The 52,498-nt window shown below is 36.0% G+C and overlaps 1 protein-coding gene across 3 annotated transcripts; it reads right to left on the reverse strand.

The window, feature by feature from the left end:
* Nucleotides 1–21,808: 21,808 nt before the first annotated feature.
* On the reverse strand, nt 21,809–51,391 carry LOC126828186 (plexin-B1). Of its 3 annotated transcripts, none has more exons than XM_050557797.2 (36): nt 51,238–51,391; nt 49,192–50,114; nt 48,740–48,898; nt 48,291–48,410; nt 47,312–47,415; nt 46,578–46,689; nt 45,939–46,092; nt 45,571–45,673; nt 43,894–44,011; nt 43,322–43,441; nt 43,068–43,157; nt 42,378–42,447; nt 41,651–41,811; nt 40,693–40,838; nt 40,406–40,511; nt 39,319–39,467; nt 38,488–38,652; nt 37,781–37,868; nt 36,967–37,200; nt 34,717–34,881; nt 33,786–34,017; nt 33,040–33,197; nt 32,244–32,374; nt 31,583–31,642; nt 31,115–31,189; nt 30,723–30,789; nt 30,113–30,259; nt 28,693–28,846; nt 28,331–28,501; nt 27,743–27,834; nt 27,457–27,531; nt 27,078–27,232; nt 25,182–25,332; nt 24,155–24,298; nt 22,969–23,043; nt 21,809–22,122 (listed from the first exon to the last, which is right to left on the reverse strand). In XM_050557797.2, the coding sequence occupies exons 2-36, from the start codon at nt 50,086–50,088 to the stop codon at nt 22,030–22,032; spliced, it is 5,241 nt and encodes a 1,746-aa protein (XP_050413754.1). In that variant the 5' UTR covers nt 50,089–50,114; nt 51,238–51,391; the 3' UTR covers nt 21,809–22,029. The 3 variants fall into 3 exon arrangements, with proteins under 3 accessions (XP_050413754.1, XP_050413753.1, XP_055958337.1); XM_050557796.2 differs by having other exon boundaries at nt 27,725–27,834; XM_056102362.1 differs by lacking the exon at nt 43,322–43,441 and having other exon boundaries at nt 27,725–27,834.
* Nucleotides 51,392–52,498: the final 1,107 nt, after the last annotated feature.

Genomic DNA, 52,498 nt, shown 5'->3' on the forward strand with positions numbered 1-52,498 from the left:
CTTATTTCTGAAGTAAGTATTATTATGTATTGATAAAATCAAATTATGTCTAAATATTTTCAAATATTTTCATTTTGAGCAGTTATAGAGTTTATCTCCGCAAATTCCGATTGTTTGTCATTTTTATTTTCCATATTTTTTTTTATTTAACTTCGAGAATGAGATATTTGATTGAAATTTGATAAACTACTGTATATAGCAGAGTTACATAACAAGCTTGTGTTCCGTGGGATTCCGGGAATTTAGTGAATTATGTCCATTTGTTGACTCATCATCAATGACAATTTTATCTTCCGGAATTATTTTAGTTTGGGTTTCGAGGTATTTGACTGAAGATCGACGCACTGCTTTTTATCCCATAAGGCGCCAGTTCGCGTTTCGCGGAATTCCGTAAATTTATGTTATCCGAATTTGTTTGGTTTAAACTTTGAGATATTTGATTAAAATTTAGCACACATAGTAGAGTTATATATTCACAAAAATGTATTTGTAATATCACCTTTTTTAAAAGATGCATGCATTGTAAACAAATAAAAAAAATCGATGTTTGATGAGTCTCAAGCCGATTGAGCTTTTTCATTTAGCATAATATATTTAAAACATTCTCAGCCGAATGAGCTCTGTCATTAATCATTACGTTCTTTTAAAGCGATATACAGAATGTCTTTTATCATCAAATTGGTTCAGCTTATCTTCACCTTCGTATTAATAAGAGGATCTCACGCAGACCAAAGGGATTCTTTATGGAGAAAAACAGGAATAACCGACGTACTGCTATCATTGTCTTCGACTAATGTCACTACAACGAGTGCATCCCGATGTGCAGCTGCATGCCTGTCTTCTCTCGATATGTGCCTGTCCTTTGCTTTTCATAAAGCCGACAAACAATGCTTTTCCTATAGCATTAGACCATATTCTACTGACATATCTGATGGAACGACGTACACTGGTATTATATATTACTGGACATATGTTGGTAAGTTCTATAGTGCATTGTATGTGATATATAAACCAGCCGTTGCCATGCAAGATACGCCCACATTTTGCAAGCGATGGACAGAGAACAATTGGAAGCCATAATCCAGGAAGTTATGGTCCGATACATGCCAATATTGAAAGAAACCGAGATCTTTGGGATTTAAACCTATATTTTAAGTTTCATAAAAATCGGACGAAAATTGTGACCTCTATTACACTATTTGCGTACGAGGAGCGAACACTTAGTCGAGCAGTTTCGGTCTGACTTTCACGAAATTCGAACTCAACGGCCCTTAAGGTGTAGCGGTGATATATTCGAACGTTTTTTTTTAAATCGGATAGAAATAGTGACATCTAGCGACTCCACAATATAAACTCTCAATTTTTTGTACAATTAGGGACCATAATCCAGCAAGTTACATTTGCGCTTTTTGCATACGAGTGGCGGCCATTTTGTCGAGCAGTTTCGGTCCGATTTTCACGAAATTTGAACTCAATCGTCATTAAGATGTGGCGGTAATATATTTGAACGATTTTTGAAATCGGATAGAAATTGTGATCTCTAGCTAATCCAAGAAGTTATGGGCGATATGCGCGAATATCGAAAGGAGCCTGATCTTTCGTAAAATCAAGGGACTCCATGACGTTACGGTCCGATACATGCCACTATACATGGGATATAAACCTATATTTCAAATTTCGTGAAAATCGAATAAAAATTGTGGACGGGTGGACAGGGGTGACGACAATATACGTCCACATGAAAATGTGGGCGCATAAAACAGGTTCTGTAATAGTGCTTGTCTGGGACACAGGTTTGCTACAGTCTATAGATTATACCTATACTGTCTTCGTGTTTACGGGTGGTTTATCAAATAAAATTAGTAGCTTAAAGAGATCTCTTTGAAATGAAATGGGGTTTCACGCCATGTTTTATGCCCCTCTTTCACGTGGGCTACAAATGTCACGAATCCCCCCGAATCTAAACCTTTTCCGATTCGTATATAACTCATAGACGGTTCTTGAGGTTCGTAAGTGGTTTTTGACCCAAAACCTTTCGTGGGCTACGAATGTCACGAATCGGCCCGAATCCAAATATTTTCCGATTCGTAGATAAATCGTAGACGATTCTTGAAGTTCGTAAGTGATTCGTAATTGGTTCTTACACACTCATATTGTTCGTGGCAGTTCATAGATTGGCCATGAAAGTTTTTGGTAGATGTAGCGTAAACCCGTCGTCTACTCGTAACTGACTCGGCATATTTGTAAGCAATTCGGCATATCTGTAACTCATTCGTAACCGCATCGCTTCAATCCGTATAGACGATTCTTTCATTTCGTAAAACTGTACCTTGACATCTGGCTTATATTTACCCGATTACCCCCGAATTACCATAACACTTTCGTAAACTATTCGCAACTGCTTACTAGCTACTTCAGATTCTCTACGATATTTTCGAATTTTTTTTGCCGAATCGCCACGAATTTCGATTAATTTCAATTCGCCACTATTCGGGGCGATTCGCAGTATTCGTATGCATGGGGCTAAGGAAGAGGGATATACGCAACACGTTTCCTCTTATTCTTTTCCGTCAAATTGTTACTGCTAAGGATTCTTTTACTTACCGCATATTTTTATGTTGCACTAGGCTTTCCCTTCTGCACCGTTGACACCAGAAAACCACGTCGAAAACTCTGGCACCCACTGAACCCCTTTGGTCCTTGCCTTAGAAATGTTTCATCAACAAAACGAATTGTTCACTCACAGATCCCAAGATCACAATATTTAGCATAAAGCTACTTCTTAAAAAATCAACTGATTTGTTAATATCTCTGGGTTAGCCATATCCCAAATCAAGTATCTGACTAAAACAATTCTCTGGGGTGTATCTTGCTTTAAATTCAAGAGCATGTTATAATTCAGTCACTTTAAAGAATATCAGGCACCAAATCCTATCTTACTCATAAGGTAGAACTTCCAACGTACAGGGTTTTTAGGTGTGGTTAATGTTCATATACAGTTATCTTTTGACTGTAAGACACCACGAGGCCCGCATAGGTAGTCATTTACTCTTATGTTTTGTGCACCCAGTAATGTTAATATTATGCAAGATATTTAACATCATGCAAGTTCGTGCACAAGGCTGGATTAGCCATTAAAAAAAATAATGGGGACACCACATAATGTCTGCTTTGTTTGATGCTTAATTTAAATTATTCAATTTATAAATTAATTAAGAACTTTCAATTAGTTTTTCATTGTTTTTGTCTTTTCATACGGTTACCTGTTGTAGCAAATATAATCTCTGTGACCATATTATATCTTTAGCTGATTATTGGTTCCACATTTTGTAGAGAAGTCATTGAATGAGTGATTGATTTATATATAAAAACAGCTTAAATTTGATAATGATTTAATTCTGGGTTAATAACAAAATAACAAGCCAGACACTCCTGGTGGAAAGTTTTCACTGTTTATATAAGGGTGGTTCACCGCATCATTTGGCTTAGTCACCAATCATCATAATTAATTACGTAATATTTGTCCAATTAAAAATAATTGACAGAGCTGTCTCAAGGACACTGTCTGTGTTATAAGACTGATTTAGATCATATAGAGGGGGGTTGGGATGGCCTAGTGGTCTAGAGTGTCACGCTTCGACCTCTAGTTGGCCGGTCACCTCTGGCTTGCGGCTGTGGTTTCGATCCCAGGTGTGAGCGTATGTGGCTTGGAGATAGGGGCGCCTTCTCAACCTCGTGGGTTTACTCCGGGTACTCCGGTTTCCTCCCACAGCAAAGACCCCTGCGCGTGCGCTAAGATCATTAAAATGAACTTGTCTGCGATATCACCTTCGGTGGAAGCGGACGTTAAACGCTAAGAACAACAACATATAGAGTTTAGACACGCGTTGGTTTTTGAGGGACGAATATCATTGTAGTTTCGTTGGTGGGATATACCGTTGAGGTTGAAGAGACATCATTTGGATTCAGACTGTCCGACGGGATTCCGTCAGTAAACGCATTCTGCAAACTGGTGGGGTTGTTGGAGTAGATAATGATGTTATTGTAATCAATGCTTTTAACCTATGTATCCAAAGGTGAAAAGGTAGGATTACTGATGCCAAATGTTAAAATAACAATGTAAATGTTTGGGCGGAATTATAAAAAAGAAGAAATTATAAAATTGTAGATTGCCGAGTTAAGGTCAAAAGGTCAAAATTAGTTTGTATGTTTAAAATTTTAAAGAGATACTGTTTTAGAATTCTGATTATTAAAAAGATACACATCATGGTTTATCAATAATTAAACGAAGGTTTAATTTTTGTTAACAGTGAGAGTTAGTAATAGGTTTAAGATATAATAATGTCAGATTAATTTTAAAATATAGTTCTTGAGAAAGGGATATCATGTAGATTCGTGGGAGATACCGTTGAGGTTGAAGATACATTATCTGGATTCAGACTGCCCGACGGGATTTCGTCAGTAAACGCCTTCTGCGAACTGGTGGGGCTGAGAAAGTAGAGAAAGATTTTATTGTAATCTATGCTTTTAACCTATGTATCCAGTGATTTTATATATAAAATGTTAAAACGAACTGCTGCATTGTTGTTCCTGGTAGAGAAACATCTTAACTACTAAAATAGTAAGCTGTAAATTCACAACGTAAAAGAAGTCCTAATAAGAGAGAATTGAAAATGTGCATGGCCAGAGACAAATCTAGACGATCATCAAGGCTAATAAAATCTATAGCATCGTCTGTGGGGAATTTTTGGAGTTGTGCTTACCACATCTAACCAGCGACGCAGATCGCTACACTGTTTTGTCGCGATTAATATTGACGTATATAAAATCTCAGAAAAACTCTAGCGGTTGTTTGTGGTTTATTATTGTTAATATTTTTAATTGCATACCTATACGGGGGTACCAAAATCTTTTAAGTGTTTTGTGTCTTGTTCCGACCCTGTACAGCTCTGTTCTCTTCTGAACACTTGTTATGGTTATTTTTTTTATTAGTAAATAGTCGTGAATATTGACTATGTATTGCATATCTTACATAGTTCATGGTTATGTTATGGAATCAATATAAACATATTTTAGAATTCTTTTTGGAAGAAACACTACATTCAACCACATGTAATATAGTACAAATCAATTTGTAAATAATCAAATCAATTTCAGATTGTTTAAATGGATATACGTACATTCAGGATCTCCGTATATGTGTACGAATATATACTAGTATAGCGGCCATTCACAACCAGAAAAAAGCACAGCTGACATGTTCTGGAGATGGTGCTTATTTATTATTAATGGATTCATCTCAGAAGGCAATGATAATGCATGATTTCGTTAAGGCTGCAGGTAAGAAACAGGGTTTCCAGAGAGGCATTCTAACTAATTTTCCAAAGTGAATATTTGTCCTTTGCATACCCCATCACTGATATAGTATTATATTACACAAAGTTCGTGCCCGTGTTTTTTATTTTCCCTCGTCTTTCGAAGAAAGCAGGGGAGTATTAAATTGGGCCTGATTGTTCGAGACATTGGAATCCAATAACTCTCCTTCTAATTGAGGTAAAATGCTCAATCTTAGTGCAGGTGTTTATTAGGTGAATGCCTTGACAGTGTTGGATTATTAGCATTTTCCTCTAAGGCTAAGCAGCGATAAGCAATTTTATTGGTTGGGACTTTGGAACACGATAACTTTTGCTTAGGATAAGTAATTTCATTGACTGAGTTCAATGATTAAAATGTTTCGGTACAGTCAAGCAGAGGTAAGCAATTTCACTGGCCAATGATATGGGACAAGGTAACTTTGATTCCAACTGATGGAGTGTGATGAACTTAGTGTACAATAGTTTCACTACCAGGTACTTCAAAACATTTTCTGCTTAGGCTAAGTATATATAATCAGTTTTATTGGTCGACACTTTTCAAAAGATGAATATGCAATTAATTAAAGGGCCATTATGGGAGATTAGAAAAAGAGTTGAAAGTTCTCGCTAAAACAGTTAAAATATAGATAACGTAAATAGAATATGCTGAGAATTAAAGTCAAATTGCTCCAATCTGAACCGAAATATTAGCTTTTGAATTTTAGGATGACCTCGATAATCATTTATAAAGTCGGTACGATCACACAAGTCTCGATTATTTATTTTTACGTTTAATTATCCTTCACAAAATGTATTCCAATCCTCTAAACATCGCAGGCTAGCGCTGGCATCGAGAGTTGATTATGGTCTGGATGAGTTAATTAATGTCTAATTAATAATTTAGATAACATTTCAGGCCTAAAGATTTAGCTCTTGCATAATGTATGTTTAATATGTGCCATCTATTTATTTGGGATTTCGCCAGGGGACATCAGCCTCACTGTTGGCTTATTATTAGGGTGCCCCATGTAGCCAAAATTTTCCCTTCAGTGGCTTGTCTCGAAGTGATTTTTGGCTATAGTCACGCGGTGCGGTAACACTCAGCACAAGAGTCTATAAGTCTATAAATAGCCATTGCACGTGAATATTTAGCTTTTGTTTATTACAGCAGCTTTAGAAATTACGTTCGTTTTATTTTTTAAATTGCTTTATCATTAACTATACCGTTAGGAGCGACATCTTTTGGTTTAACACAAATAATATCTCTGGTAAGCTTTTCGTCGTTTACTCGCGTCACTCGAGTCGACTCCATTGCCGAGTTTACCCGGGTGAAACATCCCGAACGGTCCAAGTAGTCACATGACATCAAAACAGTTACGACGTCGGTATGTGATCGAGAAACAGGCTTTTTTGCGTATAGGACGCCATTTTGTCACGTGACAAACCCTTTTACTCTCCGCTCAACGGGGAGTAAAAGGGTTAGTCACGTGATGCGACTCGAGTCAGTCATGTGACCAACTCGATTCAAAACGCGAACGGTCTGGTGTCGACTCGAGTGACTCGGGTGAACAACGAAAACCTTACCTCTGAAATGCTCGGGTTAGGTAAGAACATGATACTAGCAAAAGGTTTATTTTACTTTTACAAGGTTCTTTAAACAATTGTTGAGTTGCCTAAAGCGCGCGTTTCTAAATTCAATTTATTGTTCCAGCTTTCTGTTATGTTTCGTAAAAAATATACTTGATTATCCCGGCCTGTCAATCAGACGGAGAATGGTCGGCAGACGGGTTAGGCTAGACTAGTTTCAAAACAAGGGCACGTAACCTATTTATGGCCCACACTCGTAACCATTTTTCAGTCTATTATTTATTGATGGTTAAATGGTCATAGCTTATTAAGTACAACATGGCCGTTTATTTAGTGACTATAAATGTGCGAAACAGATATAAATATTGTAGTGTAATTGTCGAGATATTTGGAGATATTTATTTATAGTAGGGCACCCTTTTATTATCATAACCAAATTATAGGCGTATGCAGTTCACGGGATGACCTGTGGGAAATGCTATCTCAATCTACCAGTGGAAATATATTCTGCATATTTCAAATCTGATATCCATTTTACTTCCATACGACAGTCGCTGTATGACCTTTGACACCGTTCACAAATTTAGCATTATTTTGTCGACAATAGATGCATACTCCTTATAATGAAGATATCTAAGATCGTAATATGATTCTTCGGTTTTTTTTCTTACATATTTGTTATTCATTAATTATAGGAGAAGGAGGACATAATTATTACGTTGGTGGTGATGATAATACAGTACCAGGGAAATATACATGGTTTGACGGACGATCTGTAAATAGTTCTTTGTGGGATGGTTCAGAACCTGACACATCCAAGCATTGCATAGTTGCCGTGTCATCTTCCAAATATACACTGATGACTGTGAGTTGTAGTAGTACATGGCATTATCTGTGTGAGATGCCAGTCTTTTAAACCACCACTCCATACATCTATCAGTTCAATAAGTGTTAATAACAGACCATTTAAACCCGATGTGAAAAAATTATGAGCGCTGTTACTGTGCAAGTATAAAGTTTGGTAGTTTGAAAAGGCGGGGTTAATCTATACTTTATATATCATATTTAACAGGTTGTTTTGAGCAGGAATGGGGCTTTCTACAAAGCTTTTCTAACATTAGATACTAGAAAAATGACTCGCGATGTTCATTGAACACACACAGGGTGTTTCGAGCATGGTCTGTTTTGTAATTGTATTATAGTTTACAGTTTCCTGTCTTTTGTCTTTTATTGTTTATTAATAAATGCAGTGAATGAATATTTTATGAGCCCCTACCCATTTACTAATGATTGGAGTACCACAACATAATGTAAGAACCTTACGTCTATTGATCGCAACACTCTATTCATTTGAAATATATAATCAATTTAGAATCAATTTAAATCAAATTAATATACATATTTAAAGAACATTTCGATGTTTTTGTACTGGTATATTACTTTACATGTAAGTATACATCCATTGTGTACATTTAATCCATAATTTTTACAATTATTTTATCAGACAATAAATGTATTAAATATAATATCAATGAAATGAATTACAAACATTGTTTTTGTTTTTTTAAAAAACATTGAAAATTTCTTAACATTTAATCTCTAAAGAGGAAATGATATAGATCGATGTATAGTTGAACTACAGGATATATGATTGTGTTATTATTCTTATAGATGGTTGAGTACATACTTATTATAGATAACCATATCGGTTATCATATAACGAAACGCATCCACACCATCGATCGTTTCATTAAGGTTGTTTTGAAAAAAATGATATCCAGGATCCTTGCAAATTCTGAAGAAAAAACCCCCCAAAAAACCACCTTTGACTTCGCTGACAAATTTTAATTTCGATAGGGTTCATATCATTATTGCAAATAAGACATTCCCAGCAAGTTTTGAATTAGAACCTCTAGCATGTTATCTATACAGTCATGGCTTCGATCACTGGCATGTAGTAATATTATAAGGTGTAGGATCGCCTGCTTAACCTATAGGGGTTTCTCCGGTTTCCTCCCGAAAAAATATTTAGTTTGTATTTAGTAGACGTTAAAATATAGGATCCCAATAGACACAATCAACATTACGGTTCTATAATGAACCTAGAAAAAAATATTCTACAAGACAATGCAGAAGTAATTAGTAATGGCTGATTCACAAACGACAAAATAATAATAACAAAGACGTGTAGAAACAGCGTAAACGACACCCGTTCAATTTGGAGTGTTCGCGCATTGCACCGAACATGATATATTAGAAATTAAAATAATAATATTCAAAACTGAATATACAGGAACATTCCGGAAGTACTTGTGGAGAGAAAAGTGGACATGCGCCATATTACATTATACCGACGTATATCAACTCCCACGGTTTTTCCACCAATCATGATATGTCAGTTTGTGCTTGAAAACGCTAAAAGTACGTTTGTAGAAACTTCATGGAAAACGTGTATAAACCAATGTTTATTTTCAAAACAAATTGTGTTGTGTCATTTTTTGGAATCAGCGAAATTTGCGCCAAAACTACAACATGATAAGAAGTCCTTTAAAAGTATATCGCTCTGACGTTCGCGGTCTAAAATATTCATACACATCCACCCCCCCCCCCACACACACACACACAAATCGCATTACCCCTATTTGAATATAGAGCTAGTGTTTGATCAGATATAGAAATTATTAAATCTTCCTAAAATGCCCCGCGGAAACATTGAGCTCGGAAAGAAAAAAAAGTATTGCAGTTTGATAACTAATATTGGTCAATTTCAATCAATATTCGTGTTATCTTACCTTAAATATAAGGGATGCTAATATCAAATATTTAATACGTAGACAACCCGTGTGTTCATGGTTTCGAGTGCCATTTGTAATGAACAAAGAAATACAATAGGGGCGGAAAAATCCTACTGTTCGGTCCATTCCTTTTCATGTTCAAGCCCACAAAACAGCAAAAACGTGTAAATATCTGGCGTAGCCTCGACCAGCTTAGATCACTTGTTGAACCTTCACCCTAACTGACTCAATGAGACGTTGGATCTGAGTCTGTGTAAGCAAGTTCCATTCCTTGTGTAGTGTCTGATCCAAATCGTCAAGATTCTGCACCGTTGGATCACTCCGGCGGAATAGTATTCAGGTCAGGGTTTTTGGCTATGACAATATAGATTGGCCTTTTGACAAAAGGATGATTATTAACGTGGGGAACTACAATGAAATAAAATGAAATGGGGTTAAACGTCCTACTGTTCTGCTCCTATACTGGGCTAATGAAGACGGGCATACGCCATACAGTGTGTTATGAGGGAAATTTTGCCCGGGCAGCGGCGATCTTTTACGTGCATTCCAGTATATACACGGGACCTCGGTTTTCCGTCTCATCCTAAGGACTAGACAGCTGTCCTTGTCTGACAAGGCGGAACCACGCTGGAAAATCACCATGAACTTTCTCGGTTAACACAGGGATGGAACACGAAACCTTTAAGTTAGCGAGTCAACGTCTTACTCACTGAGCCACCGTGACTCCAAATTGGTTTTATAACTGGATTTTTCTGGTGATTACAAATATATTTTTCGATAAAAGAAGTTTGGCGGGTCCAAACAGATTGTCCAATAATATTATCTTTAAGATCGTTCAGAAATCGTACAATAAAGATTTCAATTCTATTTAAACTTTTTAAAAGACATACATCTGATTTATATTTATTTTGTAACATTTTCTGATTTCCAATTCGAATTAAACTTTTTTAAAAAAAACCCCCATAAGTCTGATTTATCTTTATTTTCTAAAATTTGAAAGGATATAAATGCGCCTTTTCTTTACTTATTTTGTAATATTTCCCGGTTAATGTCTATTTTACTGGTAACATTACTTTTTACTTTATATAATAAATGACGCTTCGTCTACGATTCTCTTGCTAAAGCTTATGTGAAAAGTCGACAATAGTTGTTAATTTATTGTCGTTTACACCTTACTTAGTCTTTGGATTCATGGAAGTTTTGTTGCAACTAAAAGTGCTAAGATAACAAGTTCTCACCATACTGCGAAACGACGCGCGATCTCATCTTCCGTGTTATAAGAAATATATCGATATTTCTACTTAATTAGATACTATATAAGAATGCTAGTGAAAGACCCGTGGTCGTATTTTCGTGCTTTTAATTATCATAGTTTATTATATCTATATGGCACGAAATAAAACATTGTTTTACCATTTGTGAACCAACTGCCTCCAGAAACAAAACAGGATCAAATATGTATCGTATATCTAAAATCGACGACTGATTGGTTAAGTTGTTAATATAAAATTGATCCATGACAGATATTTAGATACAGCGGCTTGATAGACTTGGTTGGTTTCTGCGTGACTAATATATAAAAGAAATGGTCAGTGATCAAACTAAAAAAAGTTAATGATCCAAAGACGGTCACTTAAACTTAAAATTCGCGAAGATTAACACGTTCCTGGATAACTGTGATAATCAAATCAATTTTTTATGCTATATGGATTAGCGAATCATATAATATTGTAAATATTAGAACTTCTAGTTTCTTTGCAGAGTATTTTATTTTGTAACTTGTCAAATCAAAATGAGATTTGCTTGTTCTCCTGTAGTGATATGTTTTGTATTTTATTGCGGCTGCATCCTCCAAAGTGTTTTGGCTGATTATGGTAGCAAACGATGGAAAAAGATACCGCTTTCCGACGTTGTGTTGGTCGTCCCAACAGTTAGTACATTCATGCGATCTGTATCTCACTGTGCTGCAACGTGCTTTAGATCGACACCAATTTGTGAAACATTTGCCTTCAATAAATTTACCAAGGGATGTTTGCTATTTACTAAACGGGTATTTGCAATGGGAACAATACTATCAAGTGATACAGGCCTGCAATATTATTGGACTTATGAAGGTAGGTTGCCAGATATCCCGGAAATAAAAATCAGAATTGTTCGTTTAACAGGTTCATTAAAAATTATATTATGTCCATGAAGTTTATAAATGTATAATTGAACTGGGTCAGTGGTTCATTCACGCGACGGAAGGGCCACCATTTGGAGTAGTGTTTTAATAGGCGGGAAGGAAACATAAACAAATGAATATTTTTTATAACTTTTACATCCGGTAGAAATACAACATTGTTATGTATTTGTCCAGATATTCATATTCATATTGAGAGATCTTGAAGTATTGATGGCTACACTTTAAACATAGATTTTTCAAGAACTCAATCTGCCTATTGCAGGTCTTTCCCTGTTATTATAAACTATTAATTTGACATTTATTACCATGAAAAGTAGCATAATCAACTCTCGATGTCATCTGTGTCCGATTTTCATTGGATTTCAGTCCGATCTACTGTTCAACGCTCATTGATGATTAGACACAAAAATGGATAATCGAAACTTCATTTTTATCGTACCGACTTCAGTAATGATGACCGAGGCTAATATCTCGGTTCAGGGTGTAGTAATTTGAATGAAATTTTCAGCAAATTCGCCCCTTAAGAACTTGCTGTGGGGTATGTTGTATTCGGGACATTTAGTCTTATAAATTAATATAATATTATCAGGAACCTGCTGTGAAGTACACACATTTTGTAGCGTGAAATTGCTACTAAAAAGTGATAACAAATTAAATCTATAACTCGACCATTACAGTACTGGTATTGGAATTGAATTCGGTATGATGTTTTAACATCATTAAAATGTACTCAAATATTATTAGCCTTGTTAGCATGCAAAAGACCTGTCGCAATTTCGAGCAATTTTATATGGACATGGCATTGATAATCTTATCGGCACATCTTGCACTTCTTATAACATATGCCGACTCCTTCAGACGTTAAAAACAGAATCATAAGGCTAGAATTTAAGTTGTTTTAATTTTTTGTAGATAATTGTCCACCCGGTTTTAACTACGATGTTGTAGCACGAACATGCATCAAGGTTAAAGATAGCTTTCTACCTACAACGTCATGGACATCCAATCAAGTTATATGTGAACAAGATGGTGGCTATCTGTATATTATGGATACCGTTCTAAAACAAAGTTACATAAAAACTGTAATTCAAGCTCAAGGTGAGTGCAGTCTTTTTAAATTCAAAACGGTGTTAAAATCATAGGTCGCCAATTATTTCTGCTTATCTTCAAGCGTGCGTTAAATATATGTACACGCACGTTATTGTGGAACGGACCGTCACTGCCGATAGGGTGTCCCATTGTAGTAGAAATGGATTCTAATAAACGAAGATTTTACTTCCGGAAGTGTTCAACCTCAATTGAGAAATTTTAACAGTTCCGGTGCGAACGGCTCGGTATTTTAATTTGAAACTTTCAGACAAGGTAGATGGTCTATTTTTTCACATTTTGCCATTTATTCAAATTAAAAGTACTGTAAAGTAAAAAGGCCGATAATTTATGTTCACCCACAACAAAATGGCGACGGGCTTATAATTCAACATACCTTTGTAAATACTGAATGGAACTAAAACCTTTTTAAATTAAATTATTAACTGACATTCGTGTTAAATCCGTTGAAAATCAAAACCACCCGATGATCTAGAGAGTTGATTATAGGCTTACCATGTGAATAGATGTTTTAATTAATGATTTATATAACAACGAAAGATCTACATAAGGCAGATTTAGCTCTTACATAATGTAGTTTTAATTAAATGTTAAATAATCAACCTGGGTATATATTAGCGTGGATTAAGCCGTGAGAAATTTTATATTTTAGGAAAAATGCAAATGCCGCATTGCTACTTTAAGGTCTTCCGTAGCTTTCTCCGCAGGCATCAATGTGTGAACAACGGCAAGTCAGCTTATAATGAAATAATGCTGTACTTACGCCCAAAATAAACTGTACCAAGACAAAGCTATACTACGATAGTTTTGCAGACTAATATGTATCCGTCTTGGTATGGTTTCTGATGGGAGAAAATATGGGTTGAAAGAGACAACAGTCACAAAGAACGCAGGGAAATGATATTAAAGGGCTTAGTTACTTTACATGTGATACTGTTTGGTCTGATATGTGTGCATCTATAATAATTTATCTTATCTAGTTTTTAACTATTATAGTGTGAACTGCCAGTTCTTTACCTAACCTTCCATAATGCCCCTTTAAGAGACGAACATTGTCAAGATAGGTCGCATTATTTCTGTTACGTCTATTTTGTAAATATTTTTTCTTTGTCTTTTTGAGTTAAGCCTGTAAGTGGACTACTTATTCTGAAACTACTTAACTAACATAATATTAAAGTGCTTAGTTAAATTATATGTGGTGCTGCTTAGTCTGACAAGTGTGTAATTTATTGTATTTGCCTTAAAGAATTTCTACTTTTAGTCCCCCAGTTTTGTCGTATTCACTGAATTTCGAGTATTATTATAGAAATAGAATATTCTGAAACCAGTCACGATTATTTGTATGTATTGTTAAACCCGGAGTCAATAGTTTAATGTTTTAAGATATTCTAATGTGCCATTGCAACTCGTTATAATTAGATGCTCTGGACGTTAGTTGTTACAAATTAAATTTTTCTATGATGGTATAATCTGGTCTCTCATCTGTAATGTCTAGCTTCTGGCAGTCTCCACCCTGGCGATATTGTGGAAATTTGAGATTCATATCCGTATTTTTTTTTTAGCAGAATAAACAATCATTAAACTTGCTTTGTGTTAGAACAAATTCCTAACAGTAGATTGATGTTATTTTCAAAAGAAGTGTCTTGTGTCATTCCTAGCAATCTAAATCAAAATTCCCTACAAACACATGTCTATATTGAAACTTCTGTCCAAGTTCTTTGATAATGTGATGAAGTTTAAAAATCTCAATGTTCTCTTGGTAAAATAAAAGTCCAAAACGTCAGGCCATACGTTAGGTCATTGAAGCCCCTGTCAAAGTTTCATAAATTTCCCCTACGTGCAAGCAAATTATTGAAATAAAAAATGAACCATATGTTAGTCCCGAAATGACCTAGTTTGTGTTGAGTGGACGTTACCCCCCTCTCTCTCTCTCTCTCTCTCTCTCTCTCTCTCTTTCATAAAGTTCTATGAAAATGTGATGAAGTTGTTGCGGGTAACCGCAAGCGAATTATTGAAATAAAATCAAAACCATGTGTTAGTCCCGAAATGACCTGGTTTGTGTCGAGTGGACGTTAAACCCCATCTCCCTCTCTCTCTCTCTCTCTTTCTCTCTCTCTCTCTCTCTCTTTCTCTCTCTATATTGCAGGTACTTCATAAAAGTTTAAATTTTAATTTTCCCCAAAACATTGGATTTGAAAGAACATCGATGACTGTAATTTGTGTATAATCATGCATGCTATATTGAAGCCCCTGTCCAATTTTCATAAAGTTCAATAGACATTTGATGAAGGGCTAACCTAAGGATTGTTCAACGATGTCGGTGGATAGACTGACTGCTATATCCCGCGTTCAAAGAAATAAATCCATCAGATCGAAATATTCCTGAAACAACAACTTCAATCGAAACATTTGCACCAATAATCAGAGAAACATTTTTTATCGAAATAACAGTGTGTCTTTCTTTTGTTTATCGTTTTTATTTGCAAATAGCGTGAAAGTGAGATATTTTCCCCGGGAGTACAAAAGAAACGTTTGTATCGAATATGATAATTGATTGTTTGGGATTTGAAAATGAGTATATAAATATTATTTTGCGAGGAAACTCATTATCGCTCTTTAGCACTTAACACAAAGTTTAATGGTGATATATTTTAGCATTAATGTATTTTTTTACTTTTTTAATGTTCTAATCCTCCCTAATTGATATTGTTTAATACGCCTCACAATGTATTCCATTATGATTTATAGTTTCCTTTACCGGATGTTTGTCAGCACCCACTATATTATATACACATCATTGAGCCAGATGAATATTTTTTCCAATTGATTGAGCACTATTTGATTCAAGTTGTGCGCACTGTATCTCGTTGCAAAAAACCGTAAAAATGAATTACGGTGTGAATTCTTTGATTTTGTTGGGAGATTATATAAATATTTTTGTTTCGGTTGTGTTACGGCTACAGGGCTCTCGTCAACGTGGCACACTATTTCGTAACTTGTAGGGGTGTTACAGTGTACAACATAATAACCGTTCATATCCATCTTTATTCAGTGCTACAATCACGTGCAACAAAACAAGAGACTTGGCAATCTTGACTAACAAGGGAGTTCACTACAATAATAGTCTAAGGTTACCAGACCAATCAATATTCACACCGCGCTAGTATTTAAAAGGAGAGCACACCATTACAATAAATACCTTACTGTCTGTTCCAGGTGATACCCAATCTGTTTCACAGAGATTTTTTAATATCTCTGTTACAGATGAGTGTTTCGACACGTGACGTCACATCACGCGGCGTCCATCATTGGCTCAATAGCGCGTGCATTGTTTTGATAAGACGTCACGGATTCGGGCTAAATGGTGAATTTTACTTATTTTAATACCCATTTACACTAAATAGGAAATGATTTTTACCTACAAACAATTCAAACGACTTTATTTATTTTTCTAATAAATGAAAAAAATGTTTCAGAATTTAATTTGTCGAAAGAAAAAAGTTAATATTTTGTAGTCATTAAGTCGCATCGATGTCATCCTTATCAGTGATTGTAGCGGCCAAGCGAATATTCACTGCGGATCAGTGTGGGTGATACCATGACTCGAAAAAATTGCTTGCCATTTCTTCAATTGTTATGTAAAATAGCTAAAACATTGTGAAATAACTGGAATGAATGGTCATCCCATTGCTTTCTGTCTTGTGAGAATTAAATTCAGATCAAGCTATATAACTTTTCTCCCTTGAAAAATGGTGGTTTGTTGACATCTTGATACTGAAAACAGCCATGTTTGGCCTAGTTATCTGGAAGAGCCTAAGCGAATAAGGGGTGCTGGGTTAGCTTTAAGTCGTTTCGCCCTACTTGGATGTGTAGGTGGTTGTTTCGGCCCAGTAGGATATAACTCGTTTGAAAGCTAGAGAGAAAAACGTGTTTTAACGTCCACGCGAAACACACTAGGTCATTTCGGGACGAACACATGGTTCAATTTTAATTCAACAATTCGCTTGCAAGTAGGGTCTGTAGCAGTGGGAGGAAACCGGAGGACCCCGCGAAAACCCACAAGGATGGACAGGCGACCCAACTCCTTGTCACGTACAGCCGGGGAATCGAAACCATGCCAGATGACCCAATGACAGACCTTATGATACAGTGCGCACGTGCTAACCATTCGACCATCCAACCCGCCAGACCACGGCTGTTTCTCCCACTGACTAGAATATTTAATTTACCTCCGTCCGAGAGTTGGAACTTTTTGATATCCATAGAAGCTACATTCAAATTTTAACCTGCTATTTTGCAGACACGTGATGAAATTTTGCAAGGAGGCTGCAGGACACACTCAAAAATAACTCCGGTTTGCATAGTTATTCAGTGGCTTAAAATTTGCCTGAGAATCATTGGAAATTTTAAACTTGAGCTAAGATTGGCATGGTGATCAACTAATTTTCTATGTAGCGTAATTCCCAATGAAATCCTCAACAAAAATAAAACTACTATTATAAAATATTATTTAGAAAGTTATTAAATCAATAACACGGCATATGTGTCTGCTATCGAATTAAAATGCATTATGTAAGATTTAGATAAGTAGCTGACAGTTTAAATATAATAGTTTAAAAATAGATAACGATAATAAAAGAATATGTCAAATGTCGGAAATGTCAAAAAATTAAAATGAATTATGGATTTTCGTTTGCTCTTATATATGACTAATATGCCTTTAAAATTACTTATGTTTCAGCCTTATGATCCAAATTATAGGAAAACGAAAATCGAAAATTGACTTCCGTATTGCTCTGCTCATTTACAAGGACAGCTAAATTTAAACCCGCAAAAGTGTTCCGAAAATGTTTTCTAAGAATACCGTAATTCTGAGTCTCTCGGATAATTATTACCCAGTTTATACGCTAAAAGCTCGATCTAGAACGGAAGATAATTTAAGTAAATTTGTGTTTGCAGGGGCGGATCCAGGAATTTTTGCAGGAGGGGGTTTGCCAGGTTCCTCAGACAATGTACCCCCCCTCCCGCATGGTCTCTATCGTCATTTTGGCGTATATACATACACATTGAGCTTTTTAAACAGAGAAATTCAAAACCTCGTTTGACGTCAATTTTTATTATAAATTAATACAATGACATTGTGATTCAATTTCATGCATGCAAAGCATTAATTGTGATATTACATAATGTCTATATCATTATCACGTGCTTTGAGTGCCCATCCTGTCCCACATCTGACGATAAAGCCGACAAACTTTTCTCATAAAAATTGTTGAATTACAAAAAAAAAAAAAAATGTAGCTGAGCGGGGGAGGGGGGGGGCGACCTCCCCCCCCCCTCCTCTGGATCCGCCCCTGGTTTTATATGTATTGCGGCTGATCAGTACATATATGTTATCACGAAGTTCCAAGCAAAAATTTTGAAAACTAAAACATTTCCTAAAAATGCCACATTCCCAGACTTTGCTCTCAAATACAGCTATAAAGTCTCAAAAACAAAATTCTGAATCATTTTAGCCGATACATTTATTCAAATTTAAATAAGATCTAACCTTTTACACCAAATTACGTATTTCGGAGAGTTCGCATGGTTCTGACATGTGCCGACGTTTCAAAATACTTTAATCTTTAAGTCACTCCATGTGATGCAATAAGCATTTTTCTCCGAAATGAGAAAGGTAGAAACAGAAAAAAAAACATATTAACCCAAACAAAAACAACATTGTTTCACACAAGCTGCACAGTGTGAAAGACTTAATAAGTATTGTCGTGAAACAAACGGACGAATTCTCCTTCGCTAGACATTTCTAACCGAATGCACCCAATTTGTAAAGTACCTGTATACCCTAATGCGATATGCAAGCGTTCCATTTAACGCATGCGTAGTCATAATGTTTATGTTCTGAGAAAGTGACAATGTCGAAATATATGAAATTTACAAGAGAATACTGGATTTTATCGGACCTTTTAGTCATTTAGGCTAAGGGAAGAAATCAAAGGGGTGAAAATTCCAGGTATGCCACAGAGTTTTAGCCAATTTAATTAATAAATGAAAAAAATGGCAAGCACTTTTCGAGTCGGAGTATCAGCTGGAACAGACAGTATTTTTTATTATTAAAGATCTATTATGGACGATTAGATAAATGAAATGGAGTTTAACGTCCTACTGTTCTGCTCCTAACCTGGGCTAATGAAGACGGGCATACGCCATACAGTGTGCTATGAGGGAAATTTTGCCCGGACAGCGTACAGCAGATCGATTCAAATCCAATGAAAATCGGGCACATGGTCTTTTTCTGAAATAGTTTAATACTGCGTCGCATTTTTGTAGTCATGTCAACAAAACCGTAGCAGACGGGCAAGTAGACATCTGTTCATAAACAAAGTTGATATTGGAGAAAAATAAACAAAAACTAGTAGATGGTATTGAATGTTTTGCTTCTAGATTTTACCATTTGAGTACATTTGGGCATCTTATAGTTTTATGGTTACGAAGGAGAAACTTCACTTGACAAACACTCGAGGCTAAGATTAGATCGCACCTTGTATTTGGGGTCGTGTGTGGTCTAGTGTCTGTCATTCAAATCCCCGTTTGAACATGACAAGGGGTAGGATCGTCTGTCCAACCTCGTGGGTTTACTCCAGGTCCTCCGGTTTCCTCCCACTGCTAAAGACCCCTATACGCAAACGGATTATTGAAATTAAATTGAACCATATGTTAGTTCCAAAATCTCTCTCTCTCTCTCTCTCTCTCTCTCTCTCTCTCTCTCTCTCATCTTGTATTTGTTATGTATATTTATGATTGATATTTTAGGTGGAAATGTAAATAGGAAATATGGTGCTGGTGGCGGCGATAGTTTGGTAGAAGGACAACATTTTTGGTTACATGGAGGCCCTGTAGATGGTTCGATGTGGGAACCACCAGAACCAGACGATTTTGGAGGCGAAGATTGTTTACGCATTACGCACAATACAGATATTTACAAAACAAGTGATATTAATTGTAATAACTGGATAAGATATATATGTGAGGTTCTGGTCCTGTAAAAATACGGAATATCAAAATTCATAAGATTGCATACATTGGATACACCGTTTTGTCACCCCTCTTGATGCCACATTATACAATATTATATTGTTAAACATGCATTATGCAAGAGCTAAATCTGCCTATTGCAGGTCTTTCTTTAGGCCTGAAATGTTTTCTAAAGTATTAATTAGACATTAATTAACTGATCCAGGCCTTAATCAACTCTCGATGGCATCAGATTTCTCCGATATTAAATAGATTAGAATGGTTCAGCGATACTTTCATTTAATCAAACATGGAGGACCGAGACTTAGCTTCGATCAACCAGTACGGTGGTTGAAATTATTGCACACGTCTGTCAAACCTTCAAAGGCTAATAATCTAATATCTTCGCTTGCAATAGAGTAATTTGAATGAAATTTTCAAATTATTCATTTTACGTCATCTACTTTCGAACTATTATAGCAAGAATGACTAATTCTTTATCTAAATCTTACATTATGTATCTTTAAGTGGTTAGTTTTAAGCCATATTAAATCCGGTAAACATCACCGGTTCGTCTGATTATTATACATGATAATATTCTGGTAGACTTATATTTGTTAGGAGTAAACACTCTAAAATGAATTAAAGTTGTGTTACTAATGCAATTAACGCCATATTTTACAAAAAAACCCACTTAAATTGGAGTACACAAACACTTTTGTGATGCAAGATACGGTGTTAAAGTAACTCAATATCATCCAAAGTCTTTGACATTGAAAACACGAATTATTTGTCAGTTTAAATCAACATTGATTTTGAAATCTTACCAAGAAAAGATGGCCTTCTGATATCCAATATCTAAGACAAAATAAACATTTTACCAAAGGACTCGAAGAACAAGGCTAGACATATTTCACGGGTCATGCCAAACGGTGACGTCATATTCTTATCTGGAGAGCATGCGCAACAAATACTTTCTGTATAGACTGGAGTAACCAGACACTAGACATTGTCATTCGATTGAGACTTCTGACGTATTTCGCCTAACATAACTGATTAGAAATTACAGTAAAAACAGAAACCATCGAATGTAAATCAGTTTAAATACATTCATATTGTACTATTATATGCGTTGCGACCCATTTATGTCAATTTCTAGGTCCCAAATATTAGCTCCTTTAAATTGACACCTTTTTCAGAGCAATGTTTCCCTCATTAAAAATATATCGGTTGGTGTAAATGTAATAGAACGTGTATAGAGGTGTAGTTCATCCCAAACACCCTTTAGCGGCTACAATTACACCTATCCTGGTGTTCATTACTCATGAATATCGATTATACTTTTGCAACCCAATAAATGCTGTAAAATTAACACTGCTCTAGAATTTATTCCCCAATAATAGTTACACCCTTTGGTGTAAATGCAGTATAGCACTGGTAGTGGTGTAGCTTATCCAAAAAATCCCACAATTACACCTATTCAGGGGCTCAGTATATAGTCATGAATATCGGTTACATTTGTTAGGTGTAGCTCTTTTAGTTGGTTACCCTTGCAAAAGTATTACATTTTAAAAACGCCAGTTGTGCTGTAAAGTTTACGCTTATTAACATTGCTTATAGTTTTTCATTACACCCATTTTAACAGTGTAGTTCCTCATCTACTTTTCACATTTTTAACAGATACGTAAAACAAATGTTATTCCAATATCGTATCAGCGTGTGTTCCGATTGATTACTAATAGAAAGCTCATGATCAAAACACTGAATGGATCGACAATAAGAATTTAATATTTAAAACTCCATTGTGTTGTGTACATGTATTTTTTATATATTAATTAATAAAAAAATGAAATTGCATCTTTAATCATGCTTTTGCTTGATGAATCTTTTTAACACTTCAGAAAACACGTATGAAAATGTGCTATCATTTTACAGCAATGGTATATAGAACTTATTTACAATATTAATGAGAAAATAGATGAACCTCTTAACTATTTCGCATGGTTTCAAAGACTTTATGTAGTTTTTCTGACAACTCCAGTCGACTCGATTCCTTCCTTTTATCTAGATCTGTTACAATCTAAAAATAAAAATTAATAAATAATACGTTAAATGAGCACAACCCTTTATCCAGTCAGTTCTTTTTGCACTCTGTCCCATAACAAGACATTTCTGCTAAGATATATATTTATTCGCGATATTGTCTATTAAACCCTAGTTGAAAGGATTTGGTAAGGAGATTAACGTAAACAAAAGATCACATCACCACAACCCCATCACCGGAGGAATGTTACAATACACAACCCCATAACAGGTGGAATGTTAAAATACACCACCCCAAAAATCTTCTTACTTCAATAATTGCCTTGTAAATCCAAATCCCCTGTACACAAACTAATACTGCGTCTCAATATTTCAACCATAGGAAATAAATATATACACAAAGAAAAAGGTCAAGCACCCTATGTATTTTTCACAATAACTTAACTCGCGAGGTTTGGCGTTGAATTGAATTTCTGACTCTGCACCTTCATACTTATTGTGACTCCTTTTTGGCTCAAATACGTCATCATGGAATTCTTTCCATAATGGTGCTTACAATGTTTTCTTTTTGTCAAAGATATATTCTTGCAAATCAGATTTGTTTTTCCATGGTTATATAATCAGGGTCTCGGCGCCAAATCTTGTAAAAGGGTGCTTAACGTTTTTCTTTATGTATATATTGTTTCGATTATTGCAATAAGAAGTATTGCTATCCATTGAGTTAGAACCTTAGGATGATTGGTAATATATTTGAATCTATTAATCGATGAACTATCTTTAAGATTGTTTAATGTACCTATTAAATAAATTAAATGTAAACAACTCATCATAATTTAAGGTTATTTACCCGCCTATTATAATGATATAACTGAATAGAATATACCTGTCCCATGTAACTGTCTATAACTGAATAGATCTGGTACAATACGCTCTGTCTGTTTATTGGTATGGAAGCTGCCTGTAAAATATAACGTGTCAGTACATTAAAACTTACAACACATTTTAAAATTTCAACGGAGAACCACACTGAAAACAAGACCAGTACATATGTCACGTCGTATATTTAGTGTCCAACTGTGTAGACCAACACATAGAAAGCTGTCCTTGCACAAAACATTGCGCTGAAGATCTAAATTTTGTCACCCACGCACATCGGCCTGTTTGACCCTTTTATACGCCCACATTTTCATGTGGACGTATATTGGCGCCGTCCCTGTCCGCCCGTCCGTCCGTTCACATTTTGTTTGTAGACACTCTAGATGTCACAATTTTTATCCGATTTTAAAAGCCGTTCAAATTTCATCACCGCTACACCCTAATGGTTGTGGAGTTCGATTTTCGTGAAAATCGGACCGAAACTGCCCAACAAAATGGTCTAGAGACCCCAATTTTTATCCGAATTTGATGAAACTTAAAATGTATCGCAAGAGCTCGGTTCATGTTGTTGATATTGACGTATGTCGGACCATAACATCCAGGATTATGGCCCCTTATTGTAGAAAGTCACATTTTTTTTTTAGCTTGTTCACTGTCCATCTCTTGCATGGCAACCGCCTCTTATCCACATGTATTAAAAATATACATTTTCCATATCCGTGCTTGGCAAATATCTAGTCATTCAGATTAGGACGGTGAAATCCCTGCAGCCCCGTTACACAAATCTAGGGACCATTTGAGAGCTTCTCGATATGATGATTCGAATCATTCAAACAAGGTAAATGGACTATTTATTTGCTTAGAATCCTGGGTGTTGTTTCACGAAATTTTAACTAAGATAAAATCCAAATTTAAGTACTTTGATTGGATAATATTAGATTAATTTTAGTGCTTAGCCAATCAAAATTGAAGTACCTACTAAAATTTTATCTTTAGTTAAGATTTCGAGAAACAGGACCCAGGACTTTTATATGCATAATTAAACTCACCTCTTTGTAAACGGATATCATAGGAATCTGGGACAGCTTTTGTAAGATGGACTTATTTACGCTCTTTATTAGTTAATTTAAAATCTTTATTTATCAGGAATAAACCATCTAGGGATTATTCATCTAAGTAAGGAAACAACTTACCACTGTGGGTAACTTGGTTAATTCAGCAGAAAGTTCTGTATTACTAACGGGTTCACAATTCCTTTTAGATTTAAGGAAACTCTGAATGGATTCTCTGTAATCAGCACAGTCTTTATAGAATAAGAGTTTATGGGAAGGTGAATTCTGAAGTTAATAAAACATATAAAATATAAAAGGGTCTCAGACCATCATATGTATCGGAGAGTCGCGGTGGCTCTGTGGTTAAGAAGTTGGCTCGCTAACCTGGAGGTCTCCAGTTCGCTCCCGGACTTGGCCGTGGTTCCTCCTTGTCAGTGGTGCGGGACAGAGAGTATGACAAGTGACAACCCTTTTCGTAACAATGTGGTAATGGTATTGGGGGAAAGGGGCAAATGGTTAGCGCATGCGCGCTGTAACATAAGGTCTGTCATAGCGTCAACTGTACGAGACAAAAAGTAGGGTCGCTTGTCCAACCTCGTGGGTTTTCTCCGGTTCCTCCGGTTTCCTCTCAATGCCAAAGACCCCTACGCGCAAGCGAATTATTAAAATAATAAGATCCATTATTATAATTTCCTTGATTGTGAAATATGGCTATTAACCTAACAACAAATTAAGGGTTGTGATTGGATGCGACCAGCCTTCGACACACGCCAATATAATTCTGAAGGCTATTCTTATTCATATCCCAAAAGAGTCACAGCCTAAAGGGGGAGTACGGTGTGTGTGGGTGTGTGTGTGTGTATGTGGGTGGGGGGGGGCTTAGCTCTATTCTAGGCACACAATACAGTGTTTAATGTTTATACCCTGTCTGTTTCTGTTAGAATGTTGGTATTCTTTGAGTTCAGGATAGTAATAATATTGATAATAATGATTCTAAAATCCAACAACACAATAGCGAATAACACTAAATTTCTTTTGTAGAATTATCGTCATTAAAATACATTTACTATCTTTGGTGCTGGTACTCCACGTTTTACTTTAAGACAAATACATCAATCGAAAAAAAAGTTTTGGTTGATTAATAACGAGCATTAGGCTGACGCCTTACCTTGTCCAGTCTCTGTGGAGGTGAAAAACTATCAATATAGGCCAACTGTATAACGTTCAGGTTAGGTTGAACATATTTTTCACTTTCTTTATTTAAGTCAAATAAGAGTTCTGGTTGAGACAAAAGCCTGGTCCAAAATCTTATAGCGTAACTGTAAAGAAATATCATTTTTTAAAATACTTAACATTAATTACATGAATGGGTGAGAGAGAAACGAGGTTTAACGTCCAATCGACAAAAACTAGGTCATTTCGGGACGAACACATAATTCAACTTTATTTCAATAATTTGCTTGCGCGTAGGGGTCTTTAGCAGTGGGAGGAAACCGGAAGACCCGGATAAAACCCACGAGGTTAGACAGGCGACCCTACTCCATGTCACGTACAACCGAGGAATCGAATCCCCGCCAGGTGACTCAATGACAGACCTTATGATACAGAGCGCACGTGGTAACCATTCGCCCCCCCACCCCCAATGAATGGAATGGAACATGTCTCATGTCTTCCTGTGGCTTGCATAAAAAATGCACACTTTAAAAACCAAATGTGCATTATATTAACCAGCTTATAGAAAATAAGACGTGATAAGAGTGAAACCAAACGAAATGTGATTAAACGTCCTATTTTTCTGCATTAAGCGGGTTATTCAACACTGACATGCACCATGTAGTGTGCTATGAGGATATCTATCTCACCCGAACGACTAGATGTTGTTTTTGCCAGGACCGCCTCCCTACACGACTCACACGGGGAAACCACTCTCGGTAAGTGAACCCGCGTGAATACTAGAGTAATATTAAACATACACTATTTAAGAGCTAAATTGCAGGTCTTTCTTTAGGTCTAAAATGTTATCTAAATTACAAATTAGACATTACTTAAACTATCCAGACCATAATCAACCCTCGATGACATCGCTAGCCTGCGATGTTTACTGGATTTGAATACACTTTGTGATGGATGATTTAACGTCAAACTGAATAATCGAGACTTTGTCTAATGTCTAATATCTTGGTTCAGATTGGAACAAGTTGACTGGAATTTTCAACATATATTCTCTTTACGTTATCGTTTTTTTTTAAAACTATTATAGCGAGAACTGTCAGCACTTTATCTAATCTCCCATAATGCCCCTTTAGTCACACATGTAATCTGTTGACAATACATACCACATGTTATTTACCTGAATTAAGAGTTATGGGGTGACCATCAAACATTTTTATGACGACCTCCCTACTTATTAGTCTCACGTGTCTGCTCAGTTAAAGATGCATTATGTAAGATTTAGATAAAGAAATGACAGTTCGCGCTATAATAGTAAATATAGATAATAAAAGGGGAATATGTTGAAAATTTCAGTTAAATTACTCCATTCTGAGCGGAGTTATTATCGTTTGGAGAACAGTGTAGTCTAGATTGTCATTGGTACCGTTATTACGATAATAAAATCTCGATTATCCATTTTTTAATTAAATTATTAACCGTCAATCGTGTTTAAATCCGTTGAAAATCAAAAACTTCCGATGATCCAAAGAGTTGAGTATGGACTTGGCATGTGAATAAATGTCTAATTAATGATTGATATAACATTTGAGGCCAAATGAGAGATCTGCATTAGGCATATTTAGCTCTTACATAATGCATTTTTAGCCGAATCTATGCAAGCCGGAATACATTATTAAATAACGGATGCGATGATAAATGGTGGCTAACGTTCCAATAATTGCATAGCCCTGTCTGTTCTTTAAAATAGATATTTGGTACGAGTCATTTGTTGAGATCATAAGAGATTCTGACCTTTACCTTAACCATAAAAACAAACAAATGGGATATGCTTGCATTCACTGCATCTGCTTAATGCAGGGCAGTACACAATCGTTATTCTTTAATTTTATACCTCTGTATTTTCCATGATCCTATGGTTGTGCTATCCTGGTTTTCTTGTGCACCAGCCTTTTCTAAAATACTGAACAAATGTCGTACAGGAATAGGTACATCATCTAGATTAAGGATATGTTCTATTACGTCATCTATATATTTCTTTAGATTAAACTGTAACCAAAGATTGCAAGAAAATAATAACAATAATAATAACTGTCCATTTGTAATGCGCTAGATCCATAAAGCATGCTCAAAGCACGGTGAAGCGTATCACAATTTTTATCAAATAATGTCAATAGAGTCATGTGGATGCTCTGATAAAATGTGATACCCCCCCCCCCAACAGTACCCCCAAAAATGGACAGAACAGAGTTAGGTTTCAATTAAAATTTTACCTTGGTTTGCAAAAGTCTGTTCAAATTCAATTCCGCTAGTGCTTTCTTCGTCGCCCATTTTTCTTCATTCCCAACCTGAAATAGGTTCAGCAAAACTAAATACTATGTTCGGAATATAAAGTGAAATCTTGGAAAAACAGAAAAAAATATTGCCGCTGCTCCCGTGTTAACAAACAAAATTCAGAAACAAGATAAATAATGTTATTGTTATGATTAATAATTTAATAATTTGAATGTTATATTTTATGATTTACCAAATATGATTTACCAAATATGATTGATTTACCAAATGGAAAGTAAGGAGTTCTAATAACCGTGTTGGCCCTGGATCTTCCGTGGGCACCAGATTCTTACGTTCGTTCATTGATTGCAAGTTTTCTGTAAAATAATTGTATAGCGTGTTATTTCAATAATTAAAACATTTGGTTTAGTGTGGAATCATTTACTCGGATTTGTGGTCTTAATATTGGAAAGAGGGGGCGGGAGATGGCCGAATGGTTAGCACCTGCGCGCTGTATCATAAAGCCTGTCATTGAGTCAACTGGCGTGGTTTCGAATACCCGGTTGTACGTGACAAGGAGCAGGGTCGCCTGTCCAACCTCGTGGGTTTTCTCGGGTCCTCCGGTTTCCTCCCACTGCTAAAGACCCCTACGCGCAAGCGAATTATTGAAATAAAATTAAGCCATATGTTAGTCCCGAAATGACGTAGTTTGTGTCGAGTGGACGTTAAACCCCATTTCTTTCTCTCTCTCTTAATATTGGAAAGAAGAGAATGTAAATATTTTATTTCTGAGATGGACGTAGATCTTTAGAAAAGGGATATATATTATAAAGAGAACGGGGAAAACAGCTAACAATAAACCAAAAGTACTACCATATTCGGAATCAGCTGTAACTAAATCTTTGGACAAAAGGCAAACAGTAGAGCCACTGCTAACGCCATAATGTTCCATTGTGTTTAACTTCCGGTGGCAATTACTAGTTATAACACTTGACTGATCTTCATCATATAAAAGTTTACGAGCGGAATCGGATATCCTCCATTCTGTAAAATAACAAAGGGATATCGAAAATAAAAACTCCAAGGAACAGTTAGTTCTTCAATTCGATTGAGTATATTGATTTTGCAGTTACACTGGAATATTAAAATACCAAAAGATATGTAAGGAAACCAATGCAAAACAAATAACTGCAGCAGTTAAATGGGTATAAATATACATTGTATATGCGTTGTACCTAAATCTATTTCCTCCACTCTAGGTTTGGTTGATGTTGATTCTATCTTATAACAGGCGTTTATACATTTGTTCTTAACTTGAGTAATGGTATCACAGTCAAGTACTCGACAGGTTGTTTCAAATTTACCATTATTTATCAAAACAGTCAAATTCTGTAATAAAGGAATATTTAAAAATTAGAAATGGAGGGGCGAGAGAGAGAGAGAAATGGGGTTTAACGTCCACTCGACACAAACTAGGTCATTTCGGGACTAACATACGGTTTAATTTTATTACAATAATTCGCTTGTGCGTAGGGGTCTTTAGCAGTGGGAGGAAACCGGAGGACCCGGAGAAAACCCACGAGGTTGGACAGGCGACCCTACTCCTTGTCACGTACGACCGGGGATTCGAAACCACGCCAGTTGACTCAATGACAGGCCTTATGATACAGCACGCATGTGCTAACCATTCGACAATCCAACCCCCCTAGAAATGGAGGCCAGATACCATTATATGTATACCACTCATATTACCACCCCGCTAATTTCTCCTGTTATTTTCATAAAAGTCAACGCAAACCTCAATCCGATGACGCTTAGCAAATCACGACGAGATTCGTCAGACCAACATGCAGATATACCTAAACATGTAATTATATTTACGAATGAGGTTCTTATAGTTACTGCAAACGATTTAAAAGAAAGTAGAAATACGCTGGGATTCCACGTTTAGTGGTTAAACTTAGAAATAATGGCGAACGGATTCTGAAACCGATCCTTAAACATACATTATGCAAGAGCTAAATCTGCCTATTGCAGGTTTTTCATTAGACCTGAAATGTTATCTAAATTATTAATTAGACATTAATTAACTTATCCAGACCATCATCAACTCTCGATGGCATCGCTAGCTTGCGATGTTTATTGGATTAGGTTCCGATTTCCTGTTAGACTTCCATTCATAATTTAATCATGAAATGGATAATCGAGATTATGTTTTTTTATCGTACTGACTTTAGTAAAGATGATCGAGACTAGGTCGAAAATTCTATCGCTAAAATCTGGGTTCAGAGTTGATCAATTTGACTGAAATTTTCAGCAAATTCCCTTTACATTATATAGTTTTTAACTATTACAGTGAGAACTGCCAGATCTTTATCTAATCTCCCATAATGTATCTTTAAATGTTACGGCTTGAATTATAAATAATATTGTAGGTGAAGTCGTCAAGCGAGGATAGAGATCTATCTTGACATAATGGGCTAAATTCATTGTGTGTAGACCTGTTTTCCTAAAAATATGAAGTAAACAATTCTGTCCGCAATGGCGCTGTATAATAGTAAGTAATATCGATTTGTAAATTATTTTAAAAATAAAATATAGATCCACATGGTTTTTGAGTATGGTTCTTATTTTAATACCAGATCCATTACTTACCAGCACTTCCGGTTCAAAATCAATTACCAGTAAATTATGTTGACATAACGTTGCACGTGTTTGTTGAGTGACCGCATCGATAGCAGATTTTTGAGACAGGATTTCAATAGCCTTATATAACATAAACAACGTAGATCCGGAACATTTCTATGGTAAAAAAAGAGATAATATACTGCGCATTACACTTCAGGTACTCGATTCTTAGTTGAATAATCAAATCCGGCCAGCATTTGCATTGAAGGTCATTGTCACTACCACACGCACTTTTAGTGTTAAAGATATTTTACCGTGTAATTGTATGATAGACATAAAGAACTCTAACGAAAGAAATAACCCATATATTATATTTACATTTGTCTTTGATGAAAAGACATCCGGGGGACAAAATCTTAAAGTACATCATGGGTTGTTTTGTTCTGTTTTTATAACACAGAATGGTAGATATTTGCGGCTTTCAATCAAAGTTATAGATATTCTATGGACATTATTTTTGGTATATTGTAATTTTACAGAAAGTTATACATCATGCCAAGCTATGATGGAATTGTAAGTGTCGAAACTCTACATCAGAATCTGCTAAGACAATAATTCTAAACCAGATGATAATTACCTTTAAGGGACCATACATACAAACAGCTAACCAATTTACGACCAATTTTTCTGTGATTGTCTCCAATCTGAAGAGATAACATAATAAATTCAAACATTTTTAAAATTACAAAATGATTGTCAAAATAGTTATCTTTCAGGCGGGGCGGGGCGGGCGGGCATCTTATTAGAGTCAAATTAAAATTTAAAAAAATTGCTGTTAACTTCGCTGTACGAACTGCCCAACTTGTAATTTTGATAAGGAGTTTATTTCATCTGTTTTAACATATTCAAAATATCTTCCTTCCTCATATTTCTGAGTATTAGAGGTCCTATACTAGAGTGTTGGGGCAAATGCTCAAGGGAATCTCCAAACCTATGCACTTTTGTCAATCATTTCTAGCCTCAGCTTACCGTCTAAATATATACTTTTGTTGCTTTCTGCTTACGCGTTCTCGAATCAGCTTTGGTAGCAGCAGTTCAACTATCCTGAAAATAGTCAACCGAAAAAAAAAGATATAGAACAAACGTGTTCATAATGGCGAAATATAAACGCAATTTAGAATCACTTAAATATGCTAGCCATACCACACACGACACAAACTAGGTCATTTCAGGACTAACACATGGTTGAATTTTATTTCAATAATTCGCTTGAGCGTAGGGGATCCTTAGCAGTGGGAGGAAACCCGGAGAAAACCCACGAGGTTGGACAGGCGACCCTACTCATTGTCACGTTTAACCGGGGAATCGAAACCAGGCCAGTTGACTCAATGATAGATCGTATAATACAGCGCGCACGTGCTAATCATTCGGCCATCCAACGCCCCAACGTTGAATTGAAATATTAATGTAAATGTGAGCAAATATAACAATACATACTCTGTAAAATAGTCCATTTTGTCTATTAGAAGTAATGTTAGATAACCAGCCACATCAGACCTGTAAATGATAAAAACAACAGCACTTGACTGTTTATATGTAAGCACAATACTTTGATAAACCGAGTAATGAAATGAAATGAAATGGGGTTTAACGTCCTGCTGTTCTGCTCCTAAACTGGGCTAATGGAGACCGGCATACGCCATACAGTGTGCTATGAGGGAAATTTTGCCCGGGCTACGGCCTACTCTTATATCGAATTCCAAATGCCAAGGGATCTTTTACGTGCACGCCAATATGTACACGGGACCTCGGTTTTTTTTCGTCCCATCCGAACGATTAGACAGCTGTCCATGTCAGGCCCTCCGCCCTGCATCACTGACAAGGGGAAACCACGCCGAAAAATCTGGATGAACTTTCTCGGCCAATGCAGGGGTCGAACACCCGACCTCCAGGCTAGCGAGCCAGCGTCTTACCCCCCCCCCCCCGGTAATGACGTCGGTCAATTCGTTTAATACATTGTATAGATATACTGATGTCCATGAGATCTCGTTACTCTATCGTGTTCATATTCCAAAGTTGTAATATCGTGGACATATCTGCTGTTCATAGAACTGTAAACTACCAGAGTAAACAGATAAAAGATATTGAGCACACTAACCTGTCCTGTAGTTTAAATTTTCTTTGATTATCCATTGTCCGAATAAAAGAAACGACGAAAAATTTATTACTGATTAACTGATCTAATTTGGTCATGCTTGCCGCCATGTCTTCTTTAGTTCCTTCGTGATCCTTCAATAAAATGAAACTAGAATATTCATATGCGGATTCATGGCCCAATAATATGGCAAACAAGATGTAACCGCTCCTGTGCTGAACACAATTTCAAACCCGAATAAGTGGGACACGTTCAGCAATGGGAATTCAATTTGACACAATACTGAGACGCAATGCAAACGCAACATTGTTTAAATGGATTATTGCAAATCTCGTTTAAGAGATACTCATTAATTCTGCACTTTTAAACCATATCTTCAAGATATCACAGATCAATTCTCTTAATTACAAAAAATGGAATTGGATAGAATGGAAACGTTGAAAATCACAATTTTATGGTGCAAACATGGAGTATAAAATTGGGCTTTTAAAAAGCTAGCGTCAGCACAACTCTTACAGTTGAAGAATGAAGGAATAGCCAAAGTTGACATCTGAAACACCGAGAACGTGTCATTGTTTAAATTCAGAGATACTGGAAATAACTTTGCAACGGAAGTGGAGAAGGTTCCCACAAGCTATGAAGCCGTGGGTTATTTTTGATGCCAAAAATCACATTTCATCTACATTATGTCTCGCCAGTACTTCCAGCCAGCACCAGTGGTACATTTTCATTGGGTCTCAGTATATACATAAATTGTTGTTTCAATGGTTCAAGAATAAAATCATATATAAGTACCAACCTGTAAATCATTCAGTGCTGTATGTGATTTGATATTCTCACCAGAACATTGTGGAAATACAAATTGAAATACATATGTAAACAAATTATTAAATGGAATTCCAAGTTCTACTAATTCAGCAGTTATATCTGTCATATCCGTCTGCAAATCGGCAAAAGCTACACAAACAAACGAGAAAAACAAGTTACTAGTATTCATTATTAAATAAAATGGAATGGAATGGGACATGTTGAGACTAACACATTGTTATATTTCTTGTGAAAAACGGACAGTAAAACATTTAGAGACCAATGAATAGGCACTCAGACTTATTCATGTTTTACAAGATTCTTCTTTCGAAAAAATATCACCTTGATTCAATAACCACGTCAATAGTTTATGTTATTTATTGTTTGTTTTTATTTTAGACAGCTTTCCAAATTAAATCCAGTCGAGTCTCATCACATTCTCCAAAATTTTAGACAGATTAAACATTGGCGATAAAAATTGAAACTGGTATGTTGCTTTTTGGCACGTTATTTTAAAGTGTTGCGGGATGATGATAAAAAATATGATTATAATTATAAAGAATATGATAATAATTATACAGAATATGATTATAATTATAAAGAATATGATTATAATTATAAAGCATATGATTATAATTATAAAGCATATGATTATAATTGCATATGATTATAATTATAAAGAATATGATTATAATTATAAAGAATATGATTAAATATTCAATCCAGATATGAGCATACCCTCTCGACATTGTTCAATCACTTCCATTTCTGTTTTTTCAATCACATCTTGGCATTTCTGTTTGTTCCTTCTTGATACGTATTTAAATATAACAACTGATCCAATAACCACACCTACAACAACAGCTACCAATATACCAATAATAATATATAACGTCGGATCATCAGTTTCAGGTTTCACATATATATATTTTAAATAGCCAACTTCAAATACCAGGTTACCAATTTTTACCTGCATAATGGTAAGAAAATAATATCTGTTTCTAAAGATGCACTATGTAAGATTTAGATAAAGAGCTTACCGTTCTTGCTATAATAGGTTAAAAATTGATAATGAAAAATGAAAATATTGAAATTTTCAGTGAAATTGTGACAAGAAATTCGCCAAAATAGTCTTGATTTACATAAACATTGCTAGGATATTTTAACGTTTAACGAAGATATGGCAGACATTGTTTAATCCACCTAATACCTCAGCCAACCGATGCTCTATAGAGTAGATTATGGGCTTGGCATGTGAATAATTGTATAATTAATTAATTCGAAGCCAAAATAGACCCGAAAAGACAGATTTAGACCTTGCATAATGTTTCTTTAATTTAAAGGTAATAACAGATAGTGTTGCGTACATAATGAAGCAACAAAAAGGAAGCACAAGATTTTATTATCAGGGAGCTGATATTGCTTATATATAAGGCCGTCCGTTAAATGCCCGTGATGCTTATACATATACAAGTAAAATATAAGCGTCGATTGGGGCGTAACATGAAGTTGATCTGCAACTATCCATAATGCGGTAATGTATCGATGTTATTTCTATACAGGTGAAATATTGAATGAAATGAAATGGGGTTTAGCGTCCTACTCTTTTACTCCCGACTGACCTAATGAAGGCGGGGTGTGAAATATTAAGGTATAACTATTATATTACCTGAACCTCTGGGGCTGGTGATGTTTCGTTTTGTTTGTTCGGTTCTTTAATAGGCGGATAACATTTTAGTTCTGTACTTGTTAACCTGTGTACCACATCACACTCGCTTTTCCCCACGGATACGGTGTAATCCTTTGCCTGGACAGCATCATTTAATCGACTTCCCTAAAATGATACAAATTAATTCATAAGACCAATGTAGCAATATTATGGTCCTGGAATAATATTGTTTATTAGATATGACATTACAGGAGATAGATAATACATTCATTTAGATCTTTATCAAGAAAAATAATGAACCCCACCCCGTCACCCCACCCCACCCCGTTTTCAAACTGATAGCGGAATTGCGCGTTAAAATACTCGTCGGAGTGTTTCGTTTGATTAGAGCTAACCCTACTTAACACTGCTGTAATAGAAGCAAATTTCTGGTCCAAATTATGACTGGTCAATAGTCCGTTTAACAACCAATTGCTAACTGCTTAACACTATCATTACGCTTTAAACAGACCTCCAAATTGGACCAAATATGTTTACATAACATGACTCACGATTTTATTATGCCCAATTAACCAGTGCATAGCAGAATATTGCAGAAAAACTAATTGCATGACAAACGAGGCTATCAATACGGATACAATGTAAACAATACTGTTTGGAGACGAACAGTATTTCACCGTTTTTAATACCTTAAATCACTGTCCAAAGTTTTAGGGAAGACCCCAGATTAAACGAAGGACTGTCATGTTACTGTACTTGGGATAGATTTGATTGAAATGAAATGAAATGAAATGAAATGGGGTTTAACGTCCTACTGTTTTGCTCCGAACTGGGCTAATGAAGACGGGCATACGCCATACAGTGTGCTATGAGGGTAATTTTGCCCGGACAGCGGCACTACGGCCTACTCTTATATCGAATTCCAACTGTCAAGGGATCTTTTACGTGCACGCCAATGTGTACACGGGACCTCGGTTTTTCGTCTCATCCGAATGACTAGACAGCTGTCCTTGTCAGGCCAGATTTGATTGAACGGGAAGAATAGACACACTCCCTCAAAAGCACAAGTATCAGAAGCCAATCTAGCAATGGTCAGATAGGGATATCTCGGGATATTGCTTCATGAATATGCCAAACAGATGCCAAAGCCAGTCTTAAAAATATGGAAATATATGTTATATACATTAGAATCTTCGTCAGTCTCTCTCTATCTTCATATTAAGCATGAATACCATGCATATTTCTGGCGTAAAGTTAACCAATCAAGTAATTAGTATTTGTTGACGCATACGCATTGTAGTCTTTCAAACGATAGAAGCATGGCCAGAAATGACTTTTTTTTATTTTTGGGTTCATTATACTTATGCTTAAGTGGATGTAGCTGCTGTAAACTTTGCATTTGAGATGTATCCTGCTTAATACAAAAAACGTATGTATTTTTAAAGAGGTGTGTATTCCCGAAGTCATATTGAGGTCCAGGAGTGAGAGCTGCAGCAGTATACACGCCAGTCATACCTAGCCGATTAGTGGCCATGGAAAAGAATGTGAAGCAGGGGTACTCACTTCGGCTTCAATATTTATAATAATCGGACAGCGACAAACAATCAATACAAGCGAAATGAATTCTCCCTTAATGGAACCACATGATAGATAAAAATACATAAAAAAAATGTTTTAGAATTTGATTTGTTGGAGGAAAAAAGTTAATATTTGTGTCTTATTAAGTCGCATCGATGTCATCCTAATCAGTGATTGTTGCGGCCTAGGGAATATTCATTGCGGATCAGTGTGGGGGTAGCGCTCTTGATATTAAAATGCTTCGAGGGGAGTGGGAAGCCATCTTTTGAAAAATAAATTAGCTTGAATATGTTTTTAATCCAAATCGGTCTTCAAATCACACAGTTTGTACTAGAGAAGGCATCTTTGAAATCGTCCACTAAATTAAGCGATTACTTCCCTTGTTATCTTATTCAACTGAAAGAATATCATTAATAGGGTTACAGTCGAAATTACATTAACAGACCAGGACTTTGTTTATACGATTATTACCAATGCTGGGAAATCAAGGCTTTAATACATTACAGTTTTCGTGAGCGACTAAGCATTTTTGTTAAACTTTTAAAAAAACAAATTAGTTTTACAAAATACCATGGCTATCATAGTTATACACTGTTTTGACATTTTTTTCCAGTTGTATTTGGGGATGTGAAGAAAACTGGGATTGACAAAATTTAAAAAAAAATGACATACTTTTATAATGATATATCCAGATTCTTTCGAAAATGATCGAATGTTTTTCTCTTCTTCGAATTCTAATATGACGGGATCTGGGGTGTAAGCTATTTCACTCTTTAGTTTGATTCCATCCATCTTGAAAACTATTCCTTTTTGTGTTGTTAAGTCACGTTTAGACCGTGAGATTGGTACAGTATTCGATGGGGATGGACACAGGATCATGCTATCATTTCTTAAACCAGAGCACGGCTAAAAAAACAGAAACAAACTAAAATCCATTAATGTTTATTTATGAGAATGTGTTTTGCTATTTCCAGGTTTCTGTAAATGTTGTTGGGAGCCACGGTGGCTCGGTGAATATGACACTGGTTCAATAACCAGATGGTCCCAGGTTCAACCCAGGTGATGGCCTGGTAGTTTCATTGGGAGTTTATCTCCTCCACCTAGGCAAATGGATTAATTTTTAGATATATTGATAAATAATAATAATAATAGTAATAATGTGTCCATTTAAATAGAGCCAGATCTACACAACGTGCTCATAGCGCATTTGTTTTGATATATTATATGACCAACGTATCCGCCATGCGATGGTAGATATGTTTCCATCTACTATATACAAGATACACTGAGAAGCGGCAACTGAGCTTGGCCAATCGAGAAGGGCCTTGTCGAAACAAAGACAATTTAGTTGTGTGTCAAGTTTCCTGACGTGACTGAGAGGGGGTGGGGGTTAGTAAGCGGTGTGTTTGGGCGTACATGGTGCTAAATTTAAAGGGTAAACTCGCACAAAAAGTAATTGGATGCTGACGATCCAGTATCCACTTACCACAAAATCTGAAGACCCCACAATGCCAATTTCCGGTTGTTGAATGGCATTAAAACCGTTGCCAACAACTGTTATATCTATTCCACCACTAAACAATAAAATAAACAGTTTAACATTATAAGCCAACATCCACCGGGTCCCTTACAATTCCAACAAATACTAATGTGTGAAATATCTAACCTGCCTTAGATTTTCGAAAGATTCCATCAAATGTATCCATTATAATAATAATAATAAAAAAGGACATAATCTATGAGAAAGCAGTATTTTGACTTGATGACCATTATATGTACACCGAAAACATTATTAAAACCTAGTTCTTTCAGTACTGAAGGGGTGTCAAGTTCGATGGCCATAAATACAAAGTGACAGAATATGGACTGTCTAGTGCTTCGGATGTTACGAAAAATCCGAGGTTGGCGTACACGTAAATGAAGCCATGACAACTGTAATTCAATTGCTACCCGGACAAAATGCCCTTATATCACACTGTATGATGCCCGTCTCCATTAGTCTAGTTGGTGATGAAAGTAGAACGTTAAACTCCAGTCTTTATATTCGTCGGAGAGCCATACATTTCTTGCAGGGCATTAATGGCATTTTAGGTAAAGATATATACCCTGTAGTTCTTTTAACGCCAGAACAAGAAAGGTGCAAAAATCACTTTGATCAACTCCAAAGGAAATCAAAATTTTTAAATTATATACCTTGAAATTGTTTTGTTAGGTGTGATGTAACTCAGCGTTGGATCAGCAACATAGCAGAACGTACTGTTCAATTTAATTGTGTTACTGTTTCGGAAGGTCAGGTGAATAGAAAGATTATTGGCTATTTCTCCAGGACTAGTTGTACACCCAATCCATGTTGAAGTTCTGAAAAAAAATGTAAAAAAGTAGTTAAATCAATCTATTTAAATCAATGCGTCAGAAAGGATTATTTCGTCAAACCAGCCTTTGCCATACGAGATACGCCCACATGGATAGAGAACAAGCTAAAGAAAACCCTCGATTTTTCGTACAATCAGGGACCATAATCCAGGAAGTTATAGTCTGAAATGCGCGGCTATCGACAGGAACGAAGATCTTTGGGATATAAACACGTTTTAAGTTTACTTAAAATCGGATTAAAATTGTAACCTGTAGAGGGTCCACAACCTTGATATTACATACTTTCACACTATTTGCGTACAAAGAGCGGTTTTTAATATCGGATAAAAATTGTGACCTCTAGTAGGCCCACAAACAAAAAATGTGATTTTTTGTACAATCAGGTGCCATAATCCTGGAAGTTATATTCTGATAATGATATTCGCGAATGTCGAAAGGAACCGAGATCTTTTAGAGATAAACCTACATTTAAGCTTCATCAAAATCGGATAAAAATTGTGACCTGTAGAGTATCCACAAACAAATTGAAGACGGACGGACAGGGGCGACGACAATATACGTTCACATAAAAATGTGGGTGTGTAAAAAGACTATACGAATACTGTGTTTTACTGTTCAAGAAAATTTTTCAATAAGTACCAGTGAACTTACAGAGTATCAGTCGCACAGACAAACTTATTGCCAATGGTAATGTTGAGGTCATCCTTGGAGCAAACATCAAAATCAGCTCCAGTGATGTTGAGTTTTGTTCCACCGGCTACAGGTCCTTTATTAAAAAGTATTTCAGAATCCTTCGGATCCTATATATGGAAAATAAATATATATAATAAACAATAATCCTTCATTATAATAGTGTATTTCCCGTTTTTGTTTATAATACTTATTATCAATTCTGTATATCCCACGTTTGCTTATAATATTTATTATCAATACTGTATTTCCCGCTTTTGCTTATAATACTTATTATCAATTCTGTATTTCTCGTTTGTGTTTATAATACTTATAATCAGTGGCGGCGCCAGCCGTCGGTAATTGGAGGGGCAAAGCTGGGGCAAAGTCCAAGGTTAAGGGGGCAAAGGCACGAGCTTCAACTAGGGTTAGGGGGCCTCCCCAAGAAAATTTTGAAAAACAGGTTGCCGGAAATGCAGCCTGGCAGTATGTCAAACGAACGGACTTGCGAATCACGACGAAGCCCACTCTCGAGCATCAAAGTAGGGAGTCCTCTCCCAGAAACTTTTGAAAAATAGACCGCCGGAAATGCTGTCTTACAGTATTTTGTCAGGCACCGATCGTCCAGATAAATAGATCTGCACAGATACCGTTCGTCGCCTGATCACTAGTTTATATCCGACTAGAGAACAAAATGTCAAACGAACCGACTTGCGAACCTCAACGAATTCCCCTTGTGAGCGCCAAAGTAGAGAGTCCATTGGGGACCTCGCCAAGAAAATTTTGAAAAATATACTGTCGGAAATGCTCTACAACATGCAAGTTTATGACTGAGTGGGGATGTGGGATTTATTCACCGTAGAAGGTATTGATTACCGAAACGTATCACAAATACTTTTTTTTATTTTCTAAAATTATTTGGGGGGGGGGGGAATAGAGGGCAGACCAGATTAATGGGGGGGGGGGGCAAATGCCCTCCTCCTTGCCCCCCTCTGGCGCCGCCACTGCTTATAATCAAACGTTTGTGTTTTTATTTCATAAACAAATAAATGAATGAACTAAAATTTACCTTGTAACTAAATACTTGTTTAAGTAATGTACTTGTATGATTCCTAATGCGAACTGTAACATTTCCGTATCTTGCTTCATTGACAATTCCGGCTTTACAACTTATCCTGAAATCAAATAACAAGGAAATTGCAGAACAATCGATGATTCACCTTTGTGTTTGATCAGAGACGGCATTTACATAATATCGTTTAATACACCTAGTTTTCACAAACAGTCAAACACATTTATTGACAGACTCAAATCAGCTCAATTTTATTGTCATTAAAAAATAAAAAAATACATTACCTATCTGAATTGGAAAGATGTTGGATTACTGTGCAATTTACTCCTGCCAGCTGGACAATATCAGTGTCTTCATCAAACCTTTCTAGACCTTTACCATGTATAGTAATAAGTTCACCGCCGTGTATTAAGGTAGCGTTTTGGGAAACCTGTAACATAAGAGCAGTTTAGCCGACTGTTTTCACTGTTTGGGTTGAGTTGGGATAGAGTTGCGTTCATCTCAGTCTTACATGCTTTAGATTGACCATTCTTGTGCCCGCTTTGTTTTCATGGTCGCTGTCCATACCATGACCATCATTCATGTGCTGGTTTTCGTAAGTAAAAAACACACAGCGAACGAAATCAGCTGAACATTGCTTGAGGAAGTCGACAAGGTGAGTATAGCACCTGCTTATTTTACGTTCCTAAATGGGCTGTTCTACTTTGCATGATGCAACAAAATGCATGAGAAAACAACGTATGTGAAGTAAATAAATATCAAGCACAATATATCCCACTGAAAAATATTTTGAACGGTAAGGGTTTAATGATTACGAAGACCAAAACAATTTTATGGCATCCTTAAATAAAAATGAGGAAACATTTATATATACATTGTCAGTCTTTAACTCCATTGCGAACACTTTTGATTTCTAATACTCCATTAAGCTAGCATAAATATGTGTAGCTCTTGCAACCCTAGAAACACGTTCGGGAACAGTTCAACATAACAAAAGTATCTCCATTATTATTTTTCATACACACATCAGTGTCGGTTTTGCTTAATTTCGAACATCGATCCAGTCGAAATTGAGGACTTTCCAGATTTGCGCAGAAGCAAAACGTTGTTCATCAACTAGGTTTCAATTTAAAAGAAATGGTCATAAAGCATGTCAATCCTACAAAAAAGAGTATCTGATAGTTGTAAGATATAAGTGCAAGCAACTGAATCAGATTTAAAAACCAAACAAACAAAACATACACCGTAGATTTTTGGCTTTGGGCATTGGGGTGCCATGGAACAATTTGATAATTCTTTATGTTCACACTGATGCTGAGCTTCACACCACAGACACCCATACTTCATATAGTTGTCCAGACATGTACTGCAGTCCATACCAATATCAGTACAGTTGTACGTTCCTGGTATAAATGAAATGAAATCATGTTTTATGACATGTCAGATCTAATATAAAAAGTTATCTGTCAAAAATATTATCTCTTTTCCTTGTTTATTTGTTTATTATTTAAGTGCATTATGATTTCGTTTTATTTACTTACAGACTTTATTGCAATGCGGGGGGGGGGGCTGAATGGTTAGCGTGCGCGCGCTGTATCATAAAGTCTATCATTGAGTCGACTGGCGTGGTTTCCAATCCCGGTTGTGCGTGACAAGGAGTAGGGTCGCCTGTCCAACCTCGTGGGTTTTCTCCGGGTCCTCCGGTTTCCTCCCACTGCTAAAGAACCCAATGCGCAAGCAAATTGTTGAAATAAAATTAAACCATATGTTGGTCCCGAAATGAATGACCTAGTTTGTGTCAAGTGGACGTTAGACCCCATTTCTCTCTCTCTCTCTCTTATTGCAATGCTGCAATTATTATGCAACTTATCGTTATATGTGGACATCATTTTTTATTTATACCATAAGCACGATACAACTCTCTTGTATTAAGATGCCTTTAAGATAGTTTATGAAATAAAACACATACCAACTTGGATTGTTTCGCGAATGGTAGTCAAATTGCCATAGTGAAGTTCAATTGTGGTATTTGATTCCAACTGAAATTTAAATTAAGTAGATATGTCTATTTATTACAATGCCAAGAACTATTTTATATATAAATAACACTAATGACACACTCTAACTTAAAACTATAGTTGCATGTTTTGTAAGTCATCTGTTTTTAATATGTTGAAATAAAGCCCATTTCCAGTTGAGTAACTGACAAAATCATCTTCAAATTGAAACCAAAACGTTGTTGTTTTGTAAGTTCATTTACCCATGTCATCATTATCAACCACAAACGTTGACAATCGAGACATCTCCCTGTTTCCATTATGTAGAATTAGTTTTCCAGTGAAAAAAAATATACAATTTCCAATGGGCTGGATTGGTTTTTATGTGAAAGTTTTTTAAGTGCTGGAATGATTCCTATGATTGTATAATAGTGATTTGAGAGCCTATTCAGCAATAAATATAGAAATAATTATGTTTTGACTTTGTTAAAAAAAATATATGCAACCGAATTTTTAAAAATAATTATGTGTTTTGACTGTCTTACAAAATATGCAAATGCAACTTTGAAATAATTATGTTTCGAATTTTAAAGAAAAGATACAACTACAACTGTTTGAAGTATTGGTACATAAACTTAACAATGATATTTCTAATAACATACCTTGTAAGGAGAGCATTGTATTGTTGTGTGATTTATATAATCTGCTCCAAGAATTGCACCATTGATACTACACCTAGGTTTAATTTGATTCTAAAAAGTGTAATGAATTATTCATTGAGGATTAGGAAATATATATTATTAATAAATCTGTTATCATTTTTACATTTGGCTACTTTTAAGCTAATACATGTGGATCATAAAGCATTAACATACCGACTTCAAAGTGGCTAACTGAATTAATATATTCAACTTACGTCATCACAGGAATTCGGATTTATGAAGTGTATTCCATATATACTAATGGATTTGTTTAGTCCGACATGGATCTCTGCTTTAGAAACTGCACGGGGAAGATTGGAAGAAATAACTTGCTTCTAATGGAAAAACAAACGAGCTTATTGTAATAACAATTCAGCATTTTATATTAAACACGACAGAATGGCAAATTAACTCATTATCAGCGCAGATAATTTTATACAAATGGTCTAAAAACTGTCTAGCAGGCGTGTGTGTGTGTGTGTGTGTGGGGGGGGGGGGGAAGTTGAGTGGTCGAATGGTCTAACACGCGCGTTTTAGATTATAAGGCCTGTCAATGAATCGGCTGGATTGGTTTTTAGTCCCAGCATGTACGTGCCAAGGAGTAACGCCCCCTTCCAACTTTATGGGTTTTCTCTCCCCCGCTCCCCAACCATTGCTCTCTCTCTCTCTCTCTCTCTCTCTCTTCTCTCTCTCCCCCAGCCCTGTATCTCCCCCCTCTCTCTCTCACTCGTGTATTACGGCAAGGATTTTACACAACTATTTTTAATTTTCACAAATGATAAATTACCCCAGGTGCATTACTATCTGGACCTGGACATTCTTCATCTGAATTAATACATAGTTCATTACAAACACACCACTTGCAGTTTGTTGGTCGACAGTTACCTTGAACACAACGATATAAACTGTAAAAATAAATAAATAAATAGTTACAAATTTCAGTGTATTGAAATATAACATTTTAATCTGATTAAATCATAGGTTCCCAACCTTTTTTGGGTGGCGACCCCATTCCAGACCCAGGATCAGATCGCGATCCCTCGAAGAACAAAGTCACATTTTACTATAAAACATCATTATCATTCACTTTTATTATTGTTACTCATTAAAGGTCTGATAACAAATTATTGATTTTTTTAATCAGTGTGATGGTTGCGCCTGTTTTTCAGCGACCAGGTTTTCAATGCGTGGCTCAACGCCACTCAGCGCGACAATCATGTCCCTTTCTATTTCAAGCCGGTTCCTAAATGATGAGCGAACCTTGAATTTTGCAACTCGATTATCACAGGTAGATATTTCAGCTGGAAAGCGCGAGGCTTGGTATTTGCGATGATATTTTTTATCGAGGAATCTGAGAGGTCTAGAGCTGTGTCCTAGACCAAACGAAATTAGTGACGAAAAATGTAGATTGTAGAGTGTTACGTGAAGGCCTTGATAAGATGTACGGAGTTAAAGCGAGATCAAGATGAAAAGATAGCATTTTTTTTAAAGTTCTCGGACTAGTCCGCGACCCCACGAAAAGTCCTCGCGACCCAGAGGTTGGGGAACGCCGGATTAAATAATGAAATCATCTTGAAAATCATGACGCCAAGGATAATATGTTGTGATTTTAAAGCTGTATTATGTAAGAGATAAATCTACCTATTGCATGTCTTTAATTTGGCTTCAAATGTTATAATTACAAACTATTTTTTAGACATTTATTAACAGATGGCAGAGATTTAAATGGATTAGAACGCCCGCAAGATTTTAAAATTTAACGATAAAATGGATATTAGATACTATGTCTCGCTTGTCCAGTACCGTTGCTACGATGATAAACACGTAACCTGGTTTACAAATTTACTTTGATTGTTCAAAACCTTTACATTGTTTGATGAGAACAGGTGTGTGAATTTAAATACCGAAGGTATTACAAAATACGAGGGCTGGATGAAAAGGTCTCAGCCTGAAAAGGATAGATCAATTGGCTTGAAACAACAAACTTTTGCCATCAACAAGTACAATTATTGAATGAAGCATAGTGTTATTATTGTCTTCATACCACACCATCTTGTGAACGTACCCATTGAAATCACCAGAAATGGACAAAACTGGTTATAGGACAGTCATCAAGTACCTGCAACTGAAAGGACTACCCCCAAAACAGATACATGCCGACATGATCTCGCCTTTAGGGGATGGTGCCCCTTTCTTTTCCACAGTAAAGAAGTGGGCTGTGGAATTTAAGCGGGCACAGAGAGCCTTGCCGATGACACGCGTTTTGGAAGTCATCAACAGCAACCATTCAAGAAAACATTACCCAGGAGCATCAGAAGTAACTTAAATGACATTTTAAATATATTAATTTTTCATCATCTATTTTTGAACTATTATAGCAAGAGCGGCCAGCTCTTTCTCCAAATCTTACATGATGCATCTTTAAGCTAGATATTAGACCTGGATAGTTTTAATCTAAACTTACGCGTTGATAGAAGTACAGTTGTAATAACAGATGACCTGTTCTGCCACATTGGATTTGTTTTGACCCCACCGAAGAAGCACAGTCTGATTTAGGTAATGGTTTCCTAAAAATATACAAAATATATCAGAATTGCTTTTACAATATGACACTTTGCTCGTATTCATAAAAAGAAGTACTGACGCGATTATCACTTACGTACACGTAAAGAACCTGTGATTGTTGGAATTCGATATAAGAGTAGGCATTAGCGCTGCTGTCCGCGCAAAATATCCATGGGCGTATGCCCATAAATCATTAGCCCAGTCAGTGCAGAAAAAAAGGAACGCCGTTTCATTTTATTTCTGCTCACAGATAAAAATATATATCACCTGTTTGAGCTGGAACTTTACATTTGGGTTCACTGCTGACGTCAGTTACATCAAAGTCTATGTCTTTTATGCCATGGATGCCATTGATTCTACTATAGAAGCATGTAAAATTGCCGTAATTTAGCAAAGCCGTCAAGTTGAAATGTATTCGGAACTACAAGTAAATAAAAAAAATCAATATTTAACGATAAAATGGATATTCGACACTATGACTCGCTTGTCCAGTACCGTTGCTGCGATGATAAACACATAGCAGTAAATAAAAATAACACCAATATTTACATTGCTAACAAAGTATTCATTATATACAGCATGAAATGTTGGTTAAGGACGAACTCTCCCGATGCCATTTTACCTGACTGTGAACCACCTCACACCAAGCGCTGGTTTTTCATGTGTCGATTTTAGCACCACCACCCCATCCCACTCCATCCCACGCCTTACACGTCGCCATAGAGAGCAGATAAACGTATGTTAATACTAGAGTTACCTATGAGTGGCCTAAAGCGTGTGTGCATTGGTATTGTTACCTGTCAATCACCGGGGTATTTCCCGGGTCCCTCGGCTTTAAATCCCGCCCCCCCTCTCTCTCTCCGCCATATAATCTGGTGTTAAATCCTTGTGCTTGTGAAATGTTACCTCTTTTTCCTTTCCCATTTGGATTGGTGACACATTTAAAAACACATTTGGTTTGGTTTGAATACTTGGAAGCCAATATCTGTTTTCTCCACACGCGGCCAGGGTTGTGCACCTACAATGTTTATATGAAATCTCTAACACATTTACAAACAATTTTTCAGCTACACTTCCAGGCCCGTAACTGGGGGGGGGGGGGGCAAAAATTTCGCCCCCCCCCCTGTGAAAAAATTTTCAACAATAAAAAAAATAGATATACATTGTCCGTTAATATTAAAGCACCCCCGAGGACACTTCCCGCCCCCCTTGTTGCTCTGAGCTAGTTACGGCCCTGTACACTTCTAATTCATTGTGCGTACAATACAATAATAATTGTATGCTTCACATTGTATAAATTAATACATGTACTTCACTTTTATTCCCGAAACAAAATAAATGAAATGAAATGAAATGGGGTTTAACGTCCTACTGTTCTGCTCCTAACCTGGGCTAATGAAGACGAGCATACGCCATACAGTGTGCTATGAGGGAAATTTTGCCCAGGCAGTGGCGCTACGGCCTACTCTTATATCGAATTCCAACTGCCAAGGATCTTTTACGTGCACGCCAATGTGTACACGGGACCTCGGTTTTTCGTCCCATCCGAACGACTAGACAGCTGTCCTTGTCAGGCCCTCCATCCTGCATCACTGACAAGGGGGAAACCACCGAAACAAAATAAATAAATAGTTAATTACTTCTGGACTTTTATACACCAACCACATAAACCAAGACCCAATGTATTTTTTAAACATGTATCCCATGTTTTATTGGTACATTGACTTTCACTTTCATATTTTACCTTACAGAAAAAAATAAAGAAATGGTGTTAATAATATAAAATATGTTTACATGCTAATAATATGACAAACGACAGGTTTTTTCGTCAATAGGGTCGTTTTATATTTTAACTCCCAGAAAGATAGGGTGTCGGATTGACTTCCGAATAACTCATTAGGAATAATATACGCCCACGTAACATTACAGAAAGAGACACCGTGATTCGATCTGGACACATTGGATGTATTCAGGTTAGTGGGGGTGTCGTGGTTGCAATTTCGGGTGGGTGGGGCTTTTCAGTAAGAGCGTTTCTTGAACCGTTTTTTTTTGTTGTTAATAATTTGAGTTATAGAGATTCTTCATAAAGGATAGATTATCTCAACGAGGGTAAAAAGCAAACGGTGCTTCTAAAGTCATAATTCATCCTTATCTACCTCCTTATCCTTATCCCCCGCCCCCCCCCCCACCCGTTGCCACCGTCGCCAGTACCAGTATGTATCTCGGGCCCCACTGAAGCTAATTTGTCACGAAGTTTGTTTCGAGTTTGGACACAGAAGCATGCCAACATCTCTATGAATTTGGGGGCCCACTGATGAGTACGACTCAGGCCCCACAAGTAGAAATATCCGGCCCTATCCCTGGGTCTATCTTGTTAAATTATTTACACCCAGTTGTCAAGAACATATTTTATAGCTTATCATTTACGTCTGAAATAAGTCGTGATAACAGGGGCTAGTCTTTGACTTATGTTAGTGGTTGAAATCAATGACTATATATCTGACATAAATCACGCTTGACGGAAGCATGACTGATAAATTGTCGTAGAATTTGTAAACTTTAACCGGATAAGGTGTAGTATATTTAAAGGTACTTTTCCCCACCACCCGCATAACTTACAGAATTATTTGTAAAAGCAACAATGCCATCATGTACAAACTTTAATCGGTGAATTTCTTTTTCTGTTTTAAATGGAATTAGTATTCCATTGAATTCATTTACATTTTCTGAATTAAACCCCTGAAATAGATAAATTATTCAATGTCAGTGAACGATATCATGTTTCCTTTAAATGATTTGGCAGTTTCCTTCGACGTGGGCATTTTGACGGAAAACTCTTTTGTGAGTTTATGGTCTAAAACTAACAGGAAATAAAGGTCATTTTTTAAAGTGATGCAAAAGCCTAAAAGTGACATTTAGGCTACCATTAACCTGGATCACAAAGGTTTGCGTTATTATTTGAACTTCCAATCCATGTCAAACGTGCCACTGCCATAAAGCATTGTGTCGTTAAAGGTTCAAGAGGGAGAACAGACTTGCCTATTTCCAAAATCTAATATAATACATACCCGGTATATTTCTCTTCGGTCCGTTCCAATATAAAACAGCACATGGCGTCCATTGTTAAAAACAGTAGCAGTGAATGATGTTATTTTAGACAGATTAGGTAGGGGTATCCTCTTTGTAGGTCTCAATGGTTTATTTAAAGGACCTAATACAATATCCTGCTAAAATAAAGCATGAAAAACTTACTCAGGCACAGATTAACAATTTTAGGTTAAAGAACATGATTGGAATGTCACTGTAGCTGGGCAATTTACTCATTTGGTTATAATGTTGGGTATTATCTATGCTGTAACAAAATGTAGTGATTGTTGCACGCATTTATAAATCATCTGATACCACTTCTTATTTAGTTTATATGGCTAATCCTTGTGTAATCAACAGGGTAATTTGGCAAAAACTTTGATTTATATATATACTACAAATAAACCCATAAATCTGTTACTTCAAAGCTTACCTGATTTTTTATAGTGTTAGTAATGTTATCAAAATGTTCTATAAGGTCGCTCATTCTGTAGATACAAATATCATTATCAAATATAGCAGCGAGGTATGTAGCATGGGAGCTTCCGTCCTCTCTTAAAATCGCTGCATGCTTTAAACTGGTGCTGTTATCGCATTCAATCACGGTGTCAGTAAAGACATAATCACCATTGTTACATTTAGTAATTCTTGCCACCTTAGGTGTCATTTTGTTTGATATATTATCAAATCTCTGATAGGTCACAATAAAAGCAGATTCGTGTGAACTAAACCCAGTTTTTGGAATGTAGTTTTCTAAATAATTATTTTTATCATCATCGGTTTTAAATTCGAAATGCATCTCGACAAAGTTTTTACAGAGTATACCGAATGTATCGATATCACGAACACTTATTAGACTATAATTGGAGAATTCGCTCTTTGGTGCAGATAATGCAACTATCAAAACCGATTCATTTGCTATTTTACCAACAAAGGCAACAGTGGATGACGACTTATACTGTGGGACAATCGAGACTTTAGACGGGTTCTTCGTGGCGTTAAAATTTGACACGGCAACCTTTTTACAAATACCACCACCACCTGTTCCACAGAATATCAACGAATCATCATGTTTCACTAGAATGTGGTTAATGTTATTACTATCTAAACTAGCGTTGATTCCATATTCTTTACAAAAAGAATTATTCAACTTATAGATGAAGTTTGATCCAGCAAGGTAATATTTGTTATTTGTCGAATCGAAAATAATATCTGTTGGGTGTTGAGCCATGAAAACATTATCTGAACAGCGATTACCATTGACAATATTCTGAGTCAACATAACCAGTGCACTTATTCCAAGATACACTCGCCAAATCTGACCAGCCATAACTATTCTATATATTCACGTCGAACCTGTAGGTAAATGTATAAATATAAGTAAGAAAATATCATGCATACACAATGAAATTAAATCTAAACAATTGATACAACTTTAGTTAAAGATACATTCCCGCGTACAAACTGGGTGATTTAATGGTATATATGGACTAAAAACATATTCAAACTAATTAATTTGTCATAATTTTGCTTCAAATCCTTCTCAAACATTGTAATTGCGAAGGAATGCCTGCTATAAATATTCGATCAAACCAGGTCATGTTTACGTCACGTGACTTACCTCTCTTGGAAGTCAGAGGAAAATTCATTGCATACATATAAGACGATGTTGTCTTTAATCGCTTACTATTTATTACAAATATCGAATCCTAATTAAATTCTCGGATTATCCACTACCCGCGTCTTTTTCCGTCATTTTTATCTCCGAAAGTGTTGTACATCTAACTCTTCATAAAGTTTATCAACTTGTACATCAAGCGATCAATGTTCGCGTGTGACCTTTGACATCACGCGTGCAGAAATTCCTAATCGTCGGGCTGTCGATTAGGGAAACCCTTACATTTTTGTCCTGTATACGCTTCATGAGGGTTTTTCGGAGAATCCAGTATTTTTCTAGTAAGATTGGATATCTCTACTTTCTGTATACCAAAATTGCCATACTTTTATTGGAAATAACCACCCGATAAATACTTTTCTGGGAACCCATCTTTAAATATATTGAATTAAGTAGATTTAATTAATTTGTAACATTTCAAAGGAAGTGACTCATTGATATCCCTGCTACTCGTATCAACGCCCATCGTGTTTTCATCTTACCATGAAATGGGTCTGTGTCTTTGTTAAATCACTTACCATTATTTGATTCAAGTTACTCATTTTTACAGATTTTATATGAAATAGACTAATTGTATATCATTTCCGTAAAAATATATCAAATTTATTTTCAAGTCTACATAGTACTTGCACTGCACTGCACTGCATACGTTTGCTTTCTTAAATACATGATACGGCAATATTTTAATCCTAGTTTCGTCTATGGGTCATATGACAATGTCATATACTTGACACAATGCCGGTCTTTGATTTTCATTCCAACAAATTATAAAGCCCTTGAACTAGCAAAATATTTTATACTTACATAAGCCTGTAAAGGCGTACTGCAAGGGGCGTGATTGTTTCACACATATAATCAATGGATATAAAAATATTCGGAGTGATGTTCAATAAACTTATCCTGAACTTAATTCAATTGTATTACGACACACTACACCAAAATACTATAGTAGTCACTTCAGAAGAAGGAAAGTTATAACGTCAACCAGGCTATTTTATTATAGTATGTTATCATATTAAACATCCTGGTTTCAAGATACGTCAGTAAAGAGGAAACATTAATGAGCATATTGCCTGTTGTAATCAAACTTTAGATCTTCAATGTTACCAAAATTAACTTTCGTATTACATGTATATCCCAAATATTATTAGCATGCTTTGTTTCATTTCAGCAGAGAAAACGGACGTCGGCGATGACCAAAATGCCGCAATTTGAAAGTTACAAACCGGATGTTACTTATAGGCACTAAGATTTCTTTTAACAATTATAATATGTACTTATGCCGATCTGTGTTTTCAAAAGAGCAATACCAATGCGCCTTTAAAAATGCATTTTTAAATTTCCTCAAAAGGACCCCCAACTCCTACAACTGATAACCTGCCATTTAATGGGCAGTGATATTATGCAATAAAGCTAATGAATGTTAAGTACATGTATACCTTTTCATGTTATATATTTATATATTAGTTTTATTTTACTTATATACAAAGATAAATTGTGTCATTACATGCACTAGACGTTGACCGTGTTTTTTCTTTGTTTTTGTTTATGTGTTGTGCGTTTCTGTCAGCTGTTTTTATGTGTGGTGTGGTTATCCTGCATTTTATGGCAGTGAATTATGCACTACTTGACTTCAATAATTGGATTATGAAATTTTACTTATCATTATTGTTCAGGCAGCAATTTTTGACGGCCTGGAATATGTCATCACGTCTTTAATTACGTGTTTCGGACCTTCGATCGAAATACATATTGTTTCTGTTAGTGTTTTTATTATATTTTTTGGGGGGCGGGGGGGGGTGGGGGATTTAGTCAGTTTGTTGGATTTTACAAAAAACATTCAAGTCGATATTTAGCCGCCATTTTAATTCCGATTTTCGAAAACTTATTTTGCAGTGAACCTACTCCAAATAGCAACAATTCTTATGGGCCGATTTTTGAATTTCGATTTTGATTACTTCCGGTTTCACTTTGAAGTTTGTTCGACTTTTCAACTACTAGATGGTAACCTAACCTTTCCATGACACTTGCCCTTTGTATGTATGATGACCTTGATGTCTACTAA

The sequence above is a fragment of the Patella vulgata genome, chromosome 7, assembly GCF_932274485.2.
Source record: "Patella vulgata chromosome 7, xgPatVulg1.2, whole genome shotgun sequence".
Classification (NCBI taxonomy): domain Eukaryota; kingdom Metazoa; phylum Mollusca; class Gastropoda; family Patellidae; genus Patella; species Patella vulgata.

What these genes read in the sequence shown, in the direction of transcription:
- LOC126828186 (XM_050557796.2), bottom strand. Translation starts at nt 50,088, where the DNA reads ATGGCTGGTCAGATTTGGCGAGTGTATCTTGGAATAAGTGCACTGGTT. An exon ending in TGGTAAATCAATCATATTTG is followed by an intron (nt 27,532 to 27,724) that starts GTAAATCATATT and finishes AACCTATTTCAG; the next exon opens with GTTGGGAATGAAGAAAAATG. An exon ending in TAGACAGTTACATGGGACAG is followed by an intron (nt 22,123 to 22,968) that starts GTATATTCTATT and finishes TTTTATTTTTAG; the next exon opens with ATTGTAACAGATCTAGATAA.